The following is a 70,145-nucleotide window of genomic DNA, read 5'->3' on the forward strand; positions in this document are numbered from 1 at the left end:
AACTTTATCTACACATTTAAGTTACTAAGTTGTAAATCATATTTGAATTAAACTCACTACAGATTTTCTTGTGTTTTTAAACATTTATTTATTCACTTCAAAGTCAGAGGTACGCAGAGAGGAGAGGCAGATAGAGAGAGAGAGAGAGATATTCTATCTGCTAGTTTATTCTCCAATGGGCCACAATGGCTGGAGCCATCCCAATCTGAAGCCATGAGCCAGGAGCTTCTTCCAGGTCTCCCATGGGGGTACAGGGGCCCAAGGACTTGGGCCGTCTTCTACTGCTTTCCCAGGCTATAGCAGAGAGCTGGATTTGAAGTGGAGTAGCCATGTCGAACCGGTGCCCATATTGAATGCCCACATTGCAGGTGGCAGCTTTACCCACTACACTTTAGCACCGGCCCCCCTCCAGGTTGTCTTATTAGCACAATTATATCATTTAATGTAAGAGCATACATACTGACCAGTGGCCTCTCCAAAGCACATTTTAGGCATATGGAGAGAATGCATCTTTAAACATATTGTATGGAGTTCTCACCACATATACTCTGTTGGATTTGTGTTTTGTAGACTGTTTTATATTTGTGTATTGCATATGATCTCTTTTTTAATGTGATAGTTAAACCCATCTTTAAAACAAAGTCTCACACAAAAAAATAGTGTAAGGATTTCGCGAAAACTCCTGAGATGTTGAATTTGAGGGTAGCTTCAGACTCTGACTGGGGTCACCACTCCTTGAGCTCTTCTATGGGTGATAGCTCCAGAGAAGCAGCCTGCAAGTATTCCTAACACTTCATGCACTTACCTCTAATCTAGAATAAGCCCCAGCGAAAAACTGGAAATGCATATAGAACTGTTAGCTCTTACATGGTTTTATCATACCAAGATACATGATTTTAACTTATTTTAATGCAATCAAAGTATCCTATTTTTGTCCATTTAACTTGTTAAAATAACATCCCTCTCCTACACACTGATTTCTTGACCCAAATGGAAAAACTTATCCTTAGGTCAAGATGGGAGATGACTACAATGAATGTCTTTACCAATAAATTTCTCAAGCAACAACAACAACAAAAAAAACCAACAACACAATTTCATGCTTTCCATATAACATTTTTTCTAAAAAGATTTATTTGCTTGTATGTAAATCAGTGATACACACACACACAAATGCAGAGAGAGAGAGAGAGAGAGAGAGAGAGAGAGAGAGAAATCTTCCATCTGCTGTTACACTCTACAAATGGCTGCAATGGCCAGGCCTCCCATGTGGGTACTGGGGCCCAATCACTTGGGTCATCTTCAGCTAATTTTCCAGGCCATTAGTATGGAGCTGGATTTGAAGTCACGCAGCCAGGACTCCAACCGGTGCCCATGTGGGACGCTGGCATTGCAGGGATGGCTTTATCCACTGCACCACAGTGCTGGCCTGTTGTGTATATGCTTTAAGAACATCCTGATAGTTCACCACATGCCCCATCCTGCCTCACTCCCACCCTCAGTGCTCTTCTTTTTTTTAAATTTAAATTTTATTTTAAAATTTATTTATTTATTTATTTATTTGAAACTCAGAGTTACACAGAGAGAGGAGAGGCAGAGAGAGAGAGAGAGAGAGAGAGGTCTTCCATCTGATGGTTCACTCCCCAATTGGCCATAATGGTCGGAGCTGTACCAATCTGATACCAGGAGCCAGGAGCTTCTTCCATTTCTCCCACCTGGGTGCAGGGGTCCAAGTACTTGGGCCATATTCTACTGCTTTCACAGGCCATAGCAGGGATCAGAAGTGCAGCAGCCGGGACTTGAACCATTGCCTACATAGGATGCTGGCGCTTCAGGCCAGGACGTTAACCTGCTGTGCCACGGCACTGGCCACTATTTTAACTTTTGAAATTACATACTTTCAATGTACACTATAAACACTGCTCAACCCTCCATAATAAGGAATTCAACATGGAGTGGCTGAAAACCATTGTTCCTCATCCTAAAGACAAGGCTGTGAGTCTCAGTGCCCCCAATCCCACTGTCACCTCCAGAGCTGAGGTGCACTGACTCCCCCCTGGGGGATTACAGGTGGAAACATGTCAGCTTTCAATCCCTGATGAGCAGTTCTTCATTTAATCTGAAATCAAATAGAAAATTCTCAATGAATTGAACCAAGAGTAGTTTCATCGATTGCATGCAATGGAATACAACTAACGGTATCACAATCACTTGTAAACGTAGACTAAGTGGAAAAATTGAACAGAGCCCTTTATCTCACAGATCTTCCATTGTAGTGGGCAGGCCTGGTAATATTCAAACCAATAATGTTCTACCTCTGCTCCTGATATTGGAATTTGACACCCTAAAATATAATTTGGGGTGCCATATGATAGCATCATATGCTTATTAATAAGTTACCCATATTAATTAGCCCAAGTGGGTTCTTGCCTTATATTTAGAGAAGAATTCTGAATATCGGCACAAATGAACGAGGAAGCATGGTATATTTTAAGGTTTTATTCAGTGAGAAAGATGCATAGGAGAGTGAGGGCCCCATCTAAAGGAGAGAGGTAGAACTGGCTTCATACCAAGTACCAGGAACCAGCCACGTGGAGGAGCACCTAGGACCGGAGCCATGAGGCGGGTGGCCCGAAGGCCACGTGCCATGGAGACACAGGGCTGCAGCCAGCCCCCTGCTGGCAAGAAGCCAAAGAAAGAAGGGAGGGAAAAAGGTCAGACACACCATGTCCCAGGTTTTTAATCACTTCCAAAGGGGAGTAGTTAATTCACCTGATTGGCTGGTGGGCACTCATGTGGGGCCAGGTAGGGGCATGTGTCACACAGGGGCGTGGTGAAGGCGTGGTCTTCCAGCTCACAAACCTAATCAGTTTTAACCTGTGTGCCTGCCTGCTTCCCTCCCACTCTGCTCCGTGTGAGAGGCCTCCGCTGGAGCAATGCTATTGCTCGGGGCAGGTGAGCAGTGGGCGTCCAAGGCCACTTAGTGCAACCCCCTGTCTCAGCCTAGGCAGGGACAGAGGCAGAGGCAGGGGGAATATAGTAGGCAGTTCAACCTTTGTGTTCCTGGAAAAACAAACTAATTGGAGTCTCATCAATGGTGAAAGCCAAATTGTCCTTTAATGGAGGACAAAGTGTTTAAAATGTCTCATGTTCCTGTAGCATGAAACCAGCAACACACAGGTCAGAAGTAAGAGTCAGTGCCCTGACACTGGAGATAACAAAAGTGGAGCCCAGTTTTAGGAGAGCGTCTTTTATTGTGTTAACAGTTATTTCTAGTATGTTAATTTTCTTCCATCTTACCATCCTCTACTTTTCAAAAGTATTTATTTATTTTCTTGAAACCTGAGCATCGGAGAGAGGTAAAGACAGAGAAAGAATGAGAGGGAGAGAAGGGAGTGGAGGGAAGGAAGGGAAGTTCTGTAATCTGGTCTCTCCACAAATGGCTGTAACAGTGAGTTCCTGGCCAAGCAGAAGCCCAGAGCCAGAACTGCCCCTGGGTCTCCCCTGTGGGGCAGGAATCCAAGACCTTGGGCCATTTTCTGGTGCCTCCCAGGGTGTGCATTAGCAGAAACAGGGATCAGAAGTGGAGCAGTGGGGTTCAAACCAGCCTCTGATGTAGGCTACTGGCATTGCAAGTGGCAGCTTTATCTATTGTGCCATGATGCCAGTCCACCTGCCTCTCTAGATTTTCTTAAGAAAAGTGTGAACACTTCTGGACAGAGGAGAGAGGAAAGTTATTTTCTTGATGTTCCTCAGACCTATGGTGACTCCATGAAATTCGCACTTATCTCTTCCTCTTGTACCCCTAACTCAGAACTCTGGCTGCAGAATCTTGGGAGGTGAGGTCTCCCGGTAGAAACATGTGCACTCCAGGTAAACGTGTGCAGCCCTGGTCTGAGCTGGGGCAGCTGGAGACACAGCCCCTGGGCTGAGTTCTGAGCTGCCCTGGGCCCTTCAGCTGGGCACAGACCTGCCCCGCCCCTGCTCATTTGCATGTCCCCAGAGCACCGCCCACCTCTCTGGGGATTTAGGAGCAGGCTGCTCCCGCCCCATGCAGGAGGCAGTGCCAGGCAGGACCCAGCATGGACATGAGGGCCCCCACTCAGCTGCTGGGGCTCCTGCTGCTCTGGCTCCCAGGTAAGGAAGGCCAGCAGCAGGAACGGCCTCGGGCAGTGTGGCCAGGGCTGCCCGTCTCTGCAAGAATGTCCTCTTAGAACGTGAGGATGAATGTGGTCTCTGTTTCTGTTTCCCTTCTTAGGTGCCACATTTGCCCAAGTGCTGACCCAGACTCCAGCCTCCGTGTCTGCAGCTGTGGGAGGCACAGTCACCATCAATTGCCAGTCCAGTCAGAGTGTTTATAGTAACTACTTATCCTGGTATCAGCAGAAACCAGGGCAGCCTCCCAAGCTTCTGATCTACGAAGCATCCAAACTGGCATCTGGGGTGCCATCGCGTTTCAAAGGCAGTGGATCTGGGACACAGTTCACTCTCACCATCAGCGCCGTGCAGTGTGACGATGCTGCCACTTACTACTGTCTAGGCGATTATAGTAGTAGTTGGTACCACAGTGAAACAAGCTCTAACACAAACCCCCCAGGAAAGCAGAAGTGTGAGGCTGGGCTGCCCCAGCTGCTGCTCCTGGGCCCCATCTGCTGAGAGTGATTCTCAGAGCAGCCAGGCTGGAAGGTCCTGCAGGGTCGGGTGGAAGGGGCCAGGGTGCCTCCTCTGAGGCTCCTGCTTCCCTCCTCTTTGGAAGCAGCTGCATATACACACACACACTGAGAGAGAGAGTTCTCTCTCATCTGCTGGTTCATTCAACCAATGGCTGCGGTGTCTGAGGCTGTGCCTGGCAAGAGCTGGGACATGGAACTTCTTTCAGGTCTCCCACATGGGTGCCAGGGATGAAACACTTGTTCCATCCACTGGTGCTTTTCCAGGCCATTAGCAGGGGGCTTGTTTGAAGTGGAGCAGCCAGGACTCCACCGGTGCCCATGTGGGATGCTGGTGCTGCACGCGGCGGCCTTACCCACTGCACAAGGTGAGCACATCCTGTCCGCAGTTGTGGGAGCACAATGCCTCTTCCCACCATGTCCTCCCTCCTTTCTCCATCCCCACTCTTTTTTTCATTTGTGTTTTAAATTTTACAATGACATACTTTCCATTTACTTTATCATCACTGCTTAACCCTCCACTAAACAAAGAATTCAACATGGAGTAGCACAAAAACCACTGTTTCTCAAGAGTCTAGTCAAGGCTGTGAGTCTCTTTTCCCAATCCCTTTGTCACTACCAGATCTGAGGAGCACTGGCGCCCCCTGGGGGTCACAGCTCTGCTTTCAATCCCTGCTTGAGCAGTTCTTCATTAAATCAAAATCAAATAGCAAATTCTCATCAAATTGAACTATCATAGCTTCATTGTTTGCACACAGTGGCTCACAACGAACAGTATCACAATCTCCTAGGCATAGAATAAGTGTAAAAATCGAACAGAGCCCTTCATCTCATAGATCTTTCGTTTCAGTGGGCAGCTCTGATAAACAAACATCACCTGCTCCCACTCTGGGCCATGGAGGCCCCCCCTGGACACTGCCATTGCTCGGGGCAGGTGGGCAGTGTGTGTCCAGGTCCACTTAGTGCCTCCTCCTGTCTTGGAGCAGAAGCAGAGGGACTGGATCAGGCAGTTCAACTTTCGTGTTTCTGAAATAGTAAACTAACAGTAGTCTCAGTAATGGTAGATGGAAACTTTGTCCTTTGATGGAGGAAGAAGCTTTTTAAATTTTTCAAATTGCCGAGGCATGAAACCAGCCCACACACAGGTCAGTGGAAGAATCCTGCCTGGACACAGGAAATATAAAAGAGGAACCCAGCTTAGCAAGGGTGTCTTGTCCTGTGCTTACTACTTATTTCTAGTGAAGATAATTTTCTTAAATGTTACCCTTTTGCATTTTTTAACATTTATTTTATTTATTTGAAAGAGAGAGGTAGAGGCCGGCGCCGCGGCTCAAAAGGCTAATCTTCCGCCTGTGTCACCGGCACACCGGGTTCTAGTCGATGGGGGTGCCGGATTCTGTCCTGGTCGCTCTTCTTCCAGGCCAGCTCTCTGCTGTGGCCCGGGAAGGCAGTGGAGGATGGCCCAAGTGCTTGGGCCCTGCACCCGCATGGGAGACCAGGAGAAGCACCTGGCTCCTGGCTTCAGATCAGCACAGTGTGCTGGCTACAGCAGCCATTGGAGGGTGAACCAACAGCAAAGGAAGACCTTTCTCTGTGTGTCTCTCTCACTGTCCACTCTGCCTGTCAAAAAAAAAAAAAAAGAAATAAAGAAAGAAAGAGAGAGGTAGAGACAAAGAGAAAGGTCTTCTACCTGCTGGTTCACTCCCCAGATGACTGCAACGGCTAGATCTGTGTCGATCGGAAGCCAGGAGCTTCTTCCAGGTCTCCCACATGGGTTCAGCGGCCCAAGGATTTGGACCATCGTCTACTGCTTTCCCACGACTAGAGTCAGCGGCTTTATGGGATGCTGGTGCTTCAGGCCAGGGCTTTAACACACTGCCACAGTGCCGGCCCCACCATGTTCCATTTTTGATACATTTAATATTTATACACATAAAAAGTGAACATCAGTGAGAAGTGAACACAGGGCTCTAGATGGAGAGGGAGAAAGAGACAGAGAAAGAGAAAGACAGAGAGAGAGGAAGAGAGAGAGGGAGAGGGACCTTCTTGCAAGTTCTGGGCTGTGCAAGCCCTGCAGCCCCTGTCACAGGTGGAGCAGCAGCAGCAAAGCTGGGCTGAGCCGTGAGGAGAGCATGGACACTCTACCCACACTGGTCCTCTCTCTGCTGAGACCCCAGAGAGACATTCTCTGTAGGAAACCTGTGAAACCTAGGTCTGATGTGGATACCTGGGGACACTGCCCCTGTGTGCAGGTGCTGAGGGATTGGAGAGAATTCTCCTATCTGATTGTGCATCTCAGCAGGCAGGGAGGGTTACCCATAGTCCCACGGTGAGCAGGTGCGGGTGCTGGGATTTAGCTCAGGTCTCTATAACTTTAAATCCATTCCTTCCACATGGCCGAGTTCATCCCATGGCTGAGGCCAGAGTTCAAAATAACACAGGAGACCAGCCCAGGATGGGGTGACACACAGCTCCTCACTGTCTCTGCCTCACTCCACGGGGACCCACATCTTCCACCCAGTCCCTCCTGCAGCTGCGCCCCGACTGCCATTCTCTCAGAGCCTCCTCCACCCCAGGGGACTGCATGTCAGTGTGGGGCAGGGCCTCCTCTGCAGCCCAGACTCTTTCCTCTCCTGCTCCGACCCTTCTCATCCCTCCACTCATCCTACCTCTCATGTCCCTGCAACGCCAATTTCTCCCCTCCGTGCAGACACAGATCAACCAATCGAAGCCTCCTCTCCACTCTGCTCCTTTGACAGCTGACCCTGTGGCTGTCACACACCTACACTGACAGGAGGTCATCAAGATACTTACCCCACAGATTCTCTCTCAGAGGAGCTGTGTGCTCGCTCAGCTTACAGTCAGCTGTTCTCTGTGTGCTGTAGAATGGACCCCACGTGAGGACACAGTGACATTGGGAGGATATCAGAGCCCAGCCACTCACTCAAAAGGGAAAAGACACTGACTTCACCTTCCAAGGTGTGACGAGGTGTTCTCTAGAGAATAGGACTTTCTCCTACAAATCCCAAATAACCATGAATACATTACACCATCAGGTCGTTCAGTTCACTTAAAATGTTGGCAAATGTCCCTCAGTGACTTTGGGATGTGACCTTACACAGTAGAAGCATGTGCACTGCAGGTACACTTGCACAGCCCTGGTCTGAGCTGGGGTAGCTGGAGACACAGCCCCTGGGCTGAGTTCTGAGCTGCCCTGGGCCCTTCAGCTGGGCACAGCCCTGCCCTGCCCCTGCTCATTTGCATGTCCCCAGAGCACCGCCCACCTCTCTGGGCATTTAGGCCCAGGCTGCTCCCGCCCCATGCAGGAGGCAGTGCCAGGCAGGACCCAGCATGGACATGAGGGCCCCCACTCAGCTGCTGGGGCTCCTGCTGCTCTGGCTCCCAGGTAAGGAAGGCCAGCAGCAGGAACGGCCTCGGGCAGTGTGGCCAGGGCATTGTGGTCTCTGCAGGAGTGTCCTCTTAGAACGTGAGGATGAGTGTGGTCTCTGTGTTTCTGTTTCCCTCTTCAGGTGCCAGATGTGCCGCTGTGATGACCCAGACTCCATCCTCCGTGTCTGCAGCTGTGGGAGGCACAGTCACCATCAATTGCCAGTCCAGTCAGAGTGTTTATAATAACAACCAATTATCCTGGTATCAGCAGAAATCAGGGCAGCCTCCCAAGCTCCTGATCTATTCTGCATCCACTCTGGCATCTGGGGTCCCATCGCGGTTCAAAGGCAGTGGATCTGGGACACAGTTCACTCTCACCATCAGCGGCGTGCAGTGTGACGATGCTGCCACTTACTACTGTGCAGGCTATTATAGTTATAGTAGTGCTGGTACAATACCACAGTGATACAAGCCCTAACAAAAACCCCCCAGGAAAGCAGAAGTGTGAGGCTGGGCTGCCCCAGCTGCTCCTCCTGGACCCCATCTGCTGAGAGTGATTCTCAGAGCAGCCAGGCTTGAAGGTCCTGCAGGGTCGGGTGGAAGGGGCCAGGGTGACTCCTCTGAGGCTCCCTCCTTTCCTCCTCCTTGGAAGCAGTAGCACAGACATCACCATATCCCTATTGTTGTAAAGGAAAGCAATTATTCTTTCCAAGTATTTTAAGATGGAGCATCATTTGGGATTCACAGAGCAAAAGAGACAACACTATCAGTATTACAAGGAAAAATAGTTTAAATACAGGTGATTAAAAATATTAAGGAGTTAATCAATTTCATATTTAAAGTTATTTTAAAATATTTATTTGCTTATTGAAAGTCTGTGTGTTACACACACACAATTTCATTTGCTGGTCTCTTCCATTTGCTGGTCTCTCCTCCAATGGCTGCAGTGGCTGAGGCAGTGCTTGGCAAGAGCTGGAGATGGAGCTTCTATGAGGACTCCCACATGGGTGCCAGGGCTCCAACACTGGAGCCATCTACAGGAGCTTCCCCAGGCCAAGCAGAGACCTGGATTGGAGGTGGAGCAGCCAGGACTCCCACCGGTGCCCATATGGGATGCTGGCGCTGCATGCTGTGGCCTTACCCATTGCACAAGTCTGGCCCTTCCTATCCACGATTGTGAGCATAATGCCACTTCGCACCATATCCTCCCTCCTTCCTCACTCCCACCCTCCTCTCTTTGGACACACGTTCAATTTATTCCCAGCAGCTTACCCTTCTAGTAAACAAATAATTCCACAAGGAGTGAGCAGAAAACCACTGTTCCTCAGGAGTCTAGACAAGGCTGTGGGTCTCAATCCTCCCAAGCCCTCTGTCACTACCAGACCTGAGCTGTGCTGCCTCCCCCTGGGAATCACAGTTTCCAATCCCTGATTGTGCAGTTCTTCATCAGTCCAAAATCAAATAGAAAATTCTCATCGATTTGAATCAAGAGCAGCTTCGTTGTTTCTATGGAACTGCACATGACTGACAATATCACAATCTCCCACGCATAGAATAATTGTAAAAAGTTGAGCTGAGCCCTTCATCTCATAGATTTTCGTTTGTGGGCAGGGTAGATAAGAAACAAACACATAACCTTCTACATCTGCTCCCAATCTGTTACACATGAAATTCCTCCCCAGGAGACTGAGAGCGAGAGGAGAGGGAGAGAGAGAGAGAGAAAGAGAAAAAAGGAGAGAAAGGAGAGAGAGAGAGAGAGAGAGAGAGAGAGTGAGAGAGAGAGAGAGAGTGAGTCTTCCATGTGCTGGTAGTATCCCAGATGACCCTGTCAGCTGAGGCTGGGTCAGGCTACAGTCCAGAGCACAGAACTCCATGTAGGACTCCCAGTGGGTGGCAGGATCCAAGCACGGCCATTTTTATAAATCATAGCACTTGCCATGTTTTCTATTTATTGCTCTTTTACATCACACCAAGGCCATTAGGGAATAAGAGAAGCCGCCCTGGCCTCAGTGATGTCACCAGAACCACACCAAGGAGCTGCTCAGCTTCTCGCAGGTTCTGGGCTGTGCAAGCCCTGCAGCCCCTGTCACAGGTGGAGCAGCAGCAGCAAAGTGGGGCTGAGCCATGAGGAGAGCGTGGACACTCTACCCACACTGGTCCTCTGTCTGCTGAGACCACAGAGAGACATTCTCTGTAGGAGACCTGTGCAACCTGGGTCTGATTGGACACATGGGGACATGGCACCTGTGTGCAGGTGCTGAGGGGTTGGAGCAAATTCTATCTGACTGCATCTCAGCGGGCAGGATGGATTACCCAAAGTCGAATGGTGAGCAGGTATGGGCTGCTAATTCTAAGAAGTAAGCACATACTCCACAGAAAAAAGGACTTTCTCCTATGGAAATCCAACATAACCTTGAATATACTACACCATCTTGTCTTCCAGTTCATAGAAATTATGGCAAATGTCGCTCAGGCAATTTGGGATGTGAAGTCTCCCAATAGAAACATGAGCACTGCAGGTAAACTTGTGCAGCCCTGGTCTGAGCTGGGGCAGCTGGAGACACAGCTCCTGGGCTGAGTTCTGAGCTGCCCTGGGCCCTTCAGCTGGACACAGCCCTGCCCCTGCTCATTTGCATGTCCCCAGAGCACCGCCCACCTCTCTGGGCATTTAGGAGCAGGCTGCTCCCGCCCCATGCAGGAGGCAGTGCCAGGCAGGACCCAGCATGGACACGAGGGCCCCCACTCAGCTGCTGGGGCTCCTGCTGCTCTGGCTCCCAGGTAAGGCAGGCCAGCAGCAGGAACGGCCTCGGGCAGTGTGGCCAGGGCATTGTGGTCTCTGCAGGAGCGTCCTCTTAGAACGTGAGGATGAGTGTGGTCTCTGTTTCTGTTTCCCTTCTCAGGTGCCAGATGTGACCCTGTGCTGACCCAGACTTCATCCCCCGTGTCTGTAGCTGTGGGAGGCACAGTCACCATCAATTGCCAGTCCAGCCAGAGTGTTTATGGTAACAACGAATTATCCTGGTATCAGCAGAAACCAGGGCAGTCTCCCAGGCTCCTGATCTATTCTGCATCCACTCTGGCATCTGGGGTCCCATCGCGGTTCAAAGGCAGTGGATCTGGGACACAGTTCACTCTCACCATCAGCGGCGTGCAGTGTGACGATGCTGCCACTTACTACTGTCAAGGCCATTATAGTGGTTATATTTACTACAGTGTTCCAAGCCTTAACAACCCCCCCCAGGAAAGCAGAAGTGTGAGGCTGGGCTGCCCCAGCTGCTCCTCCTGGGCCCCATCTGCTGAGAGTGATTCTCAGAGCAGCCAGGCTTGAAGGTCCTGCAGGGTCGGGTGGAAGGGGCAGGGAGACTCCTCTGAGGCTCCCTCCTTTCCTCCTCCTTGGCGGCTGCCGCACAGACATGACCATGTCCCTATTGTTTCAAAGGAAAGCAATTATTCTTGTGGATTTTGAAGATACAGTATCCTTTGAGATTCATAGAGAAAAAGAGAAAACATTACACATAATATAACGAAAAAAAATTAAATACTAGTGATTAGAAAATTTTATAAAGGATACCAATTTCATATGTAAAAATTTTAGGGTTTTTTTGTGCATTTTTAAAGGATTTATTTATTATTGAAAGCACATGCTTCACACACACACAGTGACAGAAAGGGAGGTTCTCTTCCATCTGCTGGGTCACTCCCCAGTGGCTGCACCTGCTGAGGCTGTGGCTGGCAAGAGCTGAGACATGGAACTTCTTTCAGGTCTCCCACATGGGTGCCAGGGCTGAAACACTTGATCCATCACTGGTGCTTTTCCAGGCCATTAGCAGGGGGCTTGCTTGATGTGGAGCAGCCAGGACTCCACCGGTGCTCATGTGGGATGCTGGTGCTGCATGTGGCAGTTTTACCCACTGCACAAGGCCGGCCCATCCTATCCACAGCTGTGAGAGCATAATGGCACTGCCCACCATGTCCTCCCTCCTTTCTCTAACCATCACCACTCCTCTTTTTTTATTTGTCTTTTAAATTTTACAATGACATACTTTCCATTTACTTTATCATCACCAGCTTCACCCTCCACTAAACAAAGAATTCAGCACGGAGTAGCAAAACAACACTGTTCCTCAAGTGTCTATACAAGGCTGTGAGTCTCTTCTCCCAGTCCATCTGTCACAACCAGACCTGAGCAGCACCAGCACCCCCTGGGGGTCACAGGTGGAATCCCATCTGCTCTCAATCCCTGCTTGAACAGTTCTTCATTCTATCCAAAATCAAATAGCAAATTCTCATCGAATGAAACAATAGTAGCTTCACTGTTGGCTCACAACGAACAGTATCACAGTCTCCTAGGCACAGAATAACTGTAAAAATCGAACAGAGCCCTTCATCTCATAGATCTCTCATTTTAGTGGGCAGGGCAGATAATAAACAAACATATAACGTTCTACACCTGCTCCCACTCTGGGCCATGTGGAGGCCTCCCCTGGACACTGCCATTGCTCAGGGCAGGTGGGCAGTGTGTGTCCTGGTCCACTTAGTGCATCCTCCTGTGTTGGGGCAGAAGCAGAGGGAATGAATCAGGCAGTTCAACTTTGGTGTTTACTGAAGAAGTAAACTATTGTAGTCTCAGTAACGGTCAGATGGCAACTGTCCTCTGATTGAGGAAGAAGCTTTTTAAATTTTTTAAATTGCTGTAGCATGAAACCAGCCAACACACAGGTCAATGGAAGAATCAGTGCCCGGACAGTGGAGATATAAAAGAGGAATCCAGTTTAGTACGTGTCATGTACTGTGGTTAATACTAATTTCTAGTGAAGAAAATTTTCTTAAATGTTACTCTTTTCCATTTTTATAAAGATTTATTTTATTTATTTGAAAGACGGAGTTAGAGAGGTAGAGACAGAGAGAAAAGTCTTCCATCCACTAATTTACTCCCCAGATGGCTGCAACGGCCGGAGCTGTCAATCTGAAGCCAGGAGCATCTTCCGCGTCTCCAACGTGGGTTCAGGGGCCCAAGGACTTTGGCCATCTTCTACTGCTTCCCCTGGTTAGAACTGGCACCCTTATGGGATGCCGGCACTTCAGGAAAGGGCTTTAACACGCTGTGCCACAGTGACGGCCCCACCCTTTTCTATTTTGGACATATTTATTTATTTATATATGTAAAAAGTGAGCATCAGTGTGTGGTGCATACAGAGCTCTAGAGGGAGAGAGAGGCAGAGAGAGAAAAAGAGAGACAGAGAGGGAGGGAGAGGGAGAGGGAATGGGAGAGGGACCTTCTCACTGGTTCTGGGCTGTGCAAGTCCTGCAGCCCCTGTCACAGGTGGAGCAGCAGCAGCAAAGCTGGGCTGAGCCATGAGGAGAGCGTGGACACTCTACCCACACTGGTACTCTCTCTGCTGAGCCCCCAGAGAGACATTCTCTGTAGGAGACCTGTGCAACCTGGGTCTGCTGTGGACACCTGGGGACACGGCACCTGTGTGCAGGTGCTGAGGGATGGAGAGAAGTCTCCTATCTGACTGCATCACAACAGGCAGGATGGGCTGCCCATAGTCCCATGGTGAGCAGGTGCGGGTGCTGGGATTTGAGCTCAGGTCTCTAACTTTAAGTACATCCTTCTGGCCAGTATCATGGCTCACTGGGCTAATCATCTACCTGTGGCGCCTGCACCTTGGGGTCTAGTCCCGGTCGGGGTGCCAGATTCTCTCCCTGTTCCTCTTCCAGTCCAGCTTACTGCTGTGGCTGGGGAAGGCAATGGAGAATGGCCTAAGTGCTTGGGCCCTGCACCCTCTTGGGAGACCAGGGGGAAGCACCTGGCTCCTGGCTTCGGATCGGCGCATTGCTAGCTGTGGCGGCCATTTAGGGGTTAGCCAACAGTAGGAAGACTTTTCTCTGTGTGTTTCTCTCTCATTGTCTAACTCTGCCTGTCAAAAAAATTACATTCTTTCTATGAGGCTGTGTTCATCCCATGCTGAGGCCAGAGTTTAAAATAACACAGGAGACCAGCCCAGGATGGGGTGACACACCAGCTCCTCACTGTCTCCACCTCACTCCACGGGGACCCACATCTGCCACCCAGTCCCTCCTGCAGCTGTGCCCCGACTGCCATTCTCTCAGAGCCTCCTCCACCCCAGGGGACTGCATGTCAGGGTGGGGCAGGGCCTCCCCTGCAGCCCAGACTCTTTCCTCTCCTCCTCCGTCCCTTCTCATCCCTCCACTCATCCTACCTCTCATGTCCCTGTTACGCCAATTTCTCCCCTTCGTGCGGACACAGATCAACCAATCGAAGCCTCCTCCTCCACTCTCGTCCTTTGATAGCTGACCCTGTGGCTGTCACATACCTACACTGACAGGAGGTCATCAAGATACTTACCCAACAGATTCTCTCTCAGAGGAGCTGTGTGCTCGCTCAGCTTACAGTCAGCTGTTCTCTGTGTGCTGTCAGATGGACCCCACGTGAGCACACAGTGACATTGGGAGGATATCAGAGCCCAGCCACTCACTCAAAAGGGAAAAGACATTAGCTTCATGTTTATGATGTAACTAAGTATTTTCTTGTAAAATGTACGGTTTTTTATATGTACAGTTTTAAAAAAATTTATTTGCTTATTGAAAGTCCATGTTTTACACACACACACACAGTTTCAGGGAGAGAGTTCTCTTCCATCTGCTGGTTCACTGCTCCATGCTGCACTGGCTGAGGCTGTGCCTGGCAAGAGCTGGGACATGGAACTTCTTTCAGGTCTCCTACATGGGTGCCGGGGCTGAAACACTTGTTCCATCCACTGGTGCTTTCCCAGGCCATTAGCAGGGAGCTCGTTTAGAAGTGGAGCAGCCAGGACTCCCACCGGTGCCCATGTGGGATGCTAGCGCTGAATGCAGTGGCTTTATTTACTGCACAAGGCTGGGCCATCCCATCCACTGTTGCGACAGCATAATGCTACTTCCCACCATGCCCTCCCTCCTTCCTCACTCCCACCCTCCTCTCTTTTACTTTTATGTTTTGCGTGGACGTACGTTCAATATATTACCATCAGCTTAACCTTGCAGTAAACAAAGAATTCCACAAGGAGTGAACAGAAAAACCACTGTTCCTCAAGAGTCTAGAGAAGGCTGTGGGTCTCAGTCCTCCCAAGTCCTCTGTCACTCCCTTGTGCTACCAGTGCACTGCCTCCCCTTGGGTCACAGGTGTGATCGTGTTGGCTTTCAATCCCTGAGTTAAGGTCTTCAGTAATCCAAGGCAAACAGAAAATTCTCATCGAATTTACCAATTATATAGCTTCATTTTTCGCACACTACGGTACACAGCTAACAGTATCACAATCTCTTGTATACATAGAATAAATGGAAAAAAGGAGCAGAGCCCTACATCTCATAGATCTCTCATTTTAGCGGCAGGGAGGTAATAAACACACATATCATGTTGTCCATGTGCTCCCACTCTGCTCCATGGCAGAGGCCACCAGGAGCAAGGCCATTGCTCTTGGCAAGGGGGCAGTGGGTGTCCAGGTCCTCTTAGAGCATTGTCTTGCTCAGCCTAGCCAGGGCAGGGGCAGAGACAGAGAGAATGAATCGGTCAGTTCAACACTTGTGTTCCTGAATAAACAGACTAAGGTGTAGGCTCAGTAATGGTCAGACAGCCAAATTGTCCTTTGATTGAGGACACAGTTTTTAAAATTTCTCTTGTTCCTGTAGCATAAAACCAGGCAACACACAAGTCCGTGGCAAGAATCAGTGCCCTGATGGTAAGATAACAAAAGTGGAACCCGGATATGTTCTGTAAGCTGGTGCATACACAAATGGCTGTAACAGTGAGGACTCGGCCAAGCAGAAGCCCAGAGCCAGAACTGCCCACAGGTCTCCCCTGTGGGGCAGTTATCCAAGACCTTGGGCCATTTTCTGGTGCCTCCCAGGGTGTGCATTAGCAGGAAATGGGATGAGAAGTGGAGCAGTGGGTTTCAAACCAGTCTCTGATGTAGGCTGCTGGCATTACAAGTGGCAGGCCTTATGCACTGTGCTACAATGCCAGTCTACCCTCCACTCTAGAATTTCTTAAGAATAACGTAAGGATTTCAAGACAGAGGTGAGAGGGAAGTTATTTTTCTTGATGTTTCTCAGACCCTTGGTGAGGCCTTGAACTTTCACTTTTCTTTCCTCCTATATCCTTGGCTCAGAACTCGGGCTGCAGATAGGAGAGCGCACCTGTGTGATCTCCTCTAAGCACCTGCGTTCTCCTTCTGAGTCCTGGTCTCTCTCTGGCAGCTGCTTGTTCTGAGGATGTTTATTCTGAGTCAGTACAGAGGTGAGTGTGGACAGAAGTCTCGTCTCTCAGAGACCATCTCCCTGGTGCAGCGGTCTGCCGTGAGGGGACAATGTGAGGGCATCAGGGGACAAGCACGTAAGACATGGCCCTCAGCCTTAAGGTGTTAACTATTCTCTAGAAAAGTGACTTTCTTCTCCAGAATCCCAAGAGAACCATTAATAAATGACAACAAATTGTCTGCCGGTTCACTTAAAGTTTTGGCATATAGAACTAACAGTTCTATATGCATTTCCATGTCTCACTGGGGCTTACTCTAGACTTAGAGGTAAGTGCACGAAGCGTTAGGATACCTGCAGGCTGCTTCTCTGGAGCTGTCACCCATAGAAGAGCTCAAGGAGTGGTGACCCCAGTCAGAGTCTGGAGCGGCCTCCACATTCAACATCTCAGGAGTTTTCGCGAAATCCTTACACTATTTTTTTTTTTTTTGGCTGAGACTTATGTTTTAAAGATGGGTTTAACTATCAATTAAAAAAGAGGTACTATGCAATACAGAAATACAAAATAACCAGCCTACTAAACACAAATCTAACAGAGTATATGTGGTGATAAATCCATACAATATGTTGAAGATTTCTTTTCTCTATATTTCAGTGCCTAAAATGTGCTTTGGAGAGGCCTCTGGACAATATGTATGCTCTTAAATTAAATGATATAATTGTGATAATAAGATGACCCGGAGAGGGCCGGCGCTGTGGTCTAATAGGTAAAGCCACTGTCTGCAATGCCGGCATCCAATATGGGCACCGGTTGACATGGCTGCTCCACTTCCCTACCAGCTCTCTACTATGGCCTGGGAAAGCAGTAGAAGATGGCCGAAGTCCTTGGGGCCCTGCACCCACCTAGGAAACCTGGAAGACGCTCCTGGTTCCTGGCTTTGGATCACCACAATCCACGCAAGTGGGCAATTGGGGAGTAAACCAGCAAATGGAAGACCTCTCTCTCTCTGTCTCTCTCTCTCTGTCTCTCTGTCTCTCTCTCTCTCTCTCTCTCCGTGTGTGTGTGTGTGTGTGTCTCTCTCTGCCTCTCCTTCTCTCTGTGTGTAACTCTGACTTTCAAGTAAAATAAGTAGTAAAAAGAAAAAGAAAAATTTATGCATGGAGTCAAAATTTCTTGCAGTAAAACAAGCTGATCTCCTAATTCTTTTCCATATATGCTCTGGTGTAGTCCCGGAGGTTTAATTAAATTTCTAACTTATCTGCTCACAACCTCTTGGCTTCTGTGACAAATCATCTAGGTTTACACATTGTAGCTGATTTGTAAGAGTGCAGTGAGGGGCTGGTACTGTACACAGTAGGTTAATCCTCCTCCTGCAGTGTGGCATCCCATATGGGCACTGATTTGTGTCCCAGCTCTTCTTCTTCCATTGCAGATATGAACCAGCACCCACATGGGATGCTGGCACTGCAAGCGGTGGCTTTACCTACTAGGGCACAGCACCGGCTTCACCCTATCAGGTCTAATTCGGTCTCAAGGTAGACAGTGGCAGAGATGGTAAGAGTGTACGATGGGACGCAAATCTTCTCCAACACAAAAGCCATCCGCAGTCTACTGCCTGCTCACTAGGACTGTCATCTATGGAGCTGGGCAGGGTGGTTGATTAAGGACTGAATTGGGGAGGTGATGCGGAAGGACCTGGTGGGAGCAATACAATCACAATGGTCCTGAAGTCGGGAGGAGGGCCAGGGTCCAGGGGCTGTGACAGGGCAGTAGGCTGTGGAGTGACAGGAGGAGGGGCCACAGAGCTGGAAATGGGGCCATCCAGATGCTGGACAAACCAGGAACAGAATTCCATGCTCAGGATACAAAGGAAAAGATAAATGAAAGTTCAATGCCCCTCCATAGGTCTGGGGAACTTCAAGAAAATAACTTCCGTCTCTCCTCTGTCCTGAAACCTTCACATTTTTCCTAAGAAAATCCTCAGAGGAGGGAAGGCTGGCATCGTAGCACAGTGGGTAAAGCTGCCACTTGCAAAGCCAGCAGCCTACATCAGAGACTGGGTTGAATCCCCACTGCTCCACTTCTGATCCCATTTCCTGCTAATGCGCAGCCTGGGAGGCAGCAGAAAATGGCCCAAGGTCTTGGATTCCTGCCCCACAGGGGAGACCCAGGGCAGTTCTGGCTCTGGGCTTCTGCTTGGCCAGGAACTCACTGTTACAGCCATTTGTGGATGCACCAGCTTACAAAACATATCTGGGCTCCATTTGTTGTTATCTCCAGTGTCGGGGGACCGAATCTTGCCACGGACTTGTGTGTTGCCTGGTTTCATGCTACAGGAACAAGAGAAATTGTAAAAACTCTTGCTGAAACTGTGTTTATCTGTGTATTTGTGTGTTGTTGGTGGGTGGGTGTAAATCACAGACTTTCAATAGGCAAATAAATATGTCTAAGTAAGTGTAGATATCAAATTGGTTTCCTTCATAAAATTTGTATAATCACCTGTGTTTAAAATACTTTTGCTTGGGGCCTGCATTGTGGCTCACTTGGTTAATCCTCCTCCTGTGATGCCGGCGTCCCATATGGACGTTCTAGTCCCGGTTTCTCCTCTTCCAGTCCAACTCTCTGCTGTGGTCTGGGAAGGCAGTGGAGGTTGGACCAAGTGCTAAGGCCCTGCACCTGCATGGGAGAGCAGGAGGAAGTGCCTGGCTCCTGGCTTCAATTGCCTTATTCCAGCTGTAGCGGCCATTTGGGGGGGTGTACCAATGGAAGGAAGACCTTTCTCTCTGTCTCTCTCTTCTACTGTCTATCTGTCAAACAATTTTTTATTGCTAGCAATATCTGTTTTCTCTTTTGCTCAAAGAATCCCAAATGATGTTCCAGTCTCAAACACTTGGAAAGAATAATTGCTTTCCTTTAAAGCAAGTAGCGTCATGGTATGTCAGTACTGCAGCTCCTAAGACAATGGACATGAGGGAGCCACAGAGGAGTCACCCTGGCCCCTTCCACCCGACCCTGCAGGACCTTCAAGCCTGGCTGCTCTGAGAATCACTCTCAGCAGATGGGGGCCCAGGAGCAGCAGCTGGGGCAGCCCAGCCTCACACTTCTGTTTTCCTGGGGGGGTTTTGTTAGGGCTTGTAACAAGTGGTAGTAGCACTACTATAAGTGCTTAGACAGTAGTAAGTGGCAGCATCGTCACACTGCACGCCGCTGATGGTGAGAGTGAACTGTGTCCCAGATCCACTGCCTTTGAACCGCGATGGGACCCCAGTTTCCAGTTTGGATGCCTGGTAGATCAGGAGCTTGGGAGGCTGCCCTGGTTTCTGCTGATACCAGGATAATTGGTTGTTATTATAAACACTCTGACTGGCCTGGCAATTGATGGTGACTGTGCCTCCCACAGCTGCAGACACGGAGCCTGGAATCTGGGTCATCACAGCGGCACATCTGGCACCTGAGGAGGGAAACAGAAACACAGAGACCACACTCATCCTCACGTTCTAAGAGGATACGCCTGCAGAGACAGGCAGCCCTGGCCACACTGCCCAAGGCTGTTTCTGCTGCTGGCCTTCCTTACCTGGGAGCCAGAGCAGCAGGAGCCCCAGCAGCTGAGTGGGGGCCCTCGTGTCCATGCTGGGTCCTGCCTGGCACTGCCTCCTGCATGGGGCGACAGCAGCCTGCTCCTAAATGCCCAGAGAGGTGGGCGGTGCTCTGGGGACATGCAAATGAGCAGGGGCGGGGCAGGGCTGTGCCCAGCTGAAGGGCCCAGGGCAGCTCAGAACTCAGCCCAGGGGCTGTGTCTCCAGCTGCCCCAGCTCAGACCAGGGCTGCACAAGTTTACCTGCAGTGCACATGCTTCTATAGGACAAGTCACCTCCCAATGTCACTGAGGGATATTTCCAAAACTTTGAGTTCATGGGTCAAGAAGATGGTGTAATGTATTCATGGTTATGTTGGGATTCTGTAGAAGAAAGTCCCTTTCTTAAGAAACTTAGTTGCACCTTAAAGTTGAGGTCCATGTCTTTACCTGCTGTCCTCTGATCCCTCACATTGTCCCCTCACGGCAGACCGCTGCACCAGGGAGATGGTCTCTGAGAGACGAGACTTCTGTCCACACTCACCTCTGGACTGACTCAGAATAAACATCCTCAGAACAAGCGGCTGCCAGAGACCAGGACTCAGAATGAGAACGCAGGTGCTTAGAGGAGACATCACACAGGTGCGCTCTCCCATCTGCAGCCAGAGTTCTGAGTCAAGGATACAGGAGGAAACAATGAGTGAAAGTTTCAAGAGGTCACCATAGGCCTGAGGACGTCAAGAAAATAACTTCCCTCTCTCTTTTCCTGAAACCTTCACTGTATTTCTAAGAAAAGCTAGGGAGGAAGGTAGACTGGCATCATGGCACAGTGGATTCAGCTGCCACTTGCAATGCCAGCAGCCTATATCAGAAACTTGTTTGAATCCTGCTGTTCCACTTCTGACCCCATTTCCTGCTAATGCACACTAAAATTGGGCTCATTTTTTTTTTAATCTCCAGTGCCTGGGCACTGTTTCTTCCCTCTGACCCGTCTTCTGACTGACATTATTCTACAGGGACATGAGAAATTTTAAAATCTTTTGCCAGGGACAATTTGGCTATCCAACCAATACTGAGAGTACAATTAGTTTTTTTTTTTTTTTTTCAGGAAACACAGGTGTGAAGTTGCCCAATACATTCCCTCTGCCTGGACAATTTGGCTATCCAACCAATACTGAGAGTACAATTAGTTTTTTTTTTTTTTTCAGGAAACACAGGTGTGAAGTTGCCCAATACATTCCCTCTGCCTCTGCCCCTGTCTAGGTGGAGACAGAAGGAGGCACACAGCACCTGCACACCCACAGCCCCATTGTCCTGAGCACTGGCACTGCTCCATGGGAGGCACAACAGAGCACAGTTGGAACGTCATTGGTTTGTTTCTCATCTGCCCGGCCCACTAAAATGAAAGATCTATGACATAAAGGGCTCTGTTCGATTTGTTCCAATTATTCCATGCCTAAGGGATTGTGATACTATTCCTTGTATGCATTTATGTACCAACAATGAAGCTGCTACGGTGCAATTCGATGAGAATGTTCTACTCGATTTTGGATTAGAGATTGAAAACTGACACAACTGCTCCTGTGACCCCCATTTATTTTCTTAAATGCAATATTTCCCATTTCTCAAAATATTTATTTATTTATTTACTGAAAGATTGAGCATAGATGAAAGGCAAAGTAAGAGAGACTGAGAGAGAGAGAGAGAGAGAGAGAGAGAGAGAGAATCCTCCACGGGCTGGTAGTTTCCCAGATGACCCTGTCAGCTGAGGCTGGGTCAGGCCACATCCAGAGCACAGATCTCCATGCAGGACTCCCAGTGTGTGGCAGGGTCCAAGCACAGCCATTTTTATAAATCATAGCACTTGCCATGTTTTCTATTTATAGCTCATTTATGTCACATGAAGGCCATTAGGGAAAAACAGAAAGAGGAAGCCTCCCCCACATCAGGGACGTCCACCAGATCCACACCGAGGAGCTGCTGAGCTTCTCGCAGGTTCTGGGCTATGCAAGCCCTGCAGCCCCTGTCACAGGTGGAGCAGCAGCAGCAGAGCTGGGCTGAGCCGTGAGGAGAGCGTGGACCTCTACCCACACTGGTCCTCTGTCTGCTGAGACCATAGAGAGACATTCTCTGTAGGAGACCTGTGCAACTAGGTCTTATTGGACACTTGTGGACCCTGAACCTGTGTGCAGGTGCTGGAGGATTGTAGAGAATTCTCCTATCTGACTGTGCATCTCAGCGCGCAGGATGGATTTCCCAAAGTCGAATATTGAGCAAGTGCTGGTTGCTAATTCTAAGATGTTTGCACATACTCTTCAGAAAAAAAGACTTTCTCCTACAGAATCGCAACATAACCATGAATAGATTACACCACTCATTGTTCCAGCTCATGAGAGTTTTGTCAAGTGTCACATTTGCCCAAGCTGTGGTGACCCAGACTCCATCCTCCGTGTCTGAAGCTGTGGGAGGCACAGTCACCATCAATTGCCAGGCCAGTCAGAGTGTTTATAATAACAACTACTTAGCCTGGTATCAGCAGAAACCAGGGCAGCCTCCCAAGCTCCTGATCTACGATGCATCCAAACTGGCATCTGGGGTCCCATCGCGGTTCAAAGGCAGTGGATCTGGGACACAGTTCACTCTCACCATCAGCGGCGTGCAGTGTGACGATGCTGCCACTTACTACTGTCAAGGCGGTTATTATAGTAGTGGTTGGTACCACAGTGATACAAGCCCTAACAAAACCCCCCCAGGAAAGCAGAAGTGTGAGGCTGGGCTGCCCCAGCTGCTCCTCCTGGGCCCCATCTGCTGAGAGTGATTCTCAGAGCAGCCAGGCTTGAAGGTCCTGCAGGGTCGGGTGGAAGGGGCCAGGGTGACTCCTCTGAGGCTCCCTCCTTTCCTCTCCTTGGTGGTAGCAGCACAGACATGACCATGTCCCTACTGTTTTAAAGGAAAGCAATTATTCTCTCTGAGTATTGGAAGCTAGAGCATCATTTGGGATTCATAGAGGGAAAGAGATAACATTATAGATATTACAAGCATAAACATTTTATTTTTAAAATATTTATTTATTTATTTGAGAGTCAGAGTTACATAGAGAAGGAGAGACAGAGAGAGAGAGAGAGGTCTTCCTTCAATTGGTTCACTCCCCAGATGGCTGCAATGGCCAGAGCTGTGCGGATCCGAAGCCAGGAGCCAGGAGCTTCTTCCATGTCTCCCACCCGTGTGCTGGGCCCAAGGACTTGGGCTATCTTCTACTGTTTTCCCAGGCCATAGCAGAGAGCTGGATGGGAAGTGGAGCAGCCGGGTCTCAAACTGTCTCTCCATTGGATGCTGGTAATGCAGGCTGCGGCTTTACCTGCAACACTATAGTGCCAGCCCCACACTGACATATATTCAATGTACTTTATAAACACTAGCTCAGGCCTCCACTATATAGAAAGTTCAGCACTGAGGAGCAGAAAAACCACTGTTCCTCCAGAATCTAGACAAGGCTGTGGGTCTCAATCCTCCCAGGGCCTCTGTCACTGCCAGACCTGAGGTGCACTGGCGCCCCCAGGGGTCCATGATGGAATCGCATCAGCTTTCAATCCCTGATACCCTGGGCAGTTTTTCATTCAATGCAAAATCAGACAGACAATTCTCATCGAATTTCATAAAACAATAGTGGCTTCATTGTTTTTACACAAAGGTACACGAATGACAGTATCACAATCTTTTGTAGACGTAGAATAAATGGAAAAAAGTCAAACAGAGCTCCTTATCTCATAGATCATTTTATTAGTGACCATGGCAAATAAGCAAACATATATTTTACACCTGCTCCCATGTGCTTCAATGATATCCTCCTTGGACACTGCCATTGCTCGGGGCACATGGGCAGTGGGTGTCCAGGTCCACCTAGTGCATCCTCCTGCCTCGGGCACAGGCAGAGGGAATGAGTCGGGCAGTTCCACACTGTGTTTCATGAAGATACCCTAATTGTAGTCTCAGTAATGGTCAGATGGCGAAATAGTCCTTCGATTGAGGAAAGAGCTTTTAAATTTCTCAAACTGCTGTAGCATAAAAGGAGCCAACACAGAGGGCAATGGAAAAATCAGTGTCTGACACTGGTAGTAAAAATATTAGAGCCCACGGCGCTGTGGCACAGTGGGTTAAAGCCCTGTCCTGAAGCGCCGGCATTCCATATGTTGCTGACTCAAGTCTCAGCTGCTCCTCTCGTGATTAAGCTCACTGCTATGACCTAGGAAAGCAGTAGAAGACGGCCCAAGTCTCTGGGTCCCTGAACCCAGGTGGGAGACCCGGAAAAAGGTCCTGGCTCTTGGATTCGGATCGGTGCAGCTCTGGCCGTTGCAGCCATTTGGGGAGTGAACCAGCAGATGGAAGACCTCTCTCTCTGTCTCTACCTCTCTCTGTAACTCTTTCAAATAAATGAAATAAATCTTAAAAAAAATAGATCCCAGTTTTAGCAGGATGTTTTGTACTGTGGTAAATATTTATTTCTAAAAAATATAATTTAGATAATTTTCATAAATGTTTACATTTTCCATGTTTCAAAATATCTATTTATTTACTTGTAGGACTGAGCATAAAATAGAGGCAAAATCAAGAGGGGGCGGGGTTCTGTAAGCTGGTCTCTCCACCAATGGCTGTAACTGTGAGTTCTGGGGCAAATAGAAGCCCAGAGCCAGAACTGCCCCCTGGATCTCCCCTGTGGGGCAGGAATCCAAGACCTTGGGCCATTTTCTGCTGCCTCCCAGGCTGCGCATTAGCAGGTAATGGGATCAGAAGTGGATCAGTGGGATTCAAACCAGTCTCTGATGTAGGATGCTGGCATTGCAAGTGGCAGCCTTACCCACTGTGCCATGATGCCAGCCTTCCCTCCTCTCCGGATTTCTTTCTTTTTTATTTTATTTGAAAGTCAGATTTACAGTGAGAGGCAGAGAGAGAGAGAGAGAGAGAGGTCTCCCATCCTCTGGTTCACTCTGCAGATGGCTGCAATCTTCAGAGCTGCGCTGGTCCGAAGATAGGAGGCAGGAGCTTCTTTCCGTTCTCCCACATGCGTGCAGGGACCCAAGGACTTGGGCATCTTCTACCGCTATCCCAGGCCATAGAGGAGCATTGGGTCAGAAGAGGAGCAGGCAGGACTAGAACCAGTGCCCATATAGGATGCTGGCACTTCAGGCCAGTGCTTTAACGTTCTTGGCCAGATCACTGGCCTCCTCTGCAGATTTCTTAAGAAAAGTGTTAACAATCCTGGAAAGGAAAAGGAGGGAAGTTGTTTTTCTTGATGTTCCTCAGACCTATAGTGACTCCTTGAAACTCACACTTCTGTTTTCCTCCTGTATCCTTGACTTGGAACTCTGGCTGCAGAGGGGAGAGCGCACCTGTGTGATCTCTCCTCTAAGCACCTGCATCTCCTTCTGAGTCCTGGTCTCTGGCGGCCGCTTGTTCTGAGGATGTTTATTCTGATCAGTGTCAGAGCTGAGTGTGGGACAGAAGTCTCGTCTCTTAGAGACCATCTCCCTGGTGCCGCAGTCTGACATGAGGGGACAATGTGAGGGATCAGAGGAAAGACAGGTAAAGACATTGACCTCAGCCTTAAAGTATTAACTATCTATTTTCAAGAATAGGGACTTTCTCCTACAGATCCCAACCTAACCATGAATAGATTACACAATCTTCTTGTCCCATAAATTCGAAGTTTTGGAAATGTCCCTCTGTGACTTTGGGATGTGACGTCTCTTGGTAGAAGCATGCGCACTGCAGGTAATTTGTGCATCCCTGGTCTGAGCTGGGACAGCTGGAGACACAGCCCCTGGGCTGAGTTCTGAGCTGCCCTAGGCCTTCAGCTGGGCACAGCTCTGCCCCGCCCCTGCTCATTTGCATGTCCCCAGAGCACCGCCCACCTCTCTGGGCATTTAGGAGCAGGCTGCTGTCGCCCCATGCAGGAGGCAGTGCCAGGCAGGACCCAGCATGGACATGAGGGCCCCCACTCAGCTGCTGGGGCTCCTGCTGCTCTGGCTCCCAGGTAAGGAAGCCCAGCAGCAGGAACAGCCTCGGGCAGTGTGGCCAGGGCTACCCGTCTCTGCAGGAGCGTCCTCTTAGAACGCGAGGATGAGTGTGGTCTCTGTGTTTCTGTTTCCCTCCTCAGGTGCCACATTTGCTCAGGTGATGACCCAGACTCCATCCTCCATGTCTGCAGCTGTGGGAGGCACAGTCATCATCAGTTGCCAGTCCAGTCAGAGTGTTTATAATAACAACTGGTTAGCTTGGTACCAGCAGAAACCAGGGCAGCCTCCCAAGCTCCTGATCTACAGGGCATCCACTCTGGCATCTGGGGTCCCATCGCGGTTCAAAGGCAGTGGATCTGGGACACAGTTCACTCTCACCATCAGCGGCGTGCAGTGTGACGATGCTGCCACTTACTTCTGTGCAGGCGAATATAGTAGTAGTACTGATACCACAGTGATACAAGCCCTAACAAAAACCCCCCAGGAAAGCAGAAGTGTGAGGCTGGGCTGCCCCAGCTGCTCCTCCTGGGCCCCATCTGCTGAGAGTGATTCTCAGAGCAGCCAGGCTGGAAGGTCCTGCAGGGTCGTGTGGAAGGGGCCAGGGTGACTCTTCTGAGGCTCCCCCCTTCCTCCTCCTTGGCGGCTGCCGCACAGACATGACCATGATCCTACTGTTTTAAAGGAAAGCAATTATTCTTGCTGAGCTTTCGAAGATATAGTATCCTTTGAGATTCATAGAGCAAAAGAGAAAAATTTATAGATAATACAAGGAAAAATATTTTAAATATTGATGATTAGAAAATTTTATAAAGGATACCAATTTCATATGTAAAGTTTTTAGTTTTTTATATGTACAGTTTTTTAAAGGATTTATTATTGAAATCACAGGCTTTGCACACACACACACACAGTGACAGAGAGAGAGGTTCTCTTCCATCTGCTGGTTCATTTCTCCAGTGGCTGCACCTGCTGAGGCTGTGACTGCCAAGAGCTGTGAGATGGAACTTCTTTCAGGTCTCCCACATGGGTGCCAGGGCTGAAACACTTGTTCCATTACTGGTGCTCTTCCAGGCCATTCGCAGGGAGCTGGTATGGAAGTGGAGCAGCCAGGACTCCACCGGTGTCCGTCTGGAATGCTGGCCCTGCATGTGGTGCTTTACCCACTGCGCAGAGCCGGCCCATCCTATCCACAGCTGTGAGAGCACAATGCCACTTCCCACCATGTCCTCCCTCCTCCCCACTCTTCTTTTTTCATTTGTCTTTTAAATTTTACAATGACATACTTTCCATTTAATTTAGCATCACTGCTTAACCCTCCACTAAACAAAGAATTCAGCACGGAGTAGCACAAAAACCACTGCTCCTCAAGAGTCTAGTCCGGGTATGAGTCTCTTCCTCCCAATCCCTCTGTTTACGGAACTGAGGTGCACCGGCGCCCCCTGTGGTGAGAGGTGAAATCGCGTCTGCTTTCAATCCCTGCTTGAGCAGTTCTCATTCAATTCAAAATCCAATAGCAAATTCTCATCGAATTGAAACAATAGTAGCTTCATTGTTTGCACACAGTGGCTCACAACTAACAGTATCACAACATCCTAGGCATAGAATAATTTTCAAAATCGAACAGAGCCCTTCCTCTCCTAGATCTCTAATTTTAGTGGGCAGGGCAGATAGTAAACAAACATATAACATTCTACACCTGCTCCCACTCTGGGCCATGGAGGCCTCCCCTGGACACTGCCATTGCTCGGGGCAGGTGGGCAGTGTGTGTCCTGGTCCACTTAGTGCATCCTCCTGTGTTGGGGCAGAAGCAGAGGGAATGGATCAGGCAGTTCAACTTTGGTGTTTACTGAAGAAGTAAACTATTGTAGTCTCAGTAACGGTCAGACAGAAACTTTGTCCTTTGATTGAGGAAAAAGCTTTTTAAGTTTCTCAAACTGCTGAGGAGTGAAACCAGCCAACACACAGGTCAGTGGAATAATCAGTGCCCAGACACTGGAGATACAAAAGAGGAACCCAGTTTAGCAAGGGTGTCTTGTCCTGTGGTTAATACTCATTTCTAGTGAAGATAATGTTCTTAAATGTTACCCTTTTCCATTTTATAAATAAATATATATATTTACTTAAAAAGTCAGCATCAGTGAGAGACTAATGCAGAGTTCTAGAGGGAGAGAGAGAGAGAGATGGAGGGAGAGGGAAAGGGAGAGAGAGCAAGAGAGAGGGAGAGAGAAGAAGAGAGAGAGAGAGGGAGAGGGAAAGGGAGAGAGGGAGAGAGAGAGGGAGAGGGAAAGGGAGAGACGGAGAGAGAGAGGGAGAGGGAGAGGGAGAACTTCCATGTGCTGATCTTTCCCCAATTGACCCTTACATCTGGGGATGGAGCAGGTGAAGTCCATAGCACAGAATTCAACCTTGAACTCCCTGTGTTATAGCAGGGATCCATGACCAGCCATTCCCCTCAAAGTGTGTTCTATATATTGCTCATTTACATCACACAAAGGCCATTAGGGAAATAGAGAAAGCAGAAGCCTCCTGGCCTCAGTGACGTCCACCAGGACCACACCGAGGAGCTGCTCAGCTTCTCGCAGGTTCTGGGCTGTGCAAGCCCTGCAGCCCCTGTCACAGGTGGAGCAGCAGCAGCAAAGCTGGGGTGAGCCGTGAGGAGAGCGTGGACACTCTACCCACACTGGTCCTCTCTCTGCTGAGACCCCCAGAGAGACATTCTCTGTAGGAGACCTGTGCAACCTGGGTCTGCTGTGGACACCTGGGGACACGGCACCTGTGTGCAGGTGCTGAGGGATTGGAGAGAATTCTCCTATCTGATTGTGCATCTCAGCAACAGGGAGGGTTACCCATAGTCCCATGGTGAGCAGGTACGGGTGCTGGGATTTAGCTCAGGTCTCTATAACTTTAAATCCATTCCGTCCACATGCCTGAGTTCATCCCACGGCTGAGACCAGAGTTTAAAATAACACAGGAGACCAGCCCAGGATGGGGTGACACACCAGCTCCTCACTGTCTCTGCCTCACTCCACGGGGACCCACATCTTCCACCCAGTCCCTCCTGCAGCTGTGCCCCGACTGCCATTCTCTCAGAGCCTCCTCCACCCCAGGGGACTGCATGTCAGTGTGGGGCAGGGCCTCCTCTGCAGCCCAGACTGTTTCCTCTCCTACTCCATCCCTTCTCATCCCTCCACTCATCCTGCCTCTCATGTCCCTGTTAGGCCACTTTCTCCCCTCTGTGCAGACACAGAACAACCAATCGAAGCCTCCTCCTCCTCCACTCTCCTCCTTTGATAGCTGACTCTGTGGCTGTCACATACCTACACTGACAGGAGGTCATCAAGATACTTACCCAGCAGATTCTCTCTCAGAGGAGCTGTGTGCTCGCTCAGCTTACAGTCAGCTGTTCTCTGTGTGCTGTAGAATGGACCCCACGTGAGCACACAGTGACATTGGGAGGATATCAGAGCCCAGCCACTCACTCAAAAAACGAAAAGACACTGACTTCACCTTCCAAGGTGTGACCAGGTGTTCTCTACAGAAAAGGAATTTCTCCTACAGATCCAAACCTAACCATGAATACATTACACCATCAGGTCGTTCAGTTCACTTAAAATGTTGGCAAATGTCCCTCAGTGACTTTGGGATGTGACCTTACACAGTAGAAGCATGTGCACTGCAGGTAAACTTGTGCAGCCCTGGTCTGAGCTGGGGCAGCTGGAGACACAGCCCCTGGGCTGAGTTCTGAGCTGCCCTGGGCCCTTCAGCTGGGCACAGCCCTGTCACACCCCTGCTCATTTGCATGTCCCCAGAGCACCGCCCACCTCTCTGGGCATTTAGGCCCAGGCTGCTCCCGCCCCATGCAGGAGGCAGTGCCAGGCAGGACCCAGCATGGACACGAGGGCCCCCACTCAGCTGCTGGGGCTCCTGCTGCTCTGGCTCCCAGGTAAGGAAGGCCAGCAGCAGGAACGGCCTCGGGCAGTGTGGCCAGGGCATTGTGGTCTCTGCAGGAGCGTCCTCTTAGAACGTGAGGATGAGTGTGGTCTCTGTGTTTCTGTTTCCCTTCTCAGGTGCCACATTTGCTCAAGCTGTGTTGACCCAGACTCCATCCCCCGTGTCTGCAGCTGTGGGAGGCACAGTCACCATCAATTGCCAGTCCAGTCAGAGTGTTAGTAATAACTGGTTATCCTGGTATCAGCAGAAACCAGGGCAGCCTCCCAAGCTCCTGATCTACCAGGCATCCACTCTGGCATCTGGGGTCCCATCGCGGTTCAAAGGCAGTGGATCTGGGACACAGTTCACTCTCACCATCAGCGGCGTGCAGTGTGACGATGCTGCCACTTACTACTGTGCAGGCAGTTATTATAGTAGTAGTTGGTACCACAGTGATACAAGCCCTAACAAAAACCCCCCAGGAAAGCAGATGTGTGAGGCTGGGCTGCCCCAGCTGCTCCTCCTGGGCCCCATCTGCTGAGAGTGATTCTCAGAGCAGCCAGGCTTGAAGGTCCTGCAGGGTCGGGTGGAAGGGGCCAGGGTGACTCCTCTGAGGCTCCTCCTTTCCTCCTCCTTGGCGACTGCAGCTCAGACATGACCATGATCCTACTGTTTTAAAGGAAAGCAATTATTCTTCTGAGTAATTGAAGTTATAGCATCCTTTGAGATTCATAGAGTAAAAGAGAAAATTTTAATGATATTACAAGGAAAAATATTTTAAATACTGGTGATTAGAAAATTTTCTACTGGATGGCAATTTCATAGGTACAGTTTTTTTATATACACAGCTTTTTTTTAAAAAAAAAATTGCCTATTTAAAGTCCGTGTTTAACACACACACACACACACACAGTTTCAGGGAGAGAGTTCTCTTCCATCTGCTGGTTTTCTCCTCCATGGTTGCACTGGCTGAGGCTGTGCCCGGCAAGAGCTGGGGCATGGAACTTCTTTCAGGTCTCCCACATGGGTGCCAGGGCTGAAACACTTGTTCCATCCACTGGTGCTTTCCTAGGCCAGTAGCAGGGGGCTCGTTTGGAAGTGGAGCAGCCAGGACTCCACCGGTGCCCATATGGGATGCTGGTGCTGAATGTGGCAGCTTTACCCACTGCACAAGGCCGGCCCATGCTATTTACAGTTGTGAGAGCATAATGCCACTGTCCACCATGTCCTCCATTATTCCTTACCTCCACCATTCTCTCTTTCACCTTCAGTTTTTACTTGGAAATACGTTCAATTTATTCCCACCAGCTTAACCTTCCAGTAAACAAAGTATCCCACCAGGAGCGAGCAGAAACACCACTGCCCCTCAAGAGTCCAGACAAGGCTGTGAGTCTCAATCCTCTCAGTCTCTCTGTCACTACCAGACCTGAGGTGCACTGGCGCCCCCGGAAGTTCATGATAGAATCACATCAGCTTTCAATCCCTTGTAGGACAATTTTTCATTCAATGCAAAATCAGATAGAAAATTCTCATCGAAATGAAACAATAATGGCTTCATTTTTGTACACAATGGTACACGACTGACAGTATCACAAACTTTTGTAGATGTAGAATAAATGGAAAGAAATTGAACAGAGCTCCTTATCTCAAAGATCTTTCATTTTAGTGTTTAGGGCAAATAAGCAAACTTATGTTTTACACCTGCTCCCCTGTGCTTCAGGTGAGATTCCTCCTTGACACTGCCATTGCTGGGGGCACGTGGGCAGTGGGTGTCCAGGTCCACCTAGTGCATCCTCCTTCTCGAGCAGCAGCAGAGTTAGAGGCAGAGGGGACGAATCGGGCAGTTCTACACTGTGTCTTCTGAAAAGATACACTAATTGTATCTCACTAACGGTCAGATGGCCAATAGTCCTTCCATTGAGGAAAAAAGCTTCTTAAATGTCTCAAATTGCTGTAGCATGAAACAAGCCAACATAGATGTCAGTGGAAGAATCAGTGCCAGACCCTGGATGTAAAAATATTAGAGCCCACGGCGCTGTGGCACAGTGGGTTAAAGCCCTGTCCTGAAGTGCCGGCATTCCATATGTTGCTGTCTCAAGTCTCAGCTGCTCCTCTTGTGATCCAGCTCTCTGCTATGGGCTGTCATAGCAATAGAAGATGGCCCAAGTCTCTGGGCCCCTGAACCCAGGTGGGAGACCCGGAAAAAGGTCCTGGCTCCTGAATTGGGATCGGTGTAGCTCTGGCCATTGCAGCCATTTGGGGAGTGAACCAGCAGATGGAAGACCTCTCTCTCTGTCTCTACCTCTCTCTGTAACTCTTTCAAATAAATGAAATAAATCTTAAAAAAAGAATAGATCCCAGTTTTAGCACGTGTTTTGTACTGTGGTGAATACTTATTTCCAATAAATATAATTTAGATAATTTTTATAAATGCTAACATTTTCCATGTTTCAACATATTTATTTACTTGTAGGACAGAGCATTGGAGCGAGGCAAAATCAAGAGGGGGCGGGGGATTCTGTTGCTGGTCTCTCGACAAATGGCAGTAACAGTGAGTTCCTGGCCAAGCAGAAGCCCAGAGCCAGAACTGCCCCCGGGTCTCCCATGTGGGGCAGGAATCCAAGAACTTGGGCCATTTTCTGCTGCCTCCCAGGGTGTGCATTAGCAGCAAATGGGATCAGAAGTGTAGCAGTGGGATTCAAACCAGTCTCTGACGTAGGATGCTGGCATTGCAAGTGGCAGCCTTACCCACTGTGCCATGATGCCAGCCTTCCCTCCTCTCCAGATTTATTTCTTTTTTAATTTTATTTGAAAGTCAGATTTTCAGTGAGAGGCAGTGAGAGAGAGAGAGAGAGGTCTTTCATCTGCTGGTTCACTCTCCAGATGGCTACAAATGCCGGAGCTGCGCTGGTCCGAAGATAGGAGGCAGGAGCTTCTTTCGGGTCTCCCACATGTGTGCAGGGGCCCAAGGACTTGGGCCATAGAGGAATGCTGGATCAGAAGAGAGTAGGTGGGGCTAGAACCAGTACCCATATGGGATGCTGGCACTTCAGGCCAGTGCTTTAACCCTCTGAGCCACAGCGCTGGCCCCTTCCCCAGATTTCTTAAAAAAAGTGTGAACATTTCTGGAGCGGGGAGGGAGGGAAGTTATTTTTCTCGATGCTTCTCATAACTATGGAGATTCCTTGAAACCCACACTTCTGTTTTCCTCCTGCATCCTTGACTCAGAACTCTGGCTGCAGATGGGAGAGCGCACCTGTGTGATCTCCTCTAAGCTCCTGCGTTCTCCTACTGAGTCCTGGTCTCTGGCAGCCGCTTGTTCTGAGGATGTTTATTCTGAGTCAGTACAGAGGTGAGTGTGGACAGAAGTCTCGTCTCTCAGAGACCATCTCCCTGGTGCAGCGGTCTGCCGTGGGGGGACAATGTGAGGGCATCAGAGGAAAGACACGTAAAGACAATGACTTCAGCCATAAAGTGTTCACTGTTCCCTAGAAAAGCAGCTTTCTCCTCCAGAATCCCAACGTAATCATGAATACTTTATGCCATCTTGTCTTCCAGGTCATTTAAAGTATTTGAAAGTTTTTCAGAGATTTTGAGAGGTGACATCTCCTGGTAGAAGCATGCACACTGCGGGTAAACTTGTTCAGCCCTGGTTTGAACTGGGTCAGCTGGAGGATGAGTGTGGTCTCTGTGTCTTTGTTTCCTTCCTCCTGTGCCACATTTGCCCAAGTGCTGACCCAGACTCCATTGCCCATGTCTGCACCTATGGGATGCACAGTCACCATCAATTGCCAGGCCAGTCAGAGTGTTAATAGTAACAACCGGTTAGCTTGGTATCAGCAGAAACCAGGGCAGCCTCCCAAGCGCCTGATCTATGCTGCATCCACTCTGGCATCTGGGGTCCCATCGCGGTTCAAAGGCAGTGGATCTGGGACACAGTTCACTCTCACCATCAGCGGCGTGCAGTGTGATGATGCTGCCACTTACTACTGTCAAGGCGGTTATTATAGTAGTAGTGCTGGTACCACAGTGATACAAGCCCTAACGAAAACCCCCCAGGAAAGCAGAAGTGTGAGGCTGGGCTGCCCTAGCTGCTCCTCCTGGGCCCCATCTGCTGAGAGTGATTCTCAGAGCAGCCAGGCTGGAAGGTCCTGCAGGGTCGTGTGGAAGGGGCCAGGGTGACTCCTCTGAGGCTCCTCCTTTCCTCCTTGGTTGCAGCAGCACAGACATGACCATGTCCCTTCTGTGCTAAAGGAAATCTCCTATTCTTTCTGAGTATTCAAAGCTACAGCATCCTTTGAGATTCATAGAGCAAAAGAGAAAACTCTATGGATATTGCAAGCAAAATGACTTTATACAAGTGATTATATAAATTCTATAAAGGATATCATTTTCATAGCTACAGTTTTACAAAAAGATTTATTTCCTTATTGAAAGTCTCTGCAGTGGCTGGAGCAGTGGTGCACTAAGTTAATCCACTGCAGCGCCGGCATCCCATATGGGCGCCAGGTTCTAGTCCCTTTGCTCCTCTTCCTGTCCAGCTCTCTGCTGTTTCCCAGGAATGCAGTGGAGGATGGTCCAAGTGCTTGGGTGCCTGCACCTGCGTGGGAGACTAGGAAGGAAGCTGCTGGCTCCTGGCTTTGGATCGGCGTAACTCTGGCCATGGTGGCCATTAGGGAGTGAACCAACGGAAAGAAGACCTTTCTCTCTGTCACTCTCTTTCACTGTCTGTAACTCTACCTGTCAAATAAATAAATAAAAAATGCACTAAAAAAAGAAAGTCTCTGCTACACACACACACACACACATTGAGAGAGAGAGAGAGAGTTAGAGAGAGAGATATTGTGAGGGAGAGATAGAGATGAGTTATCTTCTGTCCTCTGGTTCACTCCCCAAATGGCTGCAATCGGCAAGCAGTGCCTGGCAGAGCTAGGAGAGAGAACTCCTTTCATTCTCCCACATGGGAGCCGGAGCTCAAACACGTGGGCCAGCTCCAGGTGCTTCCTCAGCCCAAGAAGAGCTGGATTGGAAGATGAGAAGCCAGGACTCCCACTGGGGCCCATGTGGATGCTGGTGCTGCATGGGGCGGCTTTACCCACTGCATGAGGCCGGCCTATCCCATCCACACTGGTAAGAGCATAATACCGCTTCCCAAAATGTCCTCATGCCTCCCCCACTCCCCCCAACTTCTCTTCTGTTTTTTTTTTTCTTTAAGTTCTACACTGACACACTTTCACTCTATAATCCCCAGCTTCACCCTCCACAAAACAAAGAATTCAACGCGGAGTAGCAGAGAAACCACAGTTCCTCTAGGGTCTACCCAAGGCTGGGAGTCTCATCCTCCCAGTGTCTCTGTTACTTCTGACCTGAGGTGCGCTGGCGCCCCCTGGGGGTCACAGGTGAAATCGCATCTGCTTTCAATCCCTGTGAGAGCAGTTCTTCATTCAATTCAAAATCAAATAGCAAATTCTCATCTTATTGAACCAATAGTATCTCCAACGTTTCTACAGAACTGCACGCGACTAACAGCATCACAATCTCCTAGGCATAGAACAATTGGAAAAAATCAAACAGAGCTCTTTATCTCATTGATCTTTCTTTTAGTGATCAGGGCAAATAAGCAAACCTATGTTTTACACCTGCTCCCATGTGCTTCAAGTGAGATACTCTTTGGACACTGCCATTGCTGGGGGCACGTGGGCAGTGGGTGTCCAGGTCCACTTAGTGCATCCTCCTGCCTCGGGCACAGGCAGAGGAAGAGGCAGAGGGGACGAATCAGGCAGTTCCACACTGTGTTTCCTGAAACGATACACTAATGGTAGTCTCAGTAATGGTCAGTTGGCCAAATAGTCCTTTGATTGAGGAATTAGCTTGTTAAATTTCTCAAATTGCTGTAGCATGAAAGCAGCCAACACAGAGGTCAGTGGGAGAATCAGTGCCCAGTCACTGGATGTAAAAATAACGGTGCCCAGTTTGAGCAGGGTGTCTCATACTGTGGTGAATACTTATTTCTAATAAAGATAATTTTCTTAAATGTTAACATTTTCTATTTTTCAAATATTTATATATTTACTTGTAAGACTGAGAATTGATGAGAGGCAAAGACAGAGGGAGAGAGAGAGAGAGAGAGAGAGAGAGAGAGAGAGAGAGACAGAGACAGAGAGAAAGAGAATGTCTGTAACCTGGTGCATTCACAAATGGCTGTAGCTGTGAGTTCAAGGCCAAGCAGAAGCCCAGAGGTAGAACTGCCCCTGGTCTCCCCTGTGGGGTAGGAATCCAAGACCTTGGACCATTTTCTGCTGCCTCCCAGGGTGTACATTAGCAGAGCATGGGATCAGAATGGAGCAGTGTTGATTCAAACCAGTCTCTGATGTAGGCTGCTGGCTTTGCAAGTGGCAGCCTCAGCCACTGTGACACTAAGCCAGCCTTAACTCCTCTCTGGATTTTCTTAAGAAAAACGTGACGGTTTCTGGACAGAGGAGAGAGGGAAGTTAGTTTTTCTGATGTGCTCCAGCAGATCCAGGGCTTCCTGATGGTGTGGGAGGCGTCTGCATAGCGATGAATGAGAGGCGTGCTCACAGCAAAGCTGTTCATTTTACACATACTTTACTGTTCTCATAAATTCTGTACATGTCTACTCATTAGTGATCCTTACAGAGTTAATGATTCTTCCTTAAAATAACAAAGTCTGTTTCCCATTAACTTAAACCATTGACCTTGTATTATGTGTAACCCCTCCCTCATCCCGATTTCCATAGCCATATAACAATTTCTTTCATTTTGTAGATTTACTTGATATTGAAATACAATAGAACAGAGGCTCCAAATGATGCTAAATTATATAATAATTGATTACAAAAAACATAGTGATTATGTTGCAAAGAATCAGAACATCTACTTAAAACAATTGATTATGAAGATTGGAACATCTACCTTTTAGTTTAACTCTACTAGTTATTAATCATAAACACCCTGATCAAACAATCCTGTTCATTATACACGTCCTTTCCATAACTCTTCACTACCATTAGTTTTAGTAACTCATTCAAGACTCGGTCACTGATTTTGGTAATTAGTTCATGTTCTTTCCACCAGGCCACACAAACTCAGGCACTTAGCACTGTTTGTGTTTCTCTCAGACATTTAAATTGTTAACTCTCATTTACCAGTCATTAGTCTATGATGAGACAGACCCTCAAGTGGATTATAGCAGAGACTGAAGACCTTCCCCAAGACCCTCTCATCCCTACATCAGGTCTAACTGCGTACCAGACACCCTACAGTTTGAGTTCCCTCTAGGCTTTTACTGCAGATAACTGAAACATCAGAGAGGGTTGAATTCCTCTAGGAGGATCCAGTCCATCAATGCTCAGTCGTCAGTGAGGTCATTTGGAGCAGAGGCCGATTCTCAGAGATTTCCCAGAATGTAGGATCATCAGCGAGATCACCAGAAACTCTGGCCTTTCTGTATCAATAAACCTAAAACCAGCAAGAGGACCGCAGCTTGTGGTTCTCACACCCAGGGAGACAGACCCCTGCTGCGACCTTGCAGACAGCCAGAGTTGCCTTGGCCTCTTCCCTGATGATCCTCAGACCTCTGGTGACTCCTTGAACTCCCACTTCTGTTTTCCTCCTGCATCCTTGACTCAGAACTCTGGCTGCAGACGGGAGAGCGCACCTGTGTGATCTCTCCTCTAAGCACCTGCGTTCTCCTGCTGAGTCCTGGTCTCTCTCTGGCAGCCACTTGATCTGAGGATGTTTATTCTGATCAGTGTCAGAGCTGAGTGTGAAACAGAAATCTCACCTCATAGAGACCATCTCCCTGGCTGCAGCGGTATGCCGTGAGGGAACAATTTGTGGGCATCAGAGGACAAGCAGGTAAAACCAATGATCACAGTTTTGAAGTGTAACAAAGTATTCGCTAGAAAATGGACTTTCTCCTACAGAATCCCAACATAATTCTGAATCAATTAAAACAACTTGCCTTCCAATTCACTTGAAGTGTCGGCAAGTGTCCCTCAGGGAATTTGGGAGGTGACTTCTCACAATAGAAGCATGCGCACTGCAGGTAAACTGGTGCAGCCCTGGTCTGAGTGGGGCAGCTGGAGATACAGCCCCTGGGCTGAGTTCTGAGCTGCCCTGGGCCCTTCAGCTGGGCACAGCCCTGTCACACCCCTGCTCATTTGCATGTCCCCAGAGCACCGCCCACCTCTCTGGGCATTTAGGCCCAGGCTGCTCCCGCCCCATGCAGGAGGCAGTGCCAGGCAGGACCCAGCATGGACACGAGGGCCCCCACTCAGCTGCTGGGGCTCCTGCTGCTCTGGCTCCCAGGTAAGGAAGGCCAGCAGCAGGAACGGCCTCGGGCAGTGTGGCCAGGGCATTGTGGTCTCTGCAGGAGCGTCCTCTTAGAACGTGAGGATGAGTGTGGTCTCTGTGTTTCTATTTCCCTTCTCAGGTGCCAGATGTGCCGCTGTGGTGACGCAGAATCCATCCTTCACGTCTGCAGCTGTGGGAGGCACAGTCACCATCAATTGCCAGTCCAGTCAGAGTGTTTATAATAACAACCTCTTATCCTGGTATCAGCAGAAACCAGGGCAGCCTCCCAAGCTCCTGATCTATGGTGCATCCACTCTGGCATCTGGGGTCCCATCGCGGTTCAGAGGCAGTGGATCTGGGACACAGTTCACTCTCACCATCAGCAACATGGAGTGTGACGACGCTGCCACTTACTACTGTGCAGGCGGTTATAGTAGTATTACTGATACCCACAGTGTTAGAAGCCCTAACAAAAACCCCCCAGGAAAGCAGAAGTGTGAGGCTGGGCTGCCCCAGCTGCTCCTCCTGGGCCATCATCTGCAGAGAGTGATTCTCAGAGCAGCCAGGCTTGAAGGTCCTGCAGGGTCGTGTGGAAGGGGCCAGGGAGACTCCTCTGAGGCTCCCTCCTTTCCTCTCCTTGGTGGTAGCAGCACAGACATGACCATGTCCCTACTATTTTAAAGGAAAGCAGTTATTCTTCTGAATATTTGAAGCTAGAGCATCATTTGGGATTCATAGAATAACAGAGAGAACACTGTTTTTATTACTAGGAAAAATACTGTAAATACAGGTGATTATAAAATTTTATGAAAGAAACCAATTGCATATCTATAGTTATTTTAAAAATGTCTTTGCTTTTTGAACGTCCGTGTTTTACACACATACACAGACACACACACACACAGTATCAGAGAGCAAGTTCCCTTCCATCTGCTGGTCTCTCCGCCAATGTCTGCAGAGGCTGTGGCTGTACCTGGCAAGACGTGGAGATGGAGCTTCTTTCAGGTCCCCACATGGGTGCCAGGGCTCCAACACTGGAGCCATCTACTGGAGCTTTCCCAGGCCACGCAGGGAGCTGGATTGGAAGTGGAGCAGCCAGGACTCCCACCGGTGCCCATTGGGATACTGGTACTGCCTTTGGCGCCTTAAACCACTGCACAAGGCCAGACCCAACCTATCCACAGTTGTGAGAGCATAATGCTGCTTCCCACCATGTCCTCCCTCCTTCCTCACTCCTACTCTCCTCTCTTTTTCTTTTAGGTTTTACATGGACACACGTTCAATTCATTACCACCAGCTTAACCTTCCAGTAAACAAAGAATTCAGCGATGAGTGAGCAGAAAAACCACTGTTCCTCCAGAGTCTAGACAAGGCTGTGGGTCTCAATCCTCCCAATCCCTCAGTCACTGCCAGACATGAGGTGCACTGGCGCCCCCAGGGGGTCACAGGTGGAATCGCGACAGCTTTCAATCCCTGATTGAGCAGTTCTTCATGCAGTGCAAAATCAAATAGAACATTCTCATCGATTTGAATCAATACTAGCTTCATTGTTTCTACAGAACTGCACACGACTGACATTATCACAATCTCCTAGGCATAGAGTAATTGTAAAAAGTTGAGCTGAGCCCTTCATCTCATAGATCTCTCATTTTGTGGGCAGGGCAGATAAGAAACAAACATATAACGTTCTACACCTGCTCCCACTCTGCTCCACATGAGATTCCTCCCCAGGGGCACTGCCATTGCTCGGGACAAGCGGGCAGTGGGTGTCCAGTCCTCGTCGTGATCCTCCTGTGTCCGGGGCAGAGGCGGAGGCAGAGTCAGAAGCAGAGGGATCTTATCGTGAGGTTCAATGCTTGTGTTTTTTGAAAAAATAAACTAACTGTAGTCTCAGTGATGTTCAGACAGCCAAGTTGTCCTTCAATTGAGGAAAAAGGTTTTAAATTTCTGAAATGGCTGAGGAGTGCAACCAGCCAACACACAGGTCAGTGGAAGAATCAGAGCCCAGGGTGCCGGCGCTGTGACCTAGCAGGTAAAGCCATCGCCTGCAGTGCCGGCATTGAACATGGGTGTTGGTTCAAGTCCTGGCTGCTCCCTCAGATCCGGCTCTCTGCTGTGGCCTGGGAAAGCTGTAGAAGATGGCCCAAGTCCTTGGGTCCCTGACCCTGCATGGGAGAGCTGAAGAAAGCTCCTGGCTCCTGGCTCCTGGCTCCTGGCTCCTTGTTCCTGGCTTCAGATCATCACAGCTCTGCCTGTTGTGGCCAATTGTGGAGTGAACCAACGGAAGGAAGACCTTTCTCTCTCTCTCTCTCTTTCTGTCTCTGTCCTTCCTCTCTCTGCCTCTCCTTCTCTCTGTGTGTAACTCTGCCTTTCAAATAAATAAATAAATATTAATAAAAAAGATTCCGTGCCCAGATACCAGATAGAAAAAGAGGTACCCAGTTTTGGAAGGATGTCTTCACTGTGGTTAATACATATGCCTAGTGGAGATAATTTTCTTGAATGTAATATTTACAAATTTTTAAAAGATATATTTAACTATTTACTTGCAAGACTGAGATTTGGTGAAAGACAAAGTGAGACTCAGAGCGACAGGAGAGGGAGAGAGAGAGAGGGAAACAGAAAGCGAAAAAGGAGAGAGAGAGACAGAGAGTCTTCCACGAGCTGGTAGTTTCCCGGGTGACCCTGTCAGCTGAGGCTGGGTCAGGCCAGAGTCCAGAGCACAGAACTCCATGTAGGACTCCCAGTGTGTGGCAGGATCCAAGCACGGCCATTTTTATAAATCAAAGCCCTCTCTAAGTTTTCTATTTATTGCTCTTTTACATCACACCAAGGCCATTAGGGAAATAGAGGAAGCAGAAGCCGCCCTGGCCTCACTGACGTCCACCAGAACCACACCGAGGAGCTGCTCAGCTTCTCGCAGGTTCTGGGCTGTGCAAGCCCTGCAGCCCCTGTCACAGGTGGAGCAGCAGCAGCAGAGCTGGGCTGAGCCGTGAGGAGAGCGTGGACCTCTACCCACACTGGTCCTCTCTCTGCTGAGACCCCCAGAGAGACATTCTCAGAGGAATTCCTGTGCAACCTGCTTCTGATTGGACACCTGGGGACACTGTGCCTGTGTGCAGGTGCTGAGGGATTCTAGAGAATTCTCCTAACTGATTGTGCATCTCAGCACGCAGGATGGTTTACCCAAACTCAAATGGTCAGCAGGTGCGGGTTGCATATTCTAAGATGTTACCACATACTCCCCAGAAAAAAGGACTTTCTCCTACAGAATCCCAACATAACTATGAATCATTTAAAACAACTTGTCCTCCAATTCATTTAAAGTGTTGTCAAATGTGCCTTAGTGACTTTGGGAGGTGACATCTCCGGTAGAAGCATGCGCACTGCAGGTACACTTGTCCAGCCCTGGTCTGATAGGAGAAGCTTGAGACACAGCCCCTGTACTGAGCTCTGAGCTGCCCTGGGCCCTTCAGCTGTGCATAGCTCTGCCCCGCCCCTGTGATTTGCATGTCCCCAGAGCACCGCCCACCTCTCTGGGCATTTAGGAGCAGGCTGCTCCTGCCCCATGCAGGAGGCAGTGCCAGGCAGGACCCAGCATGGACACGAGGGCCCCCACTCAGCTGCTGGGGCTCCTGCTGCTCTGGCTCCCAGGTAAGGAAGGCCAGCAGCAGGAACGGCCTTGGGCAGTGTGGCCAGGGCATTGTGGTCTCTGCAGGAGCGTCCTCTTAGAACGTGAGAATGAGTGTGCTCTTGTGTTTCTGTTTCCCTCCTCGGGTACCACATTTGCCTAAGCCGTGGTGACCCAGACTGCATCCCCCGTGTCTGCAGCTGTGGGAGGCACAGTCACCATCAACTGCCAGGCCAGTCAGAGTGTTAATAGTAACGACCGCTTATCCTGGTGTCAGCAGAAACCAGGGCAGCCTCCCAAGCTCCTGATCTATGGTGCATCCACTTGGCATCTGGGGTCCCATCACGGTTCAAAGGCAGTGGATCTGGGACACAGTTCACTCTCACCATCAGTGGCAATGCTGCCACTTACCACTGTCAAGGTGAATATAGTGGTAATATTTACCACAGTGTTCCAAGCCCTAACAAAACCCCCCAGGAAAGCAGAAGTGTGAGGCTGTTTGCCCCAGCTGCTCCTCCTGGGCCCCATCTGCTGAGAGTGATTCTCAGAGCAGCCAGGCTTGAAGGTCCTGCAGGGTCAGGTGGAAGGGGCCAGGGTGACTCCTCTGACTCCATCCTTTCCTCATCCTTGTTGGCAGCATCACAGACATGACCATTTCCCTACTGTTTAAAAGAAAAGCAATTATTATTTCTGAATATTTTGTTAGAGCATCATTTGGGATTCATAGAGCAAAATGAAAAAATATTTTAAATATTGGTGATTAGAAAATTTTATAAAGGATGCCAATTTCATATGTATAGTTTTTTATGTACAGTTTTAAAAATTATTTGCTTATTGACAATCTGCGTTTTACACAGACACACACAACCCACAAATACACAGTTCCAGGGAGAGAGTTTTCTTCTTTCTGCTGGGTCACTCCTATTATGGCTGCACTGGATGAGGCAGTTACCAGCAAGAGCTGGGTGATGGAACTTCTTTCGGGTCTCCCATACGATTGCCAGGGCTGAAACACTAGTCCATCTGCTGGTGTTTTCCCAGGCCATTAGCAGGGAACTCATTTGGAAGTGGAGCAGCCAGGACTCCCACCGGTGCCCATATGGGATGCTGGCGCTGCATGCTGTGGCCTTACCCATTGCACAAGTCTGGCCCATCCTATCCACGATTGTGAGAGCATAATGCCACTTCACACCATATCCTCCCTCCTTCCTCACCTCCACCCTCCTCTCTTTTACCTTTAAGTTTACTTGGAGATACATTCAGTTTATTCCCACCAGCTTAACCTTACAGAAAACAAAGAATTCCACAAGGAGTGAGCAGAAATCCACTGTTCTTCAAGAGTCTAGACAAGGCTGTGAGCCTCAATCCTCCCAGTCTGTCTGTCACTACCAGATCTGACGTTACTGGCGCCCCCGGAGGGTCCATGAAGGAATTGCATCAGCTTTCAATCCCTGATGAGGCAATTTTTCATTCAATGCAAAATCAGACAGACAATTCTCATCGAAATGAAACAATAGTGGCTTCATTGTACACAATGGAATAAATGAATAAATGAAATAAATCTTAAACAAAATAGATCCCAGTTTTGGCAGGGTGTTTTGTACTTTGGGGAATACTTATTTCTAATAGGTATTATTTAGATAATTTTCATATTATAAACATTTTCCATTTATCAAAATATTTATTTATTTACTTGCAAGACTGAGCACTGGATAGAGGCAAAGCCGGGGTAGGAGGGTTCTGTAATCTGGTCTCTCCACAAATGGCTGTAACAGTGAGTTCTTGGCCAAATAGAAACCCAGAGCCATAACTGCTCCTTGTCTCCCCTGTGGGGCAGGAATGCAAGACCTTGGGCCATTTTCTACTGCCTCCCAGGGTGAGCATTAGCAGGTAATGGGATGAGAAGTGCAGCAGTGGGGATTCAAACCAGTCTCTGATGTAGGCTGCTGGTATTGCAAGTGGCAGCCTTATCCACTGTGCCATGATGCCAGCCTTCCCTCCTGTCTGCTTCTTCCAAATCTCCCACATGGGTGCAGGGGCCCAAACGTGGGCCATCTTCTACAGCTTTCCCAGGCCATACAGGAGCACTGGATAGGAAGAGGAGCAGGCGGCACTAGAACCAGTGCCCATATGGGATGACGGCGCTTCTGGATAGTGCTTTAACCCTCTGAGCCACAGCACCGGACCCCCTCTCTGCATTTGGAAAGAAAAGTGTGAACATTTCCGGAGAGGAGAGAGAGGGAAGTTATTTTTCTTGATGTGTCTCAGCCCTATGGTGACTCCTTGAAACTCGCACTTCTGTTTTCCTCCTGCATCCTTGACTCAGAACTCAGGCTGCAGACGGGAGAGCGCACCTGTGTGATCTCTCCTCTAAGCACCTGCGTTCTCCTTCTGAGTCCTGGTTTCTCTCTGGCAGCCGCTTGTTCTGAGGATGTTAATTCTGATCAGTACAGAGGTGAGTGTGGGACAGAAGTCTCGTCTCTCAGAGACCATCTCCCTGGTACAGCGGTCTGCCGTGAGAGGACAATGTGAGGGCATCAGAGGACAAACAGGTAAAATCATTTATCATAGTTTTAAAGTGTAACTAAGTATTCGCTAGAAAATGGACTTTCTCCTACAGAATCCCAACATAACCCTGAATCAATTAAAACAACTAGTCTTCCAATTCACTTGAAGTGTTGGCAAGCAGTCCTCAGTGACTTTGGGGGGTGAGACCTCCTGGTAGAAGCATGCGCACTGCAGGTAAACTTGTGCAGCCCTGGTCTGAGCTGGGGCAGCTGGAGACACAGCCCCTGGGATGAGTTCTGAGCTGCTCTGGGCCCTTCAGCTGGGCACAGCCCTGCCCCGCCCCTGCTCATTTGCATGTCCCCAGAGCACCGCCCACCTCTCTGGGCATTTAGGCCCAGGCTGCTCCCGCCCCATGCAGGAGGTAGTGCCAGGCAGGACCCAGCATGGACACGAGGGCCCCCACTCAGCTGCTGGGGCTCCTGCTGCTCTGGCTCCCAGGTAAGGAAGGCCAGCAGCAGGAATGGCCTCGGGCAGTGTGGCCAGGGCTGCCCATCTCTGCAGGAGCGTCCTCTTAGAACGTGAGGATGAGTGTGGTCTCTGTGTTTCTGTTTCCCTTCTCAGGTGCCAGATGTGCCGCTGTGCTGACCCAGACTGCATCCCCCGTGTCTGCCGCTCTGGGAGGCACAGTCACCATCAATTGCCAGTCCAGTCAGAGTGTTTATAGTAACAACTATTTATCCTGGTATCAGCAGAAACCAGGTCAGCCTCCCAAGCTCCTGATCTACAAGGCATCCACTCTGGCATCTGGGGTCCCATCGCGGTTCAAAGGCAGTGGATCTGGGACACAGTTCACTCTCACCATCAGCAACGTGGAATGTGCCGATGCTGCCACTTACTACTGTGCAGGCGATTATGGTGGTAGTACTGATACCACAGTGATACAAGCCCTAACAAAAACCCCCCAGGAAAGCAGAAGTGTGAGGCTGGGCTGCCCCAGCTGCTCCTCCTGGGCCCCCATCTGCTGAGAGTGATTCTCAGAGCAGCCAGGCTTGAAGGTCCTGCAGGGTCGGGTGGAAGGGCCTGGGAGACTCCTCTGAGGCTCCCTCCTTTCCTCTCCTTGGTGGTAGCAGCACAGACATGACCATGTCCCTACTGTTTTAAGGAGAGCAATTATTCTCTTGGAGCCTATGAGTGTCTAGTATAATTTTGGGTTCATACAGCTAAAGAGAATTATATTATGGTATTCCAAGCAAAAATAGTTTAAATCCACGTGAGTGCATTCCTACCATAGCCTTGATGCCCTTGGAGAATGGCCGTCAGAGAAGGAGATCATGGACACAGAGACTCTCAGATCTCTCCTAGAGGCCAAGCACTTCTGGGGCAGAAGGCACAGGTGCTGCCCCGCGTGTCCTCAGCCCTGTCCAGGAAGCCTGGGGTGGGGGCGCTGGTGCTCTCACTGCCTGCAGCACTCACAGGTGGTTCTTCCCCGCCCAACTGTTCCAGGCTCTGCCTGCAGGAGCTGATTGACAGACTGGAATTTTGCTTGTCTCGTGTTCAAATCTCAGAGCCATGGATGGTTTGTCCAGAATGCAATGGTGACTGAATATGCTGGCTTGATCTAACTCAGGTCTGTACGTCTTTCTGTATTTTCCTTCGACGTAACAATGCTCCCCTATAGAGGAGGCCCTGGCTGACACAGCAGGACCAGAGGCAAAGCCAGGGTAGTGTTATATGCACTGTTCACTGCACCCCTGCGTCAGCCCATGTTGGCTCACACCTGTCATGCAGCTCCTTCTGCAGTTTGGCCACCAAGTACAGTTCTCTCACAAGCAGTGCACACCCCAGGGGACTTTCCTTGAGGAGTCCTCTGCCTTAGACAGAACAGAAATCATCAAAGTATTTTCCTCAGGAGATTTGTATCTAAGAGGAATGTTGTGCTAACTCCCCTTAAAATCAACTGCTGTTTGCCTCTTGTCCAAGTAGACACCCGATGAGAACAAAGTGAAACTTTGTGATGTCAGCCTTCATCATGATGAAGGAGGGAGGTTACAGGCGTTATCTTCCTTGGTGTTTGCTTGGTGAATTGTTGCTGTAATGAACTATTCCATTCTCTTTGGCTCAGACAACTCCAGGTGTATTGTTGAGGTCAGGAGGTCTGAAGTCTCCCTGGAAGAAACCCCGGAGGTAGCAGAGCTGTGGTGTTCTGGGAGCTCCCGAGGATGGGATTCCATTCCAGGTTTGTCCAGCGTCAGGATGGCCACATTTCCTGCTCTGTGGCCCCTCCTCCCATCACTCCACAGCCTGCTGCCCTGTCACAGCCCCTGGACCCTGGCCCTCCTCCTGACTTCAGGACCACTGTGATTGTATCGCTCCCACCAGGTCCTTCCACGTCATCTCCCCATCACAGTCCTTAATCAGCCACCCTGCCCAGCTCCTTAGATGTCAGTCCTAGCGAGCAGGCAGTAGGCTGTGGATGGCTTTTGTGTTGGAGACGATTTGCATCCCGTGTTAACTTTTTTTTTTATTTTTTGCAGATTTTATTTATGTATTTGAGAGTTAGAGTTACAGACAGTGTGATGCAGAGGCTGAGAGAAAAGTCCTCCATCTGTTGACTCATTCCCCAAATAGCAGCAAAGGCCGGAGCTGCGCTGATCTGAAGCCAGGAGCCAGGAGCCAGGAGCCTCTTCCTGGTCTCCCATGAGGGTGCAGGGGCTCAAACACCTGGATCGTGTTCCATTGCTTTCCCAGAGAGCTGGACTGGAAGAGGAGCAGCCGGGACCAGAATTGACACCCATATGGGATGTCAGCACCACAGTTGGAGGATTAACCCAGTGTGCCATGGCGCCACCCCAACTGTCTTACACTCTTACCCTCTCTGCTACTGTTTCCCCTGAGACAGAAGTAGACCTGATAGGGTGGGACTGGCTTTGTGGCATAGTGGGTAATGTCACCACCTGCAGTGCGGGCATCCCATATGGGAGCCAGTTTATGACTGGAATGGAAGAAGTGTAGCTGGGACACAAACTAGTGCCCATATGAGATGCTGCACTGCAGGTGGAGGATTAACCTACCTTTCCACAGCCCCAGCCCCTCACTGCACTCCTACAAATCAGCTACAATTTGTAAACCTAGATGACTTGTTAGAGGCAGATGCTGTGGCTTGGCTGGTGAGGCAGCCGCCTGCAGTGCTGGCATCCCATGTGGGTGCTGGTATGGGACCCAGCTGTTTCATTTCTGATACAGCTCTCTGCTGTGGCCTGGGGCGTGGTTGAGGATGGCCCAGGTTCTTGGGCCCCTGCACCCACATGGGAGACCCAGAGGAGGCTTCTGGCTCCTGGTTCCTGGCCTGTAGAAGGGAAACAGGAGGTTGAGTCATCACCCACACCTGCTGTTGCCTGGACACAGTGTCCATAGAGACTAAAAGCTTTGGGAGTTGTGGTTGGTGCCTAGTATTAGGACTTCAGACGAGAGTAGACGAAAGCAGAACCAAAATCCGTAGTAGAATTTGCTGTGATAGTTTCTCATTCTGTGTCTCACCTCAGAATTTGGGAGACCAGTGTGAGGATGTAGATCACGGAGCGTTTGGTGGTGTGGAAGGAGTTCTGAGGGTGTGTTTTCTGACTGGTAGGGATCCAGGACCCCAGAGCAGCTCAGAGCTCCCTGAAGGGAGAGCAAAGTCACTGGGGAGCCTGGATCCGAGGCACGGTACCAGTGTAGGGCCGCCCCAAAACACACCACACACCGGAGTAAGGGAAAGAGTTTATTGGGGGAAACCAACAGACTGGAGGGAAGGAGCAAAGAAGGAAAAGGGGGAGAAAAGACAGAGAAAAACAGAGACAGAGATCAGGAGACAGAGAGAAAGAGAGTTTGTTTTTCTGCAAGAAATTTTGAAATCATGCGTAATTTTTTATTATACAGATTTTCCCTTTCTTTTGAAGGCCGTTTGTTATTGTGGCATCAGTACAGGGAAGGTGTGAGTGCTGCTGGGTAGAATAGGAGAGCGCGTGCACACCGCTGTCTCTCGAAGTCTCTGATCTCTGTGTGGACTCCGCTCCTCTGGGACAAGCGAAGCAGCCTCGGGTCACCCACAGCTGCCCTCTGTGGTTTCTCTGCACAAAGCCATCTCGGAGCACGAGGCCCCGCCCACTGGTCAATCCCTCGTCACCGTTCTGTAGGGCTGTCTCTTTGTTTTTTTAAAAAAAATTCCAGTTGCTTTTAAAGCTGTATATGAGACAGCTAATTTGGAGCTTATGGTGGGGAAAATGGCAGATGAGAAGGTGGGAGAGGAGAAGTCTGAAAGAACACAGCGAGCTGGAGCCCCAGGGTAACGGATGGGAAGTTCCAGGCACCGCGCTGAGAAGCCATCAGCTGAGAGGAAGCTGAGCCCTTCCAAGAAAACCTACAAAGATCTGCAGGTTTGCATTTGCCTCAGGTGGTCAGACGTCCAAGACAGCATCAGCCACATCGCCAGCTGGGTCAATAAGCCTGCAGAGACTGCTCCACCTCTGGCTGCAAACCCCCTCTCTGTAGCAGGGCTTGTAATGAAGATGAAGATGGGGAACTGGAGCAGAGGCCTCCAGGAGCCAAGGTGAGGATGAGGAGTACTGGAAGGGAATCACCAACATCAGCTGACACATCACTGCAGGAGGGAAAGCACGGGTTTTCTGAGGAGCAGAGGCTCTGGGAGCCAAGTATCAAACCTCATCCTGGAAATGGCTGTGACCAAGACAACTGAATGATGCGTTTTGAAATTGGGGCTGGGTGTGGGGTGGGTGTCCAGTTAAAAGGAACAATTTCCCTTTTTAAAGAATGATATTGTTGCACCTGCTCTCAGCTAAAAGAGAGTATTACAATACCAGTGACAGTCACACAGGTATTTTATTTAAGTGAGAAGCAAGTGAGAAACAAAGGAGAGGCAAGGTAACTGATCAGAACTGGCCACCCATTGGGACCAACACTCTTACCAGAGTGCGGCCCCATCAGCGGCTTGCACAGCTTTTTATAGTATTCTGTCCACTAGGGCTAACAATTTCAAACTGGACCCCTGGCATGCAGCAAACAATAAAAAGGAAAAACCAGAATATGGTTGTAAGATAACAGTTACCAATAACAAACACAGGAACAGACCCAAGATATGGTTGTAAGATAACAGTGAGGGACACATTTCAGTCAACCTAGTTCCTGGGAATTTAGGCCACATAGTTTCACAAGATGTACCCTTAGCCATCAGCAAGCAAAGCTACTATGTACAGAAGCAAGAGATCTGCAATAGGCTCTTAGCCATACTCACTCCATTTGGATTCTGATTCTACAATATAAGGCTGTCTTTGGAGCCACTCCCCCCCCCCTTTTTTTTAAGATTGAGTGTTACAATAATACATGAGAGTTTGAAATTCGAGGTCATTTATGTTCTACACACAGCTTTCAGACATGTGCTGATTTTGTAGCTTTGTGTGGTCAGTTTCCAAAGGTTGCAGATAATAAAGAAGTCAGAATGGCACCTGTTAAAGAATTGCAGCTCTTTAGACATTACTATTAGCAAAACCAGAGGGAAGCACAACTTTATTGTCTACTTAAAGCTGTGAGTAGTTAACTCTCTGAACTCCCTCCTTCCCTGAACTGATAGCCAACCAGAGCAGCCTTATATGGAGAAGGGGGTATTGTACTGAGAAAAAAAGTTACCTTTGACTGAACCCAAATTGTGATAAACTAAAGCTCAGCCTTTTCTTCATGGGCATTTGTTTTACTTGAAGTCACCATAAGCTCGGAGTTGCATTGCTGTCAGTGGATACCACAGCTTAGCTCTTTTAAAAAAAATAACTTTTAGGTAAACTACAGACTATTTGAAATAGCCTACTTCCCCTCAAGCGGTCTTGTCTGCCTTCATTTGTCTTCCAAGACAACGATTTGCTACCAAAGTGAATCCGTATTTCCAATGTGCTTCTTTTGGTTTTTGTTTATTAGTTAGTTCTTGTAGGCATTTCCACCAGAACTTGAGGCAAATCAGAAAGAAGTTGATTCTTTTAAAATAGAAACCACCACCAAAAATGTCTATTGTTGCTGAAGTAGTTGGCTATTTTAAAAATTTTTTTAAATGACATAAACACCAAAAAAATTAACAATGTATAAAGATGGAAGTGGGAAGCTGCACTGTCTGTAACTTTGTCTACACATTTAAGTTACTAAGTTGGAAGTCATATTTGAATTAAACTCACGACAGGTCGTCTTATTTATTTATTTATTTTTTTTTTAGATTTATTTATGTACTTGAAAGTCAGAGGTACACAGAGAGAAGGAAAGGAAGAGAGAGAGACAGAGAGATAGAAAGTGTCTTCCATCTGCTGGTTTACTCCCCCATGGGCCACAATGGCTGGAGTTGCACCAACCTGAAACCAGGAGCCAGGAGCTTCTTCCAGGTCTCCCATGGGGGTGCACGGGCCCAAGGACTTGGGTCATCTTCTAGTGCTTTCTCATGCTATAGCAGAGAGCAGGATTTGAAGTGGAGCAGCAGTTTCGAACTGGTGCCCATATCGAATGTCAGCATTGCAGGTGGCGGCTTTCCCCACTACACCACACTGCTGGCCTCCTCCAGGTTGTCTTCTTAGCACAAAATATCATTTAATTTAAGAGCATACATAGTGACCAGTGGCCTCTCCAAGCACCTTGTAGGCACTGATATATAGAGAAAATGCATCTTCAATCATATTGTATGGAGTTCTCACCACATATACTCTGATGAATTTGAGTTTTGTAGGCCGTTTGTGTTATATTTGTGTATTGCCAGGAGCCAAGTTCTTCTTCCATGACTCCCACCCGGGTGCAGGAACCCAAGTACTTGGGCCATCTTCTACAGCTTTCATAGGCCATGCCAGGCAGCTGGGTTGGAAATGGAGCAGCTGGGACTCGGACCATCACCCACATGGGATGCTGGCACTTCAGGCCAGGGTGTTAACCTGCTGGGCCATAGCGCCAGCCACTATTTTATCTTTTGCAATGACATACTTTCAATGTATTTTATTAACACTGGCTCAGCCCTCCATATATAAAGAATTCAACATGGAGTAAGCAGAAAACCACTGTTCCTCATCCTAAAGACAAGACTGTGAGTCTCAATCCCCCAATCCTTCTGTCACTACCAGACCTGAGGTGCACAGGCTCCTTCTGGGGGTCACACGTGAAATCGTGTCAGTTTTCAATCCCTGATAGAGCAGGTCTTCAATTAATCTGAAATCAAATAGAAAATTCTCAACAAATTGAACCACTAGCAGGTTCATCATTTGCACTCAGGCACACAACTAAAGGTTTCACAATCTCTTGTAGACGTAGACTAAGTGGAAACATTGAACAGAACCCTTTATCTCACCTTTATCTCACAGATCTGTAGTGGGCAGGCCTGGTAACATTCAAACCAATAATGTTCTACCTCTGCTCCTGATATTGGAATTTGACTCCCCCCAAAATATAATTTGGGGTGCCATATGATATCACCGTATGCTTATTAATAAGTTCCCATATTAATAAGCCCATGTGGGTTCTTGCCTACTATTCAGAGAAGAATTTTGAATACCTGCATAAATGAACAAGGCAGCATGGTGCATTTTAAGGTTTTATTCAGTGAGAAAGATGCATAGGAGAGTGAGGGCCCCGTCTAAAGGAGAGAGGTAGATGTGGGTTCACACCAAGTACCAGGAACCAACCATGTGGAGGAGCATCTAGGCCAGGAAGCATGGGCGGTTGGCCTGAAGGCCACGTGTCATAGAGGCTCAGGGCTGCAGCCAGCCCCCTACTGGCAAGAAGCCAGGGAAAGAAGGGAGGGAAAAAGGACAGACACACCATGTCCCAGGCTTTTAAATAAGCTGATTGGTCAGTTGGTGCTCAGGTGTGGCCAAGTAGGGGCATGTGTCACACAGGGGTGTGGTGAAGGCGTGGTCTTCCAGCTCACAAACATAATCATTTCAACCTGTGTGCCTGCCTGCTTCACTCCCACTCTGCTCCATGTGAGAGGCCTCCCCTGGGGCAATGCTATTGCTCGGGGCAAGCGGGCAGTGGGTGTCCAAGTCCACCTAGTGCAACCACCTGTCTCAGCCTAGGCAGGGCCAGAGGCAGAGGCAGGGGCAGAGGGAATATAGTAGGCAGTTCAACCTTTGTGTTCCTGGAAAACAAACTAATTGTGTTCTCATTATTGGTGAAAGCCAAATTGTCCTTTAATGGAGGACAAAGTGTTTAAAATGTCTCATGTTCCTGTAGCATGAAACCAGGCAACACACAGGTCAGTGACAAGAGTCAGTGCCCTGACACTGGAGATAACAAAAGTGGAGCCCAGTTTTAAGAGAGTGTCTTTTATTGTGTTAACAGTTATTTCTAGTAGGTTAATTTTCTCTCATGTTACCATTCTCTACTTTTGCAAAATATTTATTTATTTACTTGAATCCTGAGCATGGGAGAGAGGTAAAGAGAGAAAGATTGGGAGGGAGAGAGAAGAGGAGAGGAGAGGAGAGGAGAGGAGAGGAGAGGAGAGGAGAGAAGAGAAGAGAAGAGAAGAGAAGAGAAGAGAAGAGAAGAGAAGAGAAGAGAAGAGAAGAGAAGAGAAGAGAAGAGAAGTTCTGTAATCTGGTCTGTCCACAAATGACGTAACAGTGAGTTCCTGGCCAAGCAGAAGCCCAGAGCCAGAACTGCTCCTGGTCTCCCATTTGGGGTGGGAATCCAAGAACTTGGGCCATTTTCTGCTGCCTCCCAGGTGTGCATTAGCAGAAATGGGATCAGAAGTGGAGCAGTGGGGATTCAAACCAATCTGCAGTATAGGATGGTGGCTTTGCAAATGGCAGCCTTATCCACTGTGCCACAATGCCGGCCTTCCCTCCTCTAAGGATCTTCTTAAGAAAAACGTGAAGGTTTATGGAGAGAGGAGAGAGGGAAGTTATTTTCTTTATGTTCCTCAGACCTATGGTGACTCCTTGAACTCCCACTTAAATCTTCCTCTTGTATCCCTGACTCTGAATCTGGCTGCAGATGGGAGAGCACACATTTTCGTTCTCTCACCTAAGCACCTGCTTTCTCCTCTGAGTCCTGGTCTCTGGCAGCAGTTGTTTCAGAGGTGAGTGTGGACAGAAGTCTCATCTCTCAGAGACCATCTCCCTGGTGCAGCGGTCTGCCGAGAGGGGACAATGGGAGGGCATCAGAGGACAAACAAGTAAAGTCAATGACCTCAGCTTTAAGGTGTCACTAACTATTCGCTAGAAAATGAACTTTCTCCTACAGATACCAACGTAACCATGAATACATTACACAATCTTGTGCTCCAGTTCACTTAAAGTGTTGGCCAATGACCATCAGTGACTTTGGGATGTGAGTCTCCCAGTAGAAACATGGGCACTACATGCAAACTTGTGCAGCCCTGGTCTGAGCTGGGGCAGCTGGAGACACAGCCCCTGGGCTGAGTTCTCAGCTGCCCTGGGCCCTTCAGCTGGGCACAGCCCTGCCCCGCCCCTGCTCATTTGCATGTCCCCAGAGCACCGCCCACCTCTCTGGGCATTTAGGAGCAGGCTGCTCCTGCCCCATGCAGGAGGCAGTGCCAGGCAGGACCCAGCATGGACATGAGGGCCCCCACTCAGCTGCTGGGGCTCCTGCTGCTCTGGCTCCCAGGTAAGGAAGGCCAGCAGCAGGAATGGCCTCGGGCAGTGTGGCCAGGGCATTGTGGTCTCTGCAGGAGCGTCCTCTTAGAACGTGAGGATGAGTGTGGTCTCTGTGTTTCTGTTTCCCTTCTCAGGTCTCAGGTGCCATATGTGACCCTGTGCTGACCCAGACTTCATCCCCCGTGTCTGCAGCTGTGGGAGGCACAGTCACCATCAATTGCCAGTCCAGCCAGAGTGTTTATGGTAACAACGAATTATCCTGGTATCAGCAGAAACCAGGGCAGTCTCCCAGGCTCCTGATCTATTATGCATCCACTCTGGCATCTGGGGTCCCATCGCGGTTCAAAGGCAGTGGATATGGGACACAGTTCACTCTCACCATCAGTGGCATGCAGTGTGACGATGCTGCCACTTACTACTGTGCAGGCGGTTATAGTAGTAGTACTGATTGTACCACAGTGTTCCAAGCCCTACAAAAACCCCCCAGGAAAGCAGAAGTGTGAGGCTGGGCTGCCCCAGCTGCTCCTCCTGGGCCCCATCTGCAGAGAGTGATTCTCAGAGCAGCCAGGCTTGAAGGTCCTGCAGGGTCGGGTGGAAGGGGCCAGGGTGACTCCTCTGAGGCTCCCTCCTTTCCTCCTCCTTGGCGGCTGTAGCGCAGGCATGACCATGTCCCTACTGTTTTAAAAGAAAGCAATTATTCTTCTGAGTACTGGAATCTAGAGCATCATTTGGGATTCATAGAGCAAAAGAGAAAAGTTTAATGATATTATAATGACAATATTTTAAATATTGGTGATTAGAAAATTTTGTAAAGAATCCAAATTTCATATGTACAGTCTTTTTATATGTACAGTTTTTTTTTTAAATTATTTACTTATTGAAAGTCCATGTTTTACACACACACACACACAAACACACAGTTTCAGGGAGAGAGTTCTCCTCCATCTGCTGGTTTACTCCTCCATGGCTGCACTGGCTGAGGCTGTGCTGGCAAGAGCTGGGACACGGAACTTTTTTCACGTCTTCCACGTGGGTGCCAGGGCTGAAGCACTTGTTCCTTCTGCTGGTGCTTTCCCAGGTCAGTAGCAGGGAGCTCGTTTGGAAGTGGAGCAGCCAGGACTCCACTGGTGCTCATGTGGGAAGCTCACTGCATGCGGTGGCTTTATACACTTCGTATGGCCGGCCCATCCTATCCAGGATGTGAGAGCATAGTGCCACTTCCCACCTTGTCCTCCCTCCTTCCTCACTCCCACCACTCCTCTCTTTTCCTTTTAAGTTTTACTTGGACACACATTCAATTTATTCCCACCAGCTTAACCTTCCAGTAAGCAAAGAATTCCAAAAGGAGTGAGCAGAAAAACCACTGTTCCTCCAGAGTCTAGACAAGGCTGTGGGTCTCAATCCTCCCAAGCTCAGTCACTTCCAGACCTGAAGTGCACTAACACACTGTCTGCTTCCAGGTTTCACACGTTTCTTATGGGGTGGGTGCGGGCACTATTCAGGTTTACACAGCACGGATTTCAGTGTTGTCAATCACGTTGAGAATCCAGCAGGATACTGGTAATAGTTAAGATCTTGGACAAGGATTACGCAGGTACACAGCGTTCCCACACTTGATGTTACCTATGTGTGCAATCAGTGAGGAGGTTCATCATTTTCCCACGATGGCCCTGGGTTGTGAAGGTCCTCCCCTCCCCTTAGGGTGCAGCAGTTCCCCAGATCACAGAGTTTGCTGAGAAGCTGTGCTCCTTGGGGGACTGACTGCACGGCGTCTTCCCAGCACGGACAGTGTCTTGGCTGATCTAGGCCTCTGTGGTCACCACTCCACTCCTCAGCGCCCCCACAGGGGCACCACGGTGTGTCCTCCTTCTCCCACAGGCACTCTGGCCATTCCTCTTCTGTTTGCCCAGAGACACCCAACTTTCAATACCCTGTCATCAAACTGAGACAGAACAGGGACAGGACTCACTAAATAAGCCCCTCCTGACCTGACTTGTGTCCATCTGCTCGCCTCTGTATCCAACTCCTGATCCAAACCAGTCAGGAGCGAGGAGCCTCCTAAGCACAAAGAGCCCAATGCCCTGTTAAGGACTTCCCCAACCTGCGTGCATGTTCAGAATAGCACAACATGACCAATATGTGACCTTCCTGGGGCGAGCAACACCGCCACTTGGAGCGTGTCATGGGAGACATAGCTAACAGCTCCCACACAGAGCGCAGAGCTGGGTGCACACTGAACTGTTGTGGGTCAAGGGGGATGAGCTGCAACCACAGGCTGGGTGCAGATCCAGGTGCCGTGTGCCTAGAGAAACTGCTCTGTCTCCCCAAGTCCATAGAAGCAGGGGCTTAGCTCCCATGGGGGGACCAGTCAGAGGGACTCTTGCCTACTGTGCTCGCTCCCCCGTGCACCTGCCCAAGACCACTGGAAACCTGTGCTGCAGGTCATTCTCTTGTTTATTTCTATTTGCAAGTGAGTCCAGGAACCTGGGACTGGCAACAAAACCCTATCACCCATGGCCCCTCCTTAGAAACTACAAAATATTCTAATAAGAGAAAGGAGCTCAGAGAATCCCTGAAGTGCAGGCACCTCCAGTAGGAATCAGGTCATGAGGTTTTGCCAGCATCCGTATCCCCACAATTTGCCCTTGGCTCATTGCTGGTGCCTCATATGCTCTGCCCACATCCCCAGGCACAGCCATCTGACTCAGGGACTTTTAACTCAACCTTGTAGAGATCTAGGGCTCAGCACCATTGGGCAGTCCAGGAGTGGTCAGGGAATGTCACTGGTCCAGGTGCTTGGATATATTCTTCTGTGTGCCAGGTGAAGCAAATGAGCTAAATTACAGAAATAGAAAGAATGGTTCTTCCAGTGTGTCTTGTGTGTCATGCTTTTGAGATGTGACACAATATAAGTCCCAGTATTGATGAATTCTATAGCTCTGGCATTGCCCAGATGAGTTGTTATTTTCTTTTTCTTTCTTTCTTGGTTTCTTACTTTTCTTTTTTAACAAACCAACTGCCTAAACCTACAGGTTCAGTCTGTCCGTGACTGCAGGTCCTAGGAGTACTTTGATCTTGCTTGAACTTTACCATTACAGATTGTGTCCCAGAGGAAGTCAACAACATCTAAAAGCTGGTCGGATGCAAAGATCCCCTACTCCGGTATCAGCGCCAGCCTGGACTGTCTCCTTGCTCTTCAGTCACAGCATTTGACAGAGTCAATAGACTGCATATCTCTTTAGGAGCCCAGAATATTCACTCAGAAACACACTGGAACCTAGAAAAATCTGAAACCCTTAGTTCTAAGAAGAGGAACAGAGTGCCAGGCTGTGACAGGCCTTTCTCTGGATCAACCAAGAGGAGATGGACTTAAGTGGGGGAATTTATAAACAAGTCATTTTGTAGGAAATTATCTTGTTTATCTAGTGGAGAAGGAGACAGTGAGGTTCAGGTTGAACTCCCAAACTTGTCTATTTTCATGTTTGTATCTGGTTCTTGATTCAACTTGCTAAGGAGACAGATATTACCCTCCCCAGGGTAGAAGCTGAAAATGCTGTAGGCTTTGATGTCCCTCCCCCAGGCTTTGATGTCCCTCCTTTGGAACAGATCAATCAATCAACCAATCGTAGCCTCCTCTCCACTGTCGTCCTTTGATAGCTGACCCTGTGGCTGTCACACACCTACACTGACAGGAGGTCATCAAGATACTTACCCAACAGATTCTCTCTCAGAGGAGCTGTGTGCTCGCTCAGCTTACAGTCAGCTGTTCTCTGTGTGCTGTAGAATGGACCCCACGTGAACACAGTGACGTTGGGAGGATATCAGAGCCCAGCCACTCACTCAAAAAACGAAAAGACACTGACTTCACCTTCCAAGGTGTGACCAGGTGTTCTCTAGAGAAAAGGACTTTCTCCTACAGATCCCAACCTAACCAGGAATAGCTTACACCATCAGGTCGTTCAGTTCACTTAAAGTGTTGGCAAATGTCCCTCTGTGACTTTGGGATGTGACGTCTCTTGGTAGAAGCATGCGCACTGCAGGTAATTTGTGCATCCCTGGTCTGAGCTGGGGCAGCTGGAGACACAGCCCCTGGGCTGAGTTCTGAGCTGTCCTGGGCCCTTCAGCTGGGCACAGCCCTGCCCCGCCCCTGCTCATTTGCATGTCCACAGAGCACCGCCCACCTCTCTGGGCATTTAGGCCCAGGCTGCTCCCGCCCCATGCAGGAGGCAGTGCCAGGCAGGACCCAGCATGGACATGAGGGCCCCCACTCAGCTGCTGGGGCTCCTGCTGCTCTGGCTCCCAGGTAAGGAAGGCCAGCAGCAGGAACGGCCTCGGGCAGTGTGGCCAGGGCATTGTGGTCTCTGAGGAGCGTCCTCTTAGAACGTGAGGATGAGTGTGGTCTCTGTGTTTCTGTTTCCCTACTCAGGTACCAGATGTGCCGATGTTGTGATGACCCAGACTCCATCCTCCGTGTCTGCAGCTGTGGGAGGCACAGTCACCATCAATTGCCAGGCCAGTGAGAGCATTTACAGCTTTTTGGCTTGGTATCAGCAGAAACCAGGGCAGTCTCCTAAGCTCCTGATATATTTTGCATCCAAACTGGCGTCTGGGGTCCCATCGCGGTTCAAAGGCAGTGGATCTGGGACACAGTTCACTCTCACCATCAGCGGCGTGCAGTGTGACGATGCTGCCACTTACTACTGTCAGCAGACTTATAGTTATAGTAATGTTGATACCACAGTGATACAAGCCCTAACAAAAACCCCCCAGGAAAGCAGAAGTGTGAGGCTGGGCTGCCCCAGCTGCTCCTCCTCAGCCCCTATCTGCTGAGAGTGATTCTCAGAGCAGCCAGGCTTGAGGTCCCTGCAGGGTCAGGTGGAAGGGGCCAGGGTGACTCCTCTGAGGCTTCCCTTTTCTTCCTCCTGGCGACACCAGCACAGACATGAGCATGACCGTAACGTTTAGAAAAGCAATAATTCTTTCTGAGTATTGGAGCTACAGCATCATTTGTGATTCATAGAGCAAAAGAGAGACATTATAGGTATTACAAGAAAAAATATTTTAAATACCAGTGGTTATAAAATTTTATGAAGGAAAGTAATTTCAAATCTACAGTTATTTAAAAATATTTATTTGCTTATTGAATGTCTGTGTTTTATACACCCACACACACACACACACACAGTTTCAGACAGAGTGAGAGAGTTATCTCCATCTGCTGGTCTCTCCTCCAATGGCTGCAGAGGCTGAGGCTGTGCCTGGCTAGAGCAGGAATGGAGCTTCTTTCAGGTCTCCCACATGGGTGCTAGGGCTGCAACACTGGAACCATCCACAGGAGCTCTCCCAGGCCAAGCAGGGAGCTGGATTGAAAGTGGAGCAGCCAGGTCTCCCACAGCTGCCATGCGGGATGCTGGTGCTGCCTTTGGTGGCCTACTCATTACACGAGGCCAGCCTATCATATATCCACAGTTGTGAGAGCTAACGCCACTTCCCACCATGTCCTCCCTCCTTCCTCACTTGCCCACCCCTCTTCTGTTTCCCTTCCCTCTGTCACTACCTTGGACTACCAGTGCACTGGCTCCCCCTGGGGGTCACAGGTGTGATCGTGTTGCTTTCAATCCCTGAGTCAGAAGGTCTTCATTTAATCCAAATCAAACAATTATATAGCTTCATTGTCCACACACTATGGTACACAGCTAACAGTATCACAATCTCTTGTAGATGTAGAGTAAATGGGAAAAAGGAGCAGAGCCCTTCATCTCATAGATCTCTCATTTTAGCGGCAGGGAGATAATAAACACACATATCATGTTGTCCATGTGCTCCCACTCTGCTCCATGGCAGAGGCCACCAGGAGCAAGGCCATTGCTCCGGGCAAGGGGGCAGTGGGTGTCCAGGTCCTCTTAGAGCATCGTCCTGTCTCAGCCTAGCCAGGGCAGGGGCAGAGGCAGAGAGAATGAATCGGCCAGTTCAACACTTGTGGTTCCTGAAGAACTAAGACTAAGGTGTAGGCTCAGTAATGGGCAGACAGCCAAATTGTCCTTTGATTGAGGACAAAGTTTTCAAAATTTCTCATGTTCCTGTAGCATGAAACCTAGACAGGGGCAGAGGCAGAGGCAGAGGCAGAGGGAATGTATCGGGCAATTCCACATCTGTGTTTCCTGAAAAATAAACTCATTGTACTCTCGGTGATGGCCGGATAGCCAAACTGTCCCTGACAAAAGCTTTGAAATATTCTGCTGTCCCTGTAGCATGCAGTCAGCCAACACACAGGTCAGACGGGTGGAGTTACAAAAATGGAGCCCAGTTTTAGTGAGGGTGTCTTTTGCTGTGGATAATATTTATTTCTGTGAAGATAATTTTCAGAAATGTTAGCATTTTCCATTTTTCAAAATATTTATTTATTTATTTATTGTAGGATTGAGCGTTGCAGAGAAGCAAAGAAAGATTTTGAGGGAGAGGAGACAGAGAGAGAGAGAGAGAGAGAGAGAGAGAGAGAGAGAATGTTCTGTAAGTGGTCTCTCCACAAATGGCTGTAACAGTGAGTTCTTGGACAAGTACAAGCCCAGAGCCAGAAATGCCCCTGGGTCTCCCATGTAGGGCAGGAATTCAAGAACTTGGGCCATTTTCTGCTGCTTTATTCACTGTGCCATGATGCCAGTCTGCCCTCCTCTCTAGATTTTCTTAAGAATAACGTGAGGGTTACGGGGCAGAGCAGAGGGAAGTTATTTTCTTGATGTTCCTCAGACCTATGGTGAGGCCTTGAACTTTCGCTTATCTTTTCCTCCTGCATCCTTGACTCAGAACTCTGGCTGCAGATGGGAGAGCGCACCTGTGTGATCTCTCCTCTAAGCACCTGCGTTCTCCTTCTGAGTCCTGGTCTCTGGCAGCCACTTGTTCTGAGGATGTTCATTCTGATCAGTCCAGAGGTCAGTGTGGACAGAAGTCTCGTCTCTCAGAGACCATCCCCCTGGTGCAGCGGTCTGCCGTGAGGGGACAATGTGAGGGCATCAGAGGAAAGACAGGTAAAGACATTGACCTCAGCCTTAAGGTATTAACTATCTATTTTCAAGAATAGGGACTTTCTCCTACAGATCCCAACCTAACCATGAATAGATTACACAATCTTCTTGTCCCATAAATTCGAAGTTTTGGAAATGTTCCTCAGGTGACATTTCCCAGTAGAAGCAGGTGCACTACCGGTACACTTGAGCAGCCATGGTCTGAGCTGGGGCAGCTGGAGACACAGCCCCTGGGCTGAGTTCTCAGCTGCCCTGGGCCCTTCAGCTGGGCACAGCCCTGCCCCGCCCCTGCTCATTTGCATGTCCACAGAGCACCGCCCACCTCTCTGGGCATTTAGGAGCAGGCTGCTCCCGCCCCATGCAGGAGGCAGTGCCAGGCAGGACCCAGCATGGACATGAGGGCCCCCACTCAGCTGCTGGGGCTCCTGCTGCTCTGGCTCCCAGGTAAGGAAGGCCAGCAGCAGGAACGGCCTGGGGCAGTGTGGCCAGGGCATTGTGGTCTCTGCAGGAGCGTCCTCTTAGAACGTGAGGATGAGTGTGGTCTCTGTGTTTCTGTTTCCCTTCTCAGGTTTTAGATGTGATGTTGTGATGACCCAGACATCATCCTCTATGTCTTCACCTGTGGGAGGCACAGTTACCATCAATTGTCAGGCCAGTCAGAGCATTGGTAGCTACTTATCCTGGTATCAGCAGAAACCAGGGCAGCCTCCCAGGCTCCTGATCTACCAGGCATCCACACTGGCATCTGGGGTCCCATCACGGTTCAGTGGCAGTGGATCTGATACACAGTTCAATCTCACCATCAGCGGCGTGCAGTGTGACGATGCTGCCACTTACTACTGTCAATTCACTTATGCTAGTGTTATTGATACCACAGTGTTCCAAGCCCTAACAAAAACCCCCCAGGAAAGCAGAAGTGTGAGACTGGGCTGCCCCAGCTGCTCCTCCTGGGCCCCATCTGCTGAGAGTGATTCTCAGAGCAGCCAGGCCGGAAGGTCCTGCAGGGTCGGGTGGAAGGGGCCAGGGTGACTCCTCTGAGGCTCCCTCCTTTCCTCCTCCTTGGTGGTTGCTGCACTGACATGAACATGACCCTACTGCTTTAAAGGAAAGAAATTATTCTTTTCAATTACTTGAAGCTGAGCTTCATTTGCGATTCATTGAGTAGGAGAGAAAACAGATATTACAAAGAAAATTATTTTAAATGGAGGTGATTATAGAAATTTATGAAGAAAATCAATTTTATATCTATAGTTATTTAAAAATATTTATTTGCCTATTGAAAGTCTGTGTTTTACACCCACCCACCCATCCCCACATACACACAGATTTGGGGAGAGAGTTCTCTTCCATCTGCTGGGTTATTCCTCCAATGGCGGCAAAGGCTGAGGCTATGTCAGGCAAGCTAGAGATGGAACTTCTTTCAGGTCCCCACATGAGTGCCAAGGCTCCAACACTGGACTTCTACAGCTGGACATCTATTGGAGCTTTCGCGGGCCAAGGAGGGAGCTGGATTGGAAGTGGAGCAGCCAGGACTCCCACTTTTGCCATGTGGGATGCTGGTGCTGCCTTTGGTGCCTTCAAATGCTACACAACCCGGCCTATTATACCCATATTTGTGAGAGCATAATGCCACTTCCCACCATGTCCTCCCTCCTTCCTCACTCCCACCCTCACTCCTCTTCTTTTTCTTTTAGTTTTACTTGGACATACATTCAGTTTAGCTCAGCCTTCCACTAAACAAAGAATTCAGTGAGGAGTGAGCAGAAAAACCACTGTTCCTCCAGAGTCTAGACAAGGCTGTGAGTCTCAATCCTCCCAATCCCTCTGTCACTACCTTGGGCTACCAGTGCACTGGCTCCCCTGAGAGTCACAGGTATAATCGTGTTGGCTTTCAATCCCTGAGTTAGAAGATCTTCATTTAATCCAAATCAACAGAAAATTCTCATCGAATTGACCAATAATGTAGCTTCATTGTTTGCACACTATGGTTCATAGCTAACAGGATCACAATCGCTTGTAGACGTAGAATAAATGGAAAAAAGGAGCAGAGCCCTTCATCTCGTAGATCTCTCATTTTGGTGGGCTGGGAGATAATAAACATATCATGTTGTCCATGTGCTCCCACTCTGCTCCATGGAAGAGGCCGCCTGGGAGCAAGGCCACTACTCCAGGCAAGATGGCAGTGGGTGCCCAGATCTTGTCAGCCTAGCCAGGGCAGGGGCAGAGGCAGAGAAAATGAACTGGTCAGTTCAACACTTGTGGTTCCTGAAGAAACAGACTAAGGTGTAGGCTCAGTAATGGGCAGACAGCCAAATTGTCCTTTGACTGAGGACAGAGTTTGTAAAATTTATCTTGTTCCTGTAGCATGAAACCAGGCAACACACAAGTCCGTGGCAAGAATCAGTGCCCTGACACTGGAGATAACAACAAATGGAGCCCATATATGTTCTGTAAGCTGGTGCATCCACAAATGACTGTATCAGTGAGTTCTTGGCCAAATAAAAGCCCAGAGCCAGAACTGTCCCTGGTCTCCCCTGTGGGGCAGAAATCCAAGAACTTGGGCCATTTTCTGCTGCCTCCCAGGGTGTGCATTAGCAGGAAATGGGATGAGAAGTGGAGCAGTGGGGATTCAAACCAGTCTCTGATGTAGGCTGCTGGCATTGCAAGTGGCAGCCTTACCCACTGTGCCATAATGCCAGCCTTCCCTCCTCCCTGGATTTCTTTCTTTTTTATTTTATTGAAAGTCAGATTTACAGTTAGCGGAGGAGAGAGAGAGAGAGAGAGAGAGAGGTCTTCCATCCTCTGGTTCACTCTCCAGATGACTGTAATTGCTGAGCTGGGCCAATCTGAAGACGGGGCCAGGAAATTTGTTCAGGTCTCCCACATGGTTGCAGGGACCCAAGGTCTTTGGCCATCTTCTACTGCTATCTCAGGCCATAGAGGAGCACTGGATCGGAAGAGAAGCAGGCGGGACTAGAACCAGTGCAAATATAGGATGCCTGCGCTTCAGGCCAGTGCTTTAACCCGCTGAGCTACAGTGCTGGCCCCCTCTCCAGATTTCTTAAGAAAAATGAGAATATTTCCGGACAGGGGACAGAGGGAAGATATTTTTCTTGATGTTCCTCAGACCTATGGTGGATTCCTAGAAACTCACATTTCTGTTTTCCTCCTGTGTCCTTGACTCAGAACTTTAGCTGCAGATGGGAGAGCGCACCTGTGTGATCTCTCCTCTAAGCACCTGCGTCTCCTTCTGAGTCCTGGTCTCTGGCAGCCGCTTGTTCTGAGGATGTTTATTCTGATCAGTACAGAGGTGAGTGTGGACAGAAGTCTCGTCTCTCAGAGACCATCTCCCTGGTGCCGCGGTCTGCCGTGAGGGGACAATGTGAGGGCATCAGAGGACAAACAGGTAAAGTCAATGACCTCAGCCTTAAAGTGTAAACTATTCATTAGAAAAGTGACTTTCTCTTCCAGAATCCCAATGAGATCAAACATAGATTATGCTATCTTGTCTTTCAGTTCACTTAAAATTTTTAAAAGTGTCCCTCAGTGACTTTGGGATGTGACATCTCCCTGTAAAAGAATGCACACTGCAGGTAAACTTGTGCAGCCCTGGTCTGAGCTGGGGCAGCTGGAGACACAGCCCCTGGGCTGAGTTCTGAGCTGCCCTGGGCCCTTCAGCTGGCCACAGCCCTGCCCCACCCCTGCTCATTTGCATGTCCCCAGAGCACCGCCCACCTCTCTGGGCATTTAGGCCCAGGCTGCTCCCACACCATGCAGGAGGCAGTGCCAGGCAGGACCCAGCATGGACACGAGGGCCCCCACTCAGCTGCTGGGGCTCCTGCTGCTCTGGCTCCCAGGTAAGGAAGGCCAGCAGCAGGAACGGCCTCGGGCAGTGTGGCCAGGGCATTGTGGTCTCTGCAGGAGCGTCCTCTTAGAACGTGAGGATGAGTGTGGTCTCTGTGTTTCTGTTTCCCTCCTCAGGTGCCACATTTGCCCAAGTGACAACTCAGACTCCATCCCCCGTGTCTGCAGCTGTGGGAGGCACAGTCACCATCAATTGCCTAGCCAGTCCGAGTGTTTATAATAACAACCGCTTATCCTGGTTTCAGCAGAAACCAGGGCAGCCTCCCAAGCTCCTGATCTATTATGCATCCACTTTGGCATCTGGGGTGCCATCGCGGTTCAAAGGCAGTGGATCTGGGACACAGTTCACTCTCACCATCAGCGGCGTGCAGTGTGACGATGCTGCCACTTACTACTGTCTAGGCGAATATAGTGGTAACATTTACCACAGTGTTCCAAGCCCTAACAAAAACCCCCCAGGAAAGCAGAAGTGTGAGGCTGGGCAGCCCCAGCTGCTCCTCCTGGGCCCCATCTGCTGAGAGTGATTCTCAGAGCAGCCAGGCTTGAAGGTCCTGCAGGGTCGGGTGGAAGGGGCCAGGGTGACTCCTCTGAGGCTCCCTCCTTTTCTTCTCCTTGGCACCAGCAGTTCCGACGTGATCGATCGTGACCATAATGTTTTAAAGGTAAGTGATTACTCTTTCTCAATAATCAGCGCATCATTTGGGATTCATAGGGCTTAAGAGATAACATTATAGAAATTCCAAGCAAAAACATTTTATTTTTTAAATATATATTTATTTGTTGGTTTTAGTTACACAGAAAAGAAGAGGCAGAGATAGAGGGAGATCTTCCATTGCTCATAAACCCCCCAACTGGCCGCTATGGCCCGAGCTGCAGTGGTGCGAAGCCAGGAGCCAGGAGGTTCTTCCATGTCTCCCATTCTGGTGCTGGGGCCCTTGGATTTGGGCCATCTTCTATTTTTTTTCCAAGGCCGTGGCAGAGAACTGGATGGGACTTGGAACAGCTGGGTCTCAAACTGGCTCTCATATGGATGCCGGCAATGCAGGCGGTGGCTTTAACTGCAACACCACATTGCCTGCCCCACACTGACTTATTTTTGATGTACTTTATAAATACTAGCTCAGACCTCCACTATATAGAAAATTCAGCATGGGGTAGCATAAAAACCACTTTTCCTCGAGCGTCTAGACAAGGCTGTGGGTCTCAATCCTCCCAGTCCCTCTGTCACTACCAGACCTTGGTGCACTGGCGCCCCCAGGGGTCAATGATGGAAACACAAAAGCTTTCAACCCCTGAAAGGGCAGTTTTTCTTTCTTTCTTTCTTTCTTTCTTTCTTTCTTTCTTTCTTTCTTTCTTTCTTTCTTTCTTTCTTTCTTTCTTTCTTTCTTTCTTTCTTTTTAAATTCTGGAGATAGTTTAATTATTAACTAGGTCCCTAATACCTAGGAGCAACTCAGAGTTTTCCAAAGAAATCAGTTTTTGCAGTCATCAGTTGTCATTTTTTTAAAAAAGATTTATTTTATTTATTTGAAAGACAGAGTTACAGAGAGAGGTAGAGACAGAGAGAAAAGTCTTCCATCCACTGGTTCACTCCCCAGATGGCTGCAATGACTGGAACTAAGCTTATCAGAAGTTACGAGCCAAGAGCTTCTTCCAGGTTTCTAAAATGGGTTCAGGGACCCAAGGACTTGGGCCATATTCTACTGCTTTCCCAGGCCAAAGCAGAGAGTTGGATAGGAAGTAGAGCAGCTGGATCTGGAACTGGCACTCATATGAAATGCAGGCGCTTCAGCCAGGGCATTAACCTGCTGTACCACAAAGACGGCCCCCTCTCTGGATTTCTTAAGAAAAGTGTGAACATTTCTGGAGCGGGGAGGGAGGGAAGTTATTTTTCTTGATGTTCTCGGACCTATGGAGAGTCCTTGAAACTCGCACTTCTGTTTTCCTCCTGCATCCTTGACTCAGAACTCGGGCTGCAGATGGGAGAGCGCACCTGTGTGATCTCTCCTCTAAGCACCTGCGTTCTCCTTCTGAGTCCTGGTCTCTGGCAGCTGCTTGTTCTGAGGATGTTTATTCTGAGTCAGTACAGAGGTGAGTGTGGACAGAAGTCTCATCTCCCAGAGACCATCTCCCTGGTGCCGCGGTCTGCCGTGAGGGGACAATGTGAGGGCATCAGAGGACAAGCAGGTAAAATCATTTATCACAGCTTTAAGGTGTAACCTACTATTTCCTAAGAAAAGGGACTTTCTCCTCCAATAATAGATACTCTATCTTTTCAATAATAGATACACTATCTTTCCTACGACTTCATTTAAGTTTTGGCAAATGACCCATAAATGACTTTTGGAAAGTGATGTCTCCCTGTAGAAGCATTTGCCCTGCAGGTAAACTTATGCAGCCCTGGTCTGAGCTGGGACAGCTGGAGACACAGCCCCTGGGCTGAGTTCTGAGCTGCCCTGGGCCCTTCAGCTGGGCACAGCCCTGCCCCGCCCCTGCTCATTTGCATGTCCCCAGAGCACCGCCCACCTCTCTGGGCATTTAGGCCCAGGCTGCTCCCGCCCCATGCAGGAGGCAGTGCCAGGCAGGACCCAGCATGGACACGAGGGCCCCCACTCAGCTGCTGGGGCTCCTGCTGCTCTGGCTCCCAGGTAAGGAAGGCCAGCAGCAGGAACGGCCTCGGGCAGTGTGGCCAGGGCATTGTGGTCTCTGCAGGAGCGTCCTCTGAGAGCGTGAGGTTGAGTGTGGTCTCTGTGTTTCTGTTTCCCTCCTCAGGTGCCAGATGTGCCGACATCGTGATGACCCAGACTCCATCCTCCGTGTCTGCAGGTGTGGGAGGCACTTTCACCATCAGTTGTCAGTCTAGTAGAGTGTTTATAATAATAAAAATTTAGCCTGGTATCAGCAGAAACCAGGAGAGCCTCCCAAGCTCATGATCTCTTTTGCATCTGGGGTCCCATCGCGGTTCAAAGGCAGTGGATCTGGGACACAGTTCACTCTCACCATCAGCGGCGTGCAGTGTGACGATGCTGCCACTTACTATTGTCAAGGCCATTATAGTGGTTATATTTACTACAGTGTTCCAAGCCCTAACAACCCCCCCCCAGGAAAGCAGAAGTGTGAGGCTGGGCTGCCCCAGCTGCTCCTGCTGGGCCCCATCTGCTGAGAGTGATTCTCAGAGCAGCCAGGCTTGAAGGTCCTGCAGGGTCGGGTGGAAGGGGCCAGGGTGACTCCTCGGAGCCTCCCTCCTTTCCTCTCCTTGGCGGTACCAGCACAGACATGACCTTGTCCCTCTTGTTTTAAAGAGAAGTAATTATTTTTTCTGAGTTTTTGAAGCTAGAGCATCATTTGGGATTTATAGAATAAAAGAGAGAACACTATCAGTAATGCAAGGAAAAATAGTTTACATACAGTTTATTAAAAAATTTTATGAAGGAAAACAATTTCATATCTACAGTTATTTAAATATATTTATTTGCATATTGAAAGTTCATGTTTTACACACACACACACACACACTCTTACACACACACACTGTTTCAGGGAGAGAGTCATCTTCCATCTGCTTGTCACTCCTCCAGTGGCTGCGATGGTTAAGGCAGTTCCTGGTAAGACCTGGAGATGGAGCTTCTTTCAGGTCCCCACATAGGTGCCAGGGCTCCAACATTGGAGCCATCTACTGGAGCTTTCCCAGGCCAAGCAGGGAGCTGGATTGGGAGTGGAGCAGCCAGGACTCCCACTGAGCCCAGGAGGGATGCTGGCTCTGCCTTTGCTGGCTTTACCCACTACACAAGGCCGACCATCCTATCCACAGTTGTGAGAGCATAATGCCACTTCCCACCATGTCCTCTCTCCTTCCTCACAGCCTTCCACTCCTCTGTTTCCTTTCCCTCCGTCACCAGCTTGTGCTACCAGTGCACTGGCTCCCCCTGGTGGTCACAGATGTGATCATGTTGGTTTCAATCCCTGGGTCAGAAGATCTTCATTTAATCCAAAACAAATAGAAAATTCTCATTGAATTGACCAATAATATAGCTTTATTGTTTGCACACCATGGTACACAGCTAACAGTATCAGAATCTCTTGTAGACATAGAGTGAATGGAAAAAAAAAAAGCAGAGCCCTTTATCTCATAGATCTCTCATTTTAGTAGGCAGCGAGATAATAAACAAACAAATTATGTTGTACATGTGCTCCCATTGCTCCATGGGAGAGGCCACCAGGGAGCAAGGTCATTGCTCTGGACAAGGGGGCAGTGAGTGTACAGGTCCTCTTAGAGCATCGTCCTGTCCACCTAGCCAGTTTCAGGGGTAGAGGCAGAGAGAATGAATCGGTCAGTTCAACACTTGTGGTTCCTAAAGAAACAGACTAAGGTGTAGGCTCAGTAATGGGCAGACAGCCAAATTGTCCTTTGATTGAGGACACAGTTTTTAACATTTCTCTTGTTCCTGTAGCATGAAACCAGGCAACACACAAGTCCGTGGCAAGAATCAGTGCCTTGAAACGGAGATAACAAAAAGTGGAGCCCAGATATGTTCTGTAAGCTGGTGCACTCTCCAAAGGGCTTTAACAGTCATAAATTGGCCAAGCAGAAGCCCAGAGCCAGAACTGCCCCTGGGCCTCCCAGGGTGTGCATTAGCAGGAAATGGGATCAGAAGTGAGCAGTGGGATTCAACCCAGTCTCTGATGTAGGCTGCTGGCACTGCAAGTGGCAGCCTTATGCACTGTGCCTCGATGCCAGCCTTCCCTCTGCTACAGATTTTCTTAAGAAAAGTGTGAACACTTCTGGACAGAGGAGAGAGCAAAGTTATTCTCTTGATGTTCCTCAGACCTATGGTGACTCCTTGAAACTCACACTTATCTCTTCTTCTTTATCCCAAGCATGGGATTCCGTTCCCGGTTTGTCCAGAGTCAGGATGGCCACATTTCCAGCTCTGTGGCCCCTCTCCCATCACTCCACAGCCTGCTGCCCTGTCACAGCCCCAGGACCCAGATCCTGGACTTCAGGACCATTGTGACTGTATTGCTCCCACCAGGTCCTTCTGTGTCATCTTCCCATCACAGTGCTTAATCATCCAACCTGCCCAGCTCCTTAGAAGACAGTACTAGCGTGCAGGGAGTAGGACGTGGAGGATTTTTGTGTTGGAGATGTTTTGCGTCCCATCTTACACTCTTACCATCTCTGCTACTGTCTTCCTGAGACAGAATTAGACCTTATAGGGTGAGGCCGGTGCTGTGCCCTAGCAGGTAATGCTACCGCCTGCAGAGTGGGCATCCTATGTGGGCGCTGGTTCATGACTGGAATGGAAGAAGGGCAGCTGGGACAGGAAGCAGTGCC

At 49.2% G+C, this 70,145-nt stretch overlaps 1 protein-coding gene, 2 pseudogenes and 6 gene segments (V, D, J or C); 8 read left to right on the forward strand and 1 right to left on the reverse strand.

Moving 5' to 3' along the window:
* The first annotated feature begins 4,082 nt into the window (after positions 1-4,082).
* On the forward strand, positions 4,083-8,526 carry LOC133772401 (immunoglobulin kappa light chain-like). Its single transcript, XM_062208866.1, has 3 exons — positions 4,083-4,137; positions 4,259-4,609; positions 8,201-8,526. The coding sequence occupies exons 1-3, from the start codon at positions 4,083-4,085 to the stop codon at positions 8,524-8,526; spliced, it is 732 nt and encodes a 243-aa protein (XP_062064850.1).
* Positions 8,527-10,783: 2,257 nt separating this feature from the next.
* Positions 10,784-14,382, forward strand: LOC133772402 (Ig kappa chain V region K16-167-like). The segment is given in 3 exon segments: positions 10,784-10,838; positions 10,961-11,313; positions 14,335-14,382. Coding segments are annotated over 3 exon segments (456 nt in total).
* A 5,063-nt stretch (positions 14,383-19,445) lies between these two features.
* LOC133772227 (Ig kappa chain V region K16-167-like) lies at positions 19,446-19,949 on the reverse strand. The segment is given in 2 exon segments: positions 19,446-19,771; positions 19,895-19,949. Coding segments are annotated over 2 exon segments (381 nt in total).
* A 5,908-nt stretch (positions 19,950-25,857) lies between these two features.
* Positions 25,858-29,206, forward strand: LOC133772403 (Ig kappa chain V region 3381-like). The segment is given in 3 exon segments: positions 25,858-25,925; positions 26,049-26,404; positions 29,150-29,206. Coding segments are annotated over 3 exon segments (468 nt in total).
* A 590-nt stretch (positions 29,207-29,796) lies between these two features.
* On the forward strand, positions 29,797-33,330 carry LOC133772404 (Ig kappa chain V region 120-like; annotated as a pseudogene).
* Positions 33,331-38,097: 4,767 nt separating this feature from the next.
* Positions 38,098-39,490, forward strand: LOC133772405 (Ig kappa chain V region 3381-like). The segment is given in 3 exon segments: positions 38,098-38,169; positions 38,294-38,648; positions 39,415-39,490. Coding segments are annotated over 3 exon segments (486 nt in total).
* Positions 39,491-44,736: 5,246 nt separating this feature from the next.
* Positions 44,737-48,468, forward strand: LOC133772406 (Ig kappa chain V region K16-167-like). The segment is given in 4 exon segments: positions 44,737-44,791; positions 44,915-45,270; positions 47,836-47,917; positions 48,413-48,468. Coding segments are annotated over 4 exon segments (549 nt in total).
* Positions 48,469-48,555: 87 nt separating this feature from the next.
* LOC133772228 (PEST proteolytic signal-containing nuclear protein-like) lies at positions 48,556-49,028 on the forward strand (annotated as a pseudogene).
* A 3,513-nt stretch (positions 49,029-52,541) lies between these two features.
* Positions 52,542-54,428, forward strand: LOC133772407 (Ig kappa chain V region K16-167-like). The segment is given in 2 exon segments: positions 52,542-52,562; positions 54,060-54,428. Coding segments are annotated over 2 exon segments (390 nt in total).
* The last annotated feature ends 15,717 nt before the right edge of the window (positions 54,429-70,145 follow it).

Source organism: Lepus europaeus, chromosome 13 (assembly GCF_033115175.1).
Source record: "Lepus europaeus isolate LE1 chromosome 13, mLepTim1.pri, whole genome shotgun sequence".
NCBI lineage: Eukaryota > Metazoa > Chordata > Mammalia > Lagomorpha > Leporidae > Lepus > Lepus europaeus.

Bases quoted from the DNA above. Each gene is read 5' to 3' on its own strand.
- LOC133772401 (XM_062208866.1), top strand. From the start codon at position 4,083: ATGGACATGAGGGCCCCCACTCAGCTGCTGGGGCTCCTGCTGCTCTGG. The intron at 4,138-4,258 runs GTAAGGAAGGCC...TTCCCTTCTTAG, and splicing joins CCTGCTGCTCTGGCTCCCAG to GTGCCACATTTGCCCAAGTG. The intron at 4,610-8,200 runs GTGAGGCTGGGC...TTCCCTCTTCAG, and splicing joins CCCCCCAGGAAAGCAGAAGT to GTGCCAGATGTGCCGCTGTG.